This window comes from Silene latifolia, chromosome 7 (assembly GCF_048544455.1).
Source record: "Silene latifolia isolate original U9 population chromosome 7, ASM4854445v1, whole genome shotgun sequence".
Taxonomy (NCBI): domain Eukaryota; kingdom Viridiplantae; phylum Streptophyta; class Magnoliopsida; order Caryophyllales; family Caryophyllaceae; genus Silene; species Silene latifolia.
In genome coordinates, this window is record NC_133532.1 from 84,888,459 (window position 1) to 84,960,547 (window position 72,089).

Below are 72,089 nucleotides of genomic sequence, written 5' to 3' on the forward strand. Positions count from 1 at the left end.
TCATTTCTTCCTTTGGAATGCGTAAAACTTCCCCAAACCTGCATAAAAACATGTGCAAAATATCCCAAAATACCAAATACGCATATGAACAGTCTATAGTCTTAAATCTACGCTAAAAACTGTCTATAAACTAATTGTCCTAATTTAAAAGCAATAAAACAAATCCAACCGAAAATTCAAAAATTATTTATTACAAGGTGTTACACGGGGCATTTCCCCGCTCAATTCCCAATGTAATTCAGTAGCCCCTTGGTGGGCTCCTGACTGGAGGACGTCATCTCAGCAACATTGATTGTCCTCTTCAACTTCCACGAGCTTGAGTTTGAATCATTTAAATCTCTAGGAGGGGAATAGTTCACATCCACATAAGCACGAACTTTCCTCATCCTTGCTCCTTTATCACCGTCTTTAGCATCCTCACTTCCAGTTTGATTGACAGTAATTGCACCACACCCTTTGACAGCTCCTTCATTGCTTTCATCTGTACCTGCAGCAAGGAAAACAGACGAACTTTCCTCCTTTTTGCTCTCGGTCTGAGGCGGAGAGGTAACAATTGCAGCACAATACTCCAAATTTTCATCTGGAGTGTCAATAATAGGGTCAATAGAAGAGAGGGCATTGCAAGGCTGAGCTTGCATGGGAGCCCTCCGGAACTTAGACTGATGAAATATCAGCTCCTCGTCCCCCACCTGAAAGGTCAAAGTCTTACCCCCGACGTCTATTACTACACGGGCAGTAGACAAAAATGGTCTCCCTAAAATAATAGGGGTGTGTGCATCTTCGGGGATGTCTAAGACAACGAAATCAACGGGAATAAAGAACCTCCCGATCTGAACAGGTACGTCTTCTACTATACCTAGTGTCCGTGATACACTACGGTCGGCCATCTGGACTGTCATGTTGGTGCAACTCAGCTTTGTCAAACCAGGTCTCTTAGCCAGAGACAGCGGTAAGACACTCACGCTAGCGCCTAAATCGCATAGCGCGTTATCAATCAAATGGGTACCGATATGACACGGAATTGAAAAACTACCCGGGTCTGACTGTTTAGGAGGTAGCTTATTTTGAAATAGGGCTGACCCCACCTCAGTCAAAGCTACTGTCTCACTATAAATAATATTCCTCTTACGCGATAAAATTTCTTTCATAAATTTAAGGTAAGAGGGTACCTTTGTCAGCAACTCGGTGAATGGCACAGTGACTTCCAAGCTTTTCAGAAGTTCGACAAATTTGCCGAATTGTTGATTGGCTTTAGAATTCTGCAGACGCCTCGGGAAGGGAACCGTGATAGGTATCTCGAGCCCCTTGTTTCTCTCTTCCAACGTATCTTCCGATGCAAGTTCTGTATCCTTTGGACGCTTCTTACCTCTCGAACGAGGTCTTTCCGGTGATTTCTCGCTTAATCGAGCACTAGCAGGCTCTCGACTAAGCTTCCTGTCATCAAAACTACTCGATCGACCAAAATACCCATTCGATCGAGTAGAATCTTCATCAACATCACTCGATCGAGTGAAATTTTCACTCGATCGAGCAACTCCATTTTGCTGTTCACTCGATCGAGTAGAAAAACTACTCGATCGACCACTTTCTTCACCAAATCTACTCGATCGACCACCAGAAACCAGTCGATCGAGCACTTTCTTAGCTGTCAGCTCGTTTTCTTCGCCAGAACACTGTTCACCATCAGTTGTGGCCTTCCTCGGGTCTGATTTTTGCATTTCCGGTCCCTCATATGAACGACCGCTTCTCAAATTTATCAAGTTTACCGTCTCATGTGGATTCTTCTCATTTTGAGTCGGTAATTGACCCTGCTTTCTTGAAGATTGATTCGTGGCTAATTGGGCAACTTGAGTTTCAAGTGCCTTAATGGACGCATCTTTCTGTTGATCACTCAGCTGCCACTGCTTCGTAAAAGCTTGCAACATAGACTTAAGCTCACCAATTTCACTCACCTCACCGGAAGATGATGCACCGTGGTTAGGAGGAGTAAAGGAAGGAGGCTTCTGAAAGCCTTGTTGATTCTTGTGTGCGGGGAACATAAGGCTGCTGCTGGTGCGGATGAGGTTTAGGATTGAGCACATTTTGACTAGTCCACCTCAGATTGGGATGGACTGCCCCTTGGTTGTTGTAATAGGAACCCCCTCCTTGCCTATATTGCTGAAAGGCAAGGACTTGTTCCTTCTCCACAAGACAGCCAACAGCAGTGTGACCATCATTACCCCCACATCTCTCACATGAAACAGTCTCTCCTCTAGTAAGAACATGGACCGTCTGAGGCTCCCCAGCAGCTTGTAACTCCAACTTGTCAAATCTAGCATTCATGGCTTCCAGCTGAGCCACAACCTGCTTATCGACTGCATGAACTGTTCTAATCCCATCCTTCGGGTTACCATACTCAGCACTATGGTTTGCCATCTCTTCAATAAGGGACCATCCCTTATCATCATCAGTATTCTCCTGGAATCTCCCACTAGATGCCGCATCAAGTATGGCTCTGTGGTCGTCATACAGCCCATTGTAGAACTGATTAGCTAGAAACCATGGGTCAAAACCATGGTGAGGAATAGACCTCACCAACTTCTTGAATCGTGACCACGCCTCATAAAAACTTTCATCGGGAGCCTGTCTGAAACTGGTAATCTTGGCCCTCAGCAGATTGGTGCGTTGTGGAGGGAAATATCTCTTGTAAAAGGCAAGAGCAAGAGACTCCCAATCTGTAACTCCTGCAGCTGTGCGGTCCAAGTCAGTCAGCCACTCCCTGGCTGAGTCGGCTAAAGAGAAAGGAAATAAAACCTCCTTAATCCTATCTTGAGTTACCCCCTTAGTGGCGGGGATAGTAGAACAATAGTCTGTAAAGACCTCCATGTGCTTCCTCGGGTCTTCACCAGCCACACCTCTATAGATATTTCTCTCCACCAGATTGATATAAGAAGGACGGATGTCGAATGTATTCCCATCCTCAGTCTGGAGATTGAAACCTTTCGGAATAGAGGATGCTTTAGGCACCGAATGACTAGAAAGCTTTGGCATCTTTACTGTAGAAATCGGACTATCTTCTTCGAAAAGAGAGTGATGTAGCTCTGGCTCGAAAGTACTCAAGTCTTCCTTTCGTGATTTTCTCTGCAGACGGAGTCTATGCCTGAATAGTCTCTCTGGCTCTGAATCAGCTGAAACTAATTCAAACCTATCTGACCTGGGCATAAACAACACTGAACTAAAATGAATAAGAACTGCCTCAAGGAATAAAATTCCCTGAGACGGATAAAATAAACGGAAAGAAAACAAATAGGGCAATTGCCTCCCCGGCAACGGCGCCAAAATTTGACACGCCTGTCGTGTACCTGTCAAAAATAAACTAACTAAACTAACTATATATCTAGGGAAGTCAGGTCGATCTCCTCAGGGAGGCAAGATATCTGTAGAAGTCCGTCTATTTGGTCACAAATGGAGGGGGTTTGTTTGAATTGTTTTCTAAACTACGAAGTTTAAGGGAAGAGAAATAGAGATAAGAGCAGTAAAGTTAAGAAATAAGGATTAAACTATCAGATAGAGAGGAACATGTCAGGATTTCGGTTCACTACGATAGTCCAGTGACTCAGCTGTAAATGACTCAGACGAATTATATGTGAGACGGATACGAAAAGGTCCTTTCGGTCCACTTTCTATCCTAAAATACCACTAACTTAACTTTCATTCTCGTCAGGGTAGTCTATTGTTCATAGCAGGCCTATTTAGTCCAATCTTTCGATCTAGGATTAATTTTAGCCATATTAAAGGATGACTCAGAAGCGTGCACTCAACTAAGTCGATAAATACAATTAAATTGCTATGGTGACAGGATCTCACAATTAATTCATCTATCTCATTTACTACATCGTCACATTCCTACCGCAGATCCCCTAATCCCAACATGAAAGGGGTTTAGCTACTCATGTCGCTAATTAAACTAACAGCAGATAAATTTCCAGCAATAAACATTATTAAATAACAAACAAAATGCATAAAAGAGAAATTAGGGCAGAAATTAAATGTAACGAAACGAAGAATTAAAGTAAGCAAAAGATTAATTATTATTAAGAGAGAAGAAAGGAATTACAATGAAGCGAATCCGGCGTAAAGAACACAAAATCCGAGCAAGTAAATCCGAGAAACAAGGTTACAGTGAAGAAGAATGTTTAACGCAGTAAAGTTTGATAAAAGCTAAGTAGTGAATAAAATCTGATACTAATGACCTAACTAATGCGTGCTTAAATAAGAAAATAAGTAAGTTTTGCGGATTAAAACAAAACACGGGCTAATTAAAGCCCATAATAGCGAAACCACTCGATCGAGTGGAATAAATCTGCTCGATCGAGCAAAACCTCAGCGCAATCTACTCGATCGAGTAGATAGTTACTCGATCGAGTAACTCATCTTTCAGCAACTTCAGGATCGAGTAGATAACTACTCGTTCGACCAACCATGGACGTAAAAAAACCTCTCGATCGAGTGGTAAAACTGCTCGATCGAGTTCTTTGACTTCAAATCAGCTCAAGTCCGCGCCTGAATGCCTCGTAATCCGTGCCATGACGCTTCCCAATGCAGTATCTCACTCTGGAAAATCCCGTCTCCTCTAAATGCATGCAAAAAGGACGAAAAAGAGTACGATTCCGCTACTTTCGCGTTCATTTCTACAAAATGGACAAAACGAACCAAAGTAGCCAATTCGGGGCAAAATACTATAAAAACAGTATAAAAATGCATAGAAATACGTGCTGAAATAGGCTAAAAAGACTATATATTATGCACGTATCAATATGTAAGACCACTTCGCAGATGTATTGCATAACCGTCTCATGAGGCTTGTCAGGTTTAGACGGCAACGCACCCGGCTGCCTACTCGTGTTTTGGCTTGATAGCTGGGCAATTTGAGTGTCCAAGACTTTATTATGAACCAACAATTGAGCGATTAAAGCCTCCTGCTTCTGTGAAGCAGCCATTTGTTGTTGTAACATAGCTTTAATGTCTGACATATCACTGTTTGGAGCCTGAGGAGGAGGCTGCACCTGTTAAAACGGCTGTTGAGGCGGCCTAATAAAGTTCCCTTGTGGTTGATTACCACGATTTTGAGGGATGATGTAAGAATTAGCCGGCGGAGCAGTAGGTTGGTACACATTCTGTTTCTCTCAGCAAAGAAATTGGAATACGGAGTACCTTGCTTGAATGATTGATATGCATGAACTTGTTCCAAAGTACTCATGCAACCAGCTGCAACATGACTATGAGCACCACATCGCTCACAAGGAACCTCCTGCTGAACCAAAGCATTAACTGTCTGCCGATTTCCTAAGGACTGAGCTGTCTTTAGTTCGGCAATCTCGGCAATTAGAGCCTCTAACTAAGTTGCAACTGCACTATCCAAGCCTCCTCCTCTTTTGCTACCTCTTGGATTACCGTACTCAGCTGTGTGAGTAGCTATCTGATCAATTATTTTCCAGGCATTGGCATCATTAGTGTTGTCCTGGAATCTACCGTTGGCAGCTGAGTCAAGTAAGGCTCTATGGTCGTCATACAGCTCATTGTAAAACTGGTTACAGAGGAACCAGATCTGGAAACCATGATGTGGAATAGAGCAAACCAGTCGTTTAAAACGAACCCACGCCTCATTAAAGTCCTCATCAGGACCTTGTTTGAAACTCGTAATTTGGCTTCGGAGAGCATTAGTCTTCAGGGGTGGGAAGTATCTCTTGTAGAAGGCAAGAGCTAATGAATTCCAGTCCGTGACACCATGAGCTTCCATATCCAAGTCACGCAGCCACTCTGTTGCATCATCTCGCAGGGAAAAAGGGAAAAGTGTCTGTTTGACTTGCTCCTGAGTCACCCCCGCAGTCAAAGGGACGGAGCAGCAGTAATTTACAAACTTCTCCATATGTTTAGCTGGGTCCTCACCAGCACCCCCTCCAAATAAATTCCGCTCCACCAAATTGATGTAGGATGGGCGAATCTCAAAAGTATCTGTGTCCGTAGTGGGGAGCTTGAATCCCTTGGGAAGAGAAGCAAGAGTGGGCTCAGAGTGACTTGCTAAAGTCGGCATGATGGTAGTAGGGGCAGAAGTAGACGTGTCTTCCTCTAAAGATTGATTTTCTGCAAGGAATGTTGCGTAAGCTAAATCAAGCGTACTCAAGTCTTCTACTTGATATATCTCCTTCCAAAAGTTTCGTCTAGCACGGAGAGTCCTTTCTGGTTCCGGATCAAAGGGTATGAGTTCAGACCTGAAAGACCTGGGCAGAAACAAAACTAGCACTGAAAGGTTGATGAGTAGTATTTTGGTAGCTTTTACCCCGCATTTATACCTTATTCCGACTCGATTTTGAATGCTTAAACGGTTAAAAAGCTCATTTATTAACTAGTTTATAATAATTAGATGCCTTTGTCATATTTAGTATTTAATTGTATTTTTATTGAAATATTCACATAGCTCATTTATTTACGTATTTATAATAATTAGTCCTCGTGGTTATATTTAATAATTAATCGGTTTTATATATTATTATTATTATTATTATCATATTTATATTTATATAATTTGTAGGTGAAGCGGAATAATAAAGAGGAGAAAGCAAGGCGGAATAATGAGAGTGAAATTGAAGAGCAAAGCAAGTTGAGACGGGTTTTTATTATACGGAGTAATAAAAAGTGGAAGTCAAGCAAGACCCCAAGTCAAACATTTGACTCTACAAAAGTCAAGTACATCCCCTGTTACTTCATCTTCATCAACTCATAACCATGTCATTCACCTGCATCCTCAACAACAGCAGTAGCTCGAAACAAGGCGCCATAACCATTCACCATTCAGTTCAACCCGAAAACCCGTCATCAACAACAGTTCCTTCTCACCATCATCTTCAAACCGTAACACCTTCCCCTGCTTCAATTCACACATCCACGCCTTCATTCACCATCACCATTCATACTAGCTTCAATCACGAATCACGACAAACTAACTCGTGCAGCTCATCTCCATCCTCCATTAATCCACCATCAACAACCGTCCCCTGAATTTAAAACAACCCAGCAACCATCTCTTCATAACTCGCCAATTCACCATATCATCCATTTACCATCATTCATCATCACCACACATCAAACCAACCCGCCATTACTCCATCACCATTAAACCAATGTCAACCCGTGCCTCACCTGCTCTCTTCAATGACCGGAAACTCCACCGCCATTTCACCTGCTCCGTCAACAAAACCCGACATCAACCTCGCATTACCTTCTCCATACACACCTGCATCTAGCCCAAATCAGTCCATAACTCAATTGTACCACCACGCACCACCAGTTCAATCACCATGGCAGCCACCATTCACCAATAAATTCCCATCAACAATTCATACCTCCATCATTTTCGACCTCCATCCTTCAATCATCATCACCCATCTCACCGCAACCACCGACTACCACAAACCCCCATTACCACCATCAATTTCGCCATCTTTGACTCGGAATCGAAACGAGTTTTTTTATGAAGCTTTGCTCTCTATGCCGGGTACTCCGGCAGCAATGACACCCCCACCGGTAGGCACAACATCAAATTTTCCTCCTTTTGTTGAAGATCTCGCTACCGGTCATGACCCCGACAGCCGGCCTACCGGCATACGACTCGCAATCAACAAATCTCGCATCAATCTTGCTGCTCTCTACCGGCGGCTCTTCTGCTGGCTCACCGGCACGCAACACACAACACCAAATTGCTCCCCTTTCTTGATTGTTCTCGCTACGGTGCCTGGCTTCGGCGGCTTGCTTGCAGAGGCCATCTGCTCATTTTGTCCTTCAATTCAATTGTGTCAATGTTGGTTTTGTTTTGGTCGATTGTTTTTGTTTTGTATTATTAGGTTTATTTCTAGTAGTATTATTATAATTATTATTATTATTATTATTGGTGATACTCTTATTAGACTAGTATATAAGGAACACTACACACACATTAGAATGGACACTACCAATTTACCTTAGAAATGAGATTAGAAAATTAGATTAGTTCATTCTCCTCTCAAATATTGTAGAACCCTAATATTTCCTCTCTCATTTTCATTCAATAAAAAGTAATCTTTCCTTAATTATTAGTTTAATTATTCTCTAGTTTATGCTAGTTCTTCATTTTCTTATTAGTATACAATTAGTCATTTGGGTTGTATTTCGGGAACAAGAAGAAATTCATTCTTCCATTATTGTCCAAGCTTGTTCATTTCCTCTTTGTTGGTACAATTCTCATCTTTTGTTTACATTTACTTCAATTGTTTACATTTCTTATGTTGTTTAATCATTATTCATCTAAAGTAGTAATCTTTATCATGTTTACAATGTTTACTTGTGTTTTGTTGCAATTTATTGTTGAATTCTCACCCATGAACATGTGTGAGTAGTCTAATCTAGGGTCTAAGGGGAATTTGGGTAATTAAGGGGATGAATTTGGGTTGTTAACCTTTTGAATTGGGTGATTATGTGGTTTCTACTCTTAATGCATTTGAAGTGTTTGTGGAAATGCCTCAATGAAAATTGGACATTTCATTAACATGTTTGGCTTACCTTGGTGCATTGTGCTATTAGATAGTTTTAGAAGTGCTTATCGATGAGTTTTAATGAAAGTTAGAACATCTCTTTGATGCATTCGATCCGTCTTGGTGCTCATGCTATTGGGTAGTCTTTATGCTTTATTTGTAGCTATTTCATCTCGATCAAGTGACAACTTATTGAGGAGCTTAAGGTGACTAAGAAATTAGTTTTAAACCCTTGACCACTATTATTACCCTTCTCTTGTTAGACCTTGTTTCTCCCCCTAATTGCCCTTTGTGAACCCAAAGACCTTAGCCTCCCCTTATTAATTAAAAAACAATTTCATTTAGTTTAAATTTTATACCTTATTGCATCTTAGTTTACAGTTTAATCAACCTCTTACTTTTGTTTGACTAAAATAGGATTTGAAACGGACTAAGTATACACCACTGCCATCTTTGTGTTCGACACCCGAATAAATACTACTTTTAATTGGGTTTATAAATTATATTTTTGATTGGGAAGTGACGACAAATCCCTACATCAAATGGCGCCGTTGCCGGGGATGGCGTTAGGTTATGCTTAGTTAGTTAAAGTTTTTAGCTTTAGTCTTTAGTTGTTGTTTGCTTGTTGGTGTAGTTTGTGTGCTTCTTGTAGAGTGTGTGATTTTTGCCTTACCCTAGTGTGTAAAAGCACTAGGAGTCTTACGGTTTGTCAAGTCGTATGCCTAGGAGGAACCACCAAGCTTTGCTCTTTGACTCCGATCCCGAAAGGCTTTTTAGGGCCTTAAGGAATAGGACAATTGCAAGGGTTAGAACCTCTTCTCAAGCAACCATAAACCACGCAAATCCACCCATCCAACCTCTCATTGAAAACACAACACAACAACAACCAAACAATACAATTGAGCCTCCAATAGAAAATCCATTTCACAACTTCCAATTTCCAAATAGCCCACCTCAAACACCACCTCCTCATATACCAAATCCACCACCACCAATGGCTTTACGTGACCATAACCGTCCTAACCACAATGATGCTTGTGACCCAATTAATTTCGGCACCTTGGCTCCCAATAACTTTGAGATGCACCCCGCCCAAGTGAGGTTGATTGAAAAAGACTTGTTCGGAGGGCATATTGAAGAGGATGCCCATGCTCACCTCCGGAAGTTTAAGAGGAAGGTTTCAATGATGAAAAAGAATGGGGTGTCCGAGGACACCTTGAGAATGATGTTATTTCCGTTTTCATTGACGGGCAAGGCGGACCGGTGGTTGAACATTCACCCCCCGGATACCTTCACGACATGAGATGCCTTGGCTAAAGCATTCATGGCCAAATATTACCCTTCATCAAAGACCGCAATGCTCCGTAATGAGATTCATACATTTCAACAAGAGGATGGGGAGTCTTTAGGTGAAGCTTGGGACCGATATCAAGACTTAATAGCAAGTTGTCCCCATCATGGAATCCCAGAATGGTACATCACTCAAACATTCTTTCAAACTTTGCTACCGAGGACTAAGGAGATGGTAAATGCCTCCGCGGGGGGAGGATTTGATCACTTGAATGGTGAAGAGGGCGCGACATTGATCAAGAAAATGGTGGACTCCGAGGCAAACTATGGCACAAGAGTGAATGTCTTGAGAAGAAGTACGCACCCTCCCGAATTCTTAGTAAATGTGGAGACTAATGCTAAGCTTGATATGCTCACCAAGAAGCTTGAAGAGTTGAGTAGGAAGAAGCAAGTGAACCAAGTGAGCCAAACTACCACACCTCATGGACCATCCATGGAAGAAGTGATGCAAAGATCAACTTGTGAGTCATGTGGAGGTATGGGTCACACTTATGAAGTATGTGCAAATAACCACCATAACAACTTTGATGGGAACAATGTGCAAGAGGTGAATGCTTTCCAAGCATTTAACAATTTCTCCAACCGTCCACCTAGGCCCTCATTCAACAACAACCAAGGATCCAACCAAAACTTTGCCAACCAATCTCAAGCATACCAAGATTATGGGTGTAACCAAGGGAACCAAGGTAATCAAAACTTTTACCAAGGAAACCAAGCCAACCAAGGGTTTGGTCAAGGATTCAATCACTGGAACAACAACAATTGGAACAATCAAGGCTACAACAATAATCAAAGGTACAACCAAGGGCAAAATCAAGGGTTTAATCAAGGGTACCAAGGGAACAACCAAAATTCCAACTTTAGAGATCAAGGATATGGCTTTCCTTTTCCAATTTCCAAGCAACCTTTCAACCAAGAGCCACCACCCCAAGCTAGTAATACCATGGGAGATGATAAATATGACAACTTAGTGAAGTTGATAGGGGATTTGGCAAGTAATACCCAACAACAAATCAAAAGTCTTGAAGCTAAAGTGGCTTCCCAAGCTCTCATGAGTGCTCAAAAACCACCGGGTGTGTTTCTAAGACAAGGGCAAAATCCAAGGGACCCTATGAAGGCAAAGAAAGTTAATGCTATCATGGTTGGAGTTGAAGAGGAAAAAGAAGAGTCATTTGGTTTGCCATGTCAAGAGGAGTTATCATACATTACTCCCTTTTCCATGGCTATGGAAACATTTCAAGAAGTTGACCATGAGCCCGAAAAAGGGAGCATAGAATATTATGTGCTTGAGCAAATAATGACAATTCATGGTACAAGCTTAGATGTTGAAGTCGACCCGGATAAGGGAGAGATGGTTATGAGTACACCAACCATTATGAGTGAAGAATTTGTGCTTGAAAAAATTGTGGGAGCACCAAATGTGATGGTAGAGGTTGAGGAGAACCCGGAAGAAGAAGAAGAGATGGTGATGATAGAAGAACACTCTTTGGCCAAGCAAGAAGGGGCCAATGATAATTCAAGGTATGATAAATTTATGGACTTGGTAAAGAAAATGGAAGCCTCCAATCCACCTTTGGTAGATATGCCTTGTTACTCCGAATTCCTTGAAGAAGTCATTTCTAGAAGAGTGGGCATTAGTAGCCATGAGCTTGATGCCTCAAGTGAGGAGTGCAATGTGGTCAAATCTAAAGAAATCCCCGTCAAACTTGATGATCCCGGGAGTTTCTCAATTCCTTGTACCGTTGGTGACCAAAAGGTGGATAGTGCTTTGTGTGACTTAGGGGCAAGTGTGAGTGTCATACCACTTGCCCTTGTGAAGAGGTTAAATATTTCAATCTTAACCCGCACTTCCATTACAATCAAGCTTGTCGATGGGACATTCAAGTCTCCGAAAGGGATTCTCAAGGATATCATGGTTCAAATTGGTAAGCTTTCAATTCCTACCGATTTTGTTGTGTTGGACATCCCTATGGGAAGACGCTCTCGTATCATTCTTGGTAGGCCATTTTTGGCCACGGGAGGAGCTACCATAGATGTCAAAGAGGGACGATTGTCATTCAAAGTCGGGAAGGAAAAAGTTGAATTCAAGCTACCACATGCTTCAAGGAAAACCGTGGTTCAAAACATGTTTGCCGTGGAAACTATAGAGCTCCATGAGAATGAAGATGAGAACATGGAACTCTTGATTGCTTTTGAGCCAAAAGTTGATGATGAGCCACCGGATAAGTTCCTTGAAGAAGAAGTGAATGCTAAAGATAAGTGTGGGGAAAAGGGCAAGACTTGGGAAACCGAGTTCAATTCTAGCACCAATGCCCCTCCAAAATCAAAACCGGGAATTGAAAAGAAGAAGCCAAAAAGATGGAGGAAGAGATCGAAAGGAAAGAGGGTATGTGACCCTAATATTGACAAAGAGACTAAGGAAAAGCTTGAAGAAGAAATGAACCGAAAATGGCAAGAAGTTCAAGATACCATGAGTAAGTTGCATGATATGATGAGGAAGAACAAGGGTTCGTGTGTTGTTGACTCTTGTGTTGAAGGTGGAAGGTTGGTGGGATCCCGGGATATTGATCCCGGTTGAATGAAGTCTTTGAATGAAGAGGTTTGGTGGAGTTACTTAAGAACCACCGCAATGTATATATTCTTCTCCTCTTTAATTAAGTTTTTTCCGCATTTTGCATTTAGTGACATGATTCGATAAGGAGCTAATCTAAATTAGCTCTCTTTACATTCATATAGTATAGGTTGCATCGTATTTCAATATTGCATATAGGTTAGATCATGCATTGCATTCTTATTTGAAAACCACTAAAAATTTGAAAAATCAAAAAATCAACAAAAACATGTATTTCATTTCCGAATTTCCTCCACACATTTATTTCCTTTGGAAATATGTAAATAAATAAGTGTAGGGAGGAAATTCCATCATTTTAAAAATACAAAAACATGTTATTTATTTTCAAAAATTCAAAAAAAATCCAAAAACATGTTCTTTAATTTCGAAAAATTCAAAAACCACCAAAAATATGTTGTTTATTTTTCCTATTCTCTCCCTATACTTTGTTCCATTGAGGACAATGAAAATTTCAAGTGTGGGGAGGGAAATATCCAATTTGTGAATATTGTCTATATTTGTTCATATCATTATATACTTGTAAATTTAAGAAAAAAACAAGAAAATGCCTAAAAATCGAAAAAAATTCAAAAATTCCAAAAATATTGCATTGTATATATATGTTTGGCTAACCTTTGGCATATGCATTGACCATTTGAGGCAAAAAGGAGCTAGACGTCGCTTGGTAAACTCGTTCTAATCTCTTACTCTTTTACCGTTCTTTCTTTATATATATCTTGCATATTTGAAGGAGAATGGGATTTTGTGCCTTGGATGTTCCCTTGGGGAACTTGTGGATTGTTGGTGTTGATGTGTTGCTAGGATTAGTCAAAATTGTTGCATGTTTACCTTATGTTCATTTCAATTTCTTGCATGCATTTGTTTCACATGTATATATGTGTTGTGTTTCCTTCTCATTGCATTGAGTTTGTATATAAATTTTTGAACAAAATTTGGTCTAGGAAGGGAGCATGATACCCTCTATGATGATATTGTCTAGACCGTGTCTTTCTCCTCTTAGTGGCTTGCACCTTGTGACTTCCTTGTTAGGGTGTTTGCTTGCAAATACCCGGGAAATGAGGCTAGACCGGAAAGTTTTGACCACCATGTGAGACCAAGACCGTAGACTAGGCCTAGATTTCGACATAGCTACTTTCATGTGAGGTTTAGAGCCTCCTTGGGACCGGTACATCCATACCCGGTCTGCCTTAGGTGTGAGTAGGCTCTTTGCGTGGCATGTTACATCACGACGCACAAGCATGGCGTCCTTTCCTTTTTAGACCATGAGATGTTCATTTATGTGCATATTTTGAAACAATTAGTTGCATTTCACTTTTGAGCCTTACATTGCCAAATAAGCCTATTTTTCGACCCTTTAGACAAGATCCTATTTTGCTAACCCCTTTTGAGCTTGAACCTCTCTTTTGGCACCTACAAAACTAGCTACATACCATAAACAACCTTCCCTTATCAAGAAAGTTGCTTACATGTTGTTGGTTGTATGAAGAAGGGTGTTTTGAGTCCTAGTTGATGATTTGAGTCGGAATAATTGCCTTCATTTGGTTGGTTTGAATAAAGAGGTTTTGAAAAAGAAAAGAAAAGAAAATAGAAAAGGAGAAAAATGTAAGGAAAAAGAAAAAAATTTGCACTTATACTTTGTTTGATGAGAAAAAGCCAAGCAACACTCCTTTCATCAATGGAGTAGAAAAAGGCGTTGCAAGAATAAAAGGGCATTTGATGTTTTTCCTAAGTGAGTCGGGTTTACACAATTTTTGCTTGATTTTGGCAAGCCAATTTCTTGTTAGGGTGTAGACATTACTCATTGGTTGCAATAAGGTGATAATTTTCGTGTTTTTCCAAAGTGAGTCGGGTTTGCACAATGTTTGCATAAATTCGGGGAACCAATTTTTGTTAGGGTGTAGACGTTACTCATTTGTTGCAATAAAGTGGAAGAAATGGAATTTTGGTAACTTCTTGATGTGTACCTCCACATTTTTCCAAAATGGTGCTTGCACCAATCCCGTATCTTCCCGTCACCTAGCCCCGTTACAACCCTTGTTTCTCTTATGCATATTTTCCTTTTTTTTGCATCTCATTAATGGTCTTGTAGGAGAGGATTCCATGTTAGATTGCGGGCATGTCTCACGAGTCGAGTAGTTGAGTGATTTTGGTTACTTTTTGGCACAAAAATCACCCGTTCTAAAAAGAAAATGAGAGACTAGTGAAAACCGTGAGGAAGTCGGTGGTCTAGGTCCCCTTAGTCATGGGTCAATTTAGTCGAATCTTGTGTGTGTCATGTAAATCTCGAAGGTTAGGCTTTGCTTCCCCCTTTCCCGCCTTTGAATCTGTTTCCTAGGCATTTGGTTGTCATATTGAGGTTGCTTGAGCCACCACTAGGGCATTGACACCCCGCCAAGACTATGAGACGGTATCTCCCGACCAAAACCTTTAATTGTTCAAAGCAAAACGGCCGCTTAGATGTGGAAAGTGGTTTGACTTTTTGTGATGCATCCTATATCTTGATTCGTGCTTAAATGTTAGATGTGTCAAAATTTTCTGCAAGCCCCCACTTGCCTTGCATCGGAATGCATACCTCATTGTGTTTCGGTGTGAGTTGAAGGGACGGAGAAGGCCCGTTAATTGCCTTTCATCGGATATTATTAGTTTAGCTAGCTTTCTTATATTACGGGTCTTAGTTTAATTTAATGAGCTTACTCGAGGACGAGTAAGGTTTAAGTGTGGGGAGATTTGATGAGTAGTATTTTGGTAGTTTTTACCCCGCATTTATACCTTATTCCGACCCGATTTTGAATGCTTAAACGGTTAAAAAGCTCATTTATTAACTAGTTTATAATAATTAGATGTCTTTGTCATATTTAGTATTTAATTGTATTTTTATTGAAATATTCACATAGCTCATTTATTTACGTATTTATAATAATTAGTCCTCGTGGTTATATTTAATAATTAATCGGTTTTATATATTATTATTATTATTATCATATTTATATTTATATAATTTGTAGGTGAGGCGGAATAATAAAGAGGAGAAAGCAAGGCGGAATAATGAGAGTGAAATTGAAGAGCAAAGCAAGTTGAGACGGGTTTTTATTATACGGAGTAATAAAAAGTGGAAGTCAAGCAAGACCCCAAGTCAAACATTTGACTCTACAAAAGTCAAGTACATCCCCTGTTACTTCATCTTCATCAACTCATAACCATGTCATTCACCTGCATCCTCAACAGCAGCAGCAGCTCGAAACAAGGCACCATAACCATTCACCATTCAGTTCAACCCGAAAACCCGTCATCAACAACAGTTCCTTCTCACCATCATCTTCAAACCGTAACACCTTCCCCTGCTTCAGTTCACACATCCACGCCTTCATTCACCATCACCATTCATACTAGCTTCAATCACGAATCACGACAAACTAACTCGTGCAGCTCATCTCCATCCTCCATTAATCCACCATCAACAACCGTCCCCTGAATTTCAAACAACCCAGCAACCATCTCTTCATAACTCGCCAATTCACCATATCATCCATTTACCATCATTCGTCATCACCACACATCAAACCAACCCGCCATTACTCCATCACCATTAAACCAATGTCAACCCGTGCCTCACCTGCTCTCTTCAATGACCGGAAACTCCACCGCCATTTCACCTGCTCCGTCAACAAAACCCGACATCAACCTCGCATTACCTTCTCCATACACACACTACAAGAAAAAGTGGTTTGGGCGACAAAATGGTTCAATATGGGCAACAAATATTAAACTTGTTGCACAACGATATTAGCATAGGCAACGACCTTAATTTCGTCATTAAAAGTTACCCTTTGTGCAACGATACAAATATTTGTTGCCCTATTATCAACTTTCGGCGACGACATTAGTTTTTGTCGCCATTAAAATTCTTATAGGCTGCAATTTACACTAAATTGTCGCCTTTACTCGGAAAAAAAAAGGCGCAAAAATTTCCCCCCAAAATAATTCCCACCCAAATAATTTACACTACACCCAAATAAGCCCCTTATTTTTCCCTGTATAATTCCCACCTAAATAATTTACCCCAATTTCAAAACCCTAATTTCTCTTCTCTAGAATCTACCATTCGTTTTATCGCTTTCTTCATCAGATCACCGTAATCTCTCCTTCCTTATCTTACTTTCGCAGGTTTGTTTTTTATTAAATCATTGTTGTCAGTTGAATTATTGGTAGTAGTGTCTAAGGGAATTTTTTGTATCTTTGTCGTTGTTGTTGTCGTCGTCACCATCGATTGTCGTATCTCGGAGCTCCATTTGAGCAACTTAACAGTTCCCTGAATTTGATAAGGGATTCATTATACAATAATTGGTTCAAATAAGCATAAGATTTAAGAATGGAAAAATGAAATACTTGAAATAAATAAATAAGTGTGTATGTATGTGTATGAGACGATTGTTTAGTGGTTATCCTGATAAACAAAAGGAAAAAATATAGTAGTAAGTGTTCAATGGAAAAAATAAAGTAATGGTCCATTATATAAGTGTATGTGTATGTCGAGAGCTGTGTTGTTAATTAATCTAAAATTTGTTGTTGTAATTGTCAATCTTGTTGTGTAGTTTGACTTAATGTTTCATATAGAGGTAATTTATTAGTCACAATTTGTAATTTAATACTACCATTTTGTCGGCCTCGAAAAAATTTCACAATTTTATATTTAGAATGGCATGATTTGAGTCGCCACTTTCAGCGATTAATTCTATTAAACAAGTAGAAGTAAAGAGAATTTCCAATGGAGTTGGAAACTCAGTAGATTGTTTTTTTATTGTTAAAGTTAATTCTTGATGTACTAACTACTAAGCTAATATTGTTGTTGACTACAGAGTTTTTTACTAGTTTCACTTGTATTTCTGTGCTTTTGGCTTTCCGTTTCATTATACAACTCACTGGTTACCAATTTTTTTATTGTGGTTAGTCCCCAAAAATGGACCCTTTATCCTAGCTTTTTTTGGTCAGTAAGCTTTCTCCTTTTCTAATTAGTCTCAATTCAATATTTTTTACTAACTTGCTTTCTGTTTTCGGGTCAAGAATGAATAGAAATCGGAGTTGGATGAATCATAATGGGGTAAAGGATAGGCGAAAACCGGAGTATAAGGCTGGTGTCGACCAATTCCTAGAATTTGCTTTTAAGGATAACAGTGTCGAAACAATGTCGAAATGTCCATGTTTGAACTGTAGATTGTGTTTTGCCCATAATCGAAAGACCATGCAATGTCACTTACTAGTTTATGGCATCGATCCTAGTTATAACCCGTGGGTTAGCCACGGAGAAAGTGAGGAGTTAAATTATAGTAGTGAAGATGAAAATCAAGGGGAGATTTGAAGTAGTGAGGATGATGAAATGCCATTTGATGACATGGCTCCATTGGTATTTGATGCAACAAATCATTGGAACTATACCAATCCTACTGTTGATGGAGAAGAGGAAACCATTGGGGTTGGGTCCTCTATACCTGATGGCGATGCTTCTAAGGTGTTCGATAAGTTAGTTGAAGATATGGAGGCTATGTTGTATACTGGTTGTGAGACTTATAAGAGATTGGAGTTCATTGTTTCATTATTACATATCAAAGTTTCAAATAAGTGATCTGATAGTTCTTTTTCAATGTTATTAAAGGTGTTACATAGGGCTTTCAATTATGATAAAAATTTCCCAGAAAGTGCCTATGAAGCAAAAAAGTATACAAAAGCACTTGGGTTAGACTATGTTAAGATTGATGCATGTATCAACCATTGCATTTTGTTTCGAAAAGAATTTGCAAATGAAGAAAAATGTCCTAAATGTTTAGCCTCTAGATGGAAGGAGAAAGTTGTGCAAGGTTGTGATGAATGGTCAGATGATGACAACATCCGAAAAATAACTCGTATACTGATACTGTCGTTTCGTACCAAAAATAAATACCTAAGTACAACTAACAGAAGTCAGCGGTAAGTAGGGTCGATCTCCACAGGGAGGCGGTGTACTATCTATTTGTCTATTTATCTGTCTAATGTCACGATGGGGGTTGAATTGATTGTGTTAACTAAACTAGAGATTTAAGCAAGGGAAATAAAAAGAAGAAATTAACAGAAGAAAAGGGAGTATGCTAGGAGTCGGTCCACCGTGGCAGCTATCAGATCTTATACTATCAGGAATATTAAGACGATTAGACTATTGATAAGAAGAGCTATGGTCGTCACCTTTCGGTCCTTAAACCGCCCTAGAGTGTAAACAGCTTAACTTTCGCCCTCACTGCAATACCCTATTGTAATTAAGCAAGCCTTCCCTTCCAATCTTTCGATCTAGGTCGGGGTTAACTAAAATTATTGGTCTCCTGCATGCATTCATTCGACTGATAACAATTAAATTGCCTAATACAATTCTTATCGCAGGGCTAATCTATTTAATACAATTAAAGCATCGCTACCACGGCTTCCCTAATCCTAGCATACCAGGGGGATTTAGCTAGACATAGAATAAATAAGTACAATAAATAAATAGGGAGAGGGAATAATAAACATTAAAATAAAAAGAGAGAAAAGAGAGAAGAAATTACAGAAATTAAGGATCCTGAAATAAGAACAGAGTAACAGTAATCAGCAATGTAGCAAAAGTGTCAGAGAAGTGTTAGAGAGCCGAGAGAGTTTTTAAAATGACTCCTAAAGCTTCCTATTTATAAGAAAATAGGAATTGCTAAACCTAATGACGGAATTAGAGCTAAAAAGCCCAACCCGTAGCAAAGTCCACTCGATCGAGTGGATTAAAACCACTCGATCGAGCAAACCCAGCAAGAAACTGCTCGATCGACCTAGCATAGTGCTCGATCGAGTAAGTGCATAAAAAGAACTGGTCGATCGACTACATAGTCTACTCGATCGACTGATTATTGACTCCTAAACCACTCGATCGAGTAGAAAACTACTCGATCAGGTGGATCTTGACTTCAGCAGCTCATAATTCTCGTTAGTTGACTTTGACTTGTCCTTTTAGCTCCCGAAACACCTTCACGCATCCCAAGACAGCAATATTTCCCGCTCCAAATCATCTCTTCCTCCAAATGCATGCAAAACGGACGGTAAATGACTTGATTCCGCTACTTTCGGGTTCATTCCTGCAAATAAGACAAAATAACCCAAAGTAGCATATTCGGGGCATTTCGTAGCGTAAAACCACGATAAAAGCATAGAAATACGTGCATAAAATAGGCTAAAAAGACTACATAAAATGCACGAATCAAATCTCCCCAAACCAAACCTTTACTCGTCCCCGAGTAAACTAAATTGCAACTAAAGGAACGGAAAAAGATAACTCAGAGCTAGCTACAAATGCCCACTTAAGCCAATTTAATGCAAACAAACTAACACTTATAGCAAACAGTCAAATGCAAACGAGTTATAAGATGTTTGTAAATAAAGCTGAACCGTCGACCTTGCAAGACCTTAGACAATGGACTCTCACGGGTCACTCTTCTCTCATGAAGCAAAGGGCGAACATATATATGTAAGAGAGAAGGAAAAAATAGTCGCTCACCTAGACTACGACCCACATAAACATGCATGCAACTAATATGATAGACAATTCTAACTACCGTACACACATTCCAACCGAACAAGGTCCCACACACAGGAGGGCTTACAAAGATATGGTAAAGTGAGGCAATGGGTAAGAAAAGGCAAAACATTTATGGGAATGTGGAGGTATAGGTGATCAAGCTAGTACCTAAACAGAACCATATGAGACATATCCCTTTCCGACTCAATTATGAAATAAACACATGCCCTTACTTGGCATAAAATCTCACCAAACCAAACTGAAAATACTCCTCAAATGATATAAGATAGAATATAGGAGTGAAACCGACTAACGAACAAACATTTTTTTTCCTTTTTCTCTTTCTATTTTTTTTTCTTTCTTTCTTTTTCTCGGTTTCTCTTTCTTCTTCTTCGAATTTTTTCTTTTTTTTTCATTTTTCATTTTCTTTTTTCCGATTCTTTTTTTTTCTTTTTTTTCATCACGTTTTTTTTTTTTTTTTTTTTATCATCCTCCCTTTCTTCATAGATTACCAACTCCGATTCAATAGAATATGCGCCAACATTTGATATAATGAAATATATACCGCAAAGCAACAATCTAAACTAGCTTGACAAGGCAGGCTAAATTTGGATGTAGCTAAAGGGTCAACTGGCAAATTTGGCTAATGTGGAGTTTATGGGTAAAATGAAAGAAAGGGAATTTGTAAGCACCTCCCTGCATGTGACACCAACCACTAACCTGAATGTATGAAGGCAAAAAGCAATTGAATTTCATATACGTGCAAATTAATGAACATGTTATGCAAGGAGTAACTACTCACAATCCTACATGAAACTGGTCATAAATGTCACCAGTTTATAAGGCTCTAATTCCTTAGAAATTATAAGTAGGTTGACAAAATTTCAGGTCAAGTCTATATGTTCAGCTAATTTAAACATTAACTCGTAGATTATGCAAAAGACAAAGCTAAAAGATAACAGTTTAATGCAAGGCTTAAGCAAAAAGACAATCGCAGTGCAATATCATCATGGAAATCTACCGTTCCGACTCAACCTATATGCTAAATTAAACGTGAAATTTTTTTGAATTTTCAACAATTTTCTGATTTTTTATGGAATTTTTTGAATTTTTATGAAATAAATAACAATGCAACAGAAAATTAAATGTGATAACTGAAATGCAAATAAAAACAATATGCAGACACAGATATGGATGCATAACCTCCCCAAACCAAACTGTACAATGCCCTCATTGTACCAAAACATGGAAAGGAAATGCAAACTAAAGGAGAAGGAGAGTAAAAGCGGAAAAACTCACAAAATGCGCGAATAAGGGGACCTCCCCAAACCGACCATGAAATGGGAGGTCGCTAAGGCCCGGAAAACCGTCTCAGTAAGCTAATTAAAGTCAAATACACTCGATATCCGTCCAACAGTGGTCGATCGAGTAACATGGCCATCTAAACTGCTCGATCGACTGGAATCTGGGTCGATCGAGTGGTTTCTCATTCTGCAGGTGATCGATCGAGTAACATCTTCACTCGATCGAGTGGATTCATCGGCAAAGGTGCTCGATCGAGTAGAAAAACTACTCGATCGAGTGGATCTCAGCGTGTACCTGCAAAACACAATGGAAAACAGCCCGTAAACTAACTAGACAAGCAAACTGATAAAGTCTATGGTATAAAAACCATTATTACAACTGAAAGTAAATAAAGATGCAAAATAAAATTGCCGGGTTGCCTCCCGGGTAGCGCTAGCTTCAGTCAGGTCCCAGCTCGACCTTCTTTTCTTCGAGGCTCTATAATTAATCACGATCAAAACAGCTCAAAGCGCGCAGCAACCTGTCAAATAGCTGCGCATGTGCTACACAAAAGCATAAGTAGCACAAAAGTGGAATACAGAAATAGGAAATAAAATTAAACAACCGTTTAAGTCTGACAAATTTCCTATGGGCGCTCCTAAATTTATCCACAAAATAAAGGTGCGCGGAGCAATCGTCAATATATGGGGTCCCGATTCGATTAACGCTTTGAAATGATGAGGACGGTGAAAAATCTTTAAATTAATCGACCACATGAGAGGAGGTATAACTTTAAAAGGAATAGCGCGAGTCAAACGAGGCAAAATACTATTAGAACAAACAATAATAAAATTATCGTTTACTACCTCAGATCGGTCGCTCTCAATGACGGAATCATAGGTAAAAGAGTTTATTACCTCTTCCGTGCTAGGAGCAATTACCGTCTCAACTGCTTCTTCATCAACCTCCTCGGTGGAATCTGCCCCGTAGATCGCAGCTTCAAGTGTATCCGACTCGGCTGTGAATAGGGGAGGTTCACCGTAATCATCGTCAGACTCGTCATCCAAATCAAACCAAAATGACGAACCAAAGCTCCCAATGGCCATTTCACTCGATCGAGCAGAATAGTCACTCGATCGACCAACTTCCTCCTGAATCCCACTCGATCGAGCAGTGGTATCACTCGATCGAGCAAGTTCTTCTGGAAAATCACTCGATCGACTAGTATAAGTCACTCGATCGAGTGATTCCTCCTGTACAGCGCTGAAATCCTCGTGTGGGGCAATGAAATGTGATAGAAACTCGTCGTCCGAGTCATAAAAGTCATCCTCAGCATTGGGCAACACGGTTTTTTCATGGGAAAAACCGTTCTCAGCAAGGTATACCTCTTCTGGTTGCCAATTATCCGACTCAGCTGTTAACTGAGCAATTTTTGACTCCAGCTCAATGATTTGAGCGTCCGCACGTCTATCACTCTCTTGCCTCACTCGATCATAATTCTGTATTTGAGATGCAAGTATCTCCATTAAAGACCTCAGTTCTGCAACCTCTTCTTCTTGTATCTCACCGCTAACCGAGCAATGTCGCTTTCGAGCTTTTCAAGTCGCGAAGAAGTGCGTCTATCATGATCTTGCCTCTCTCGGTCACGATCTTGCAATTGAGATGCAAGTGTCTGCAGCAAGGATTTCAGCTCCGCAATCTCTTCTTCTTGTATATCGAGAGGATCTTGTTGCGGTGGCCATTGATAGGGTGGATGTGGCGGCACAACTACGACATCATTGTGCTCAGCAGAACCACATCTCCCAGTAGCGGATCACCCACTGCTCCATATAATGGGACATCGGTGATGGGTCAAAGGTACTCAAGCCTTCCCTTTGACGGTCTTTCACCTAGAACTGTCTAGGTAGTACCTGTAAGGCCTATCAAAACAGCACTAAACAAAAGATTAGAACGGCCTCAAGGGAAAAATCCCCTGAGGCTAAAACAGATAAAATTAAACAAATAAATAAATAGATTGCCTCCCCGGCAACGGCGCCAAAATTTGATACTGTCGTTTCGTACCAAAAATAAATACCTAAGTACAACTAACAGAAGTCAGCGGTAAGTAGGGTCGATCTCCACAGGGAGGCGGTGTACTATCTATTTGTCTATTTATCTGTCTAATGTCACGATGGGGGTTGAATTGATTGTGTTAACTAAACTAGAGATTTAAGCAAGGGAAATAAAAAGAAGAAATTAACAGAAGAAAAGGGAGTATGCTAGGAGTCGGTCCACCGTGGCAGCTATCAGATCTTATACTATCAGGAATATTAACACGATTAGACTATTGATAAGAAGAGCTATGGTCGTCACCTTTCGGTCCTTAAACCGCCCTAGAGTGTAAACAGCTTAACTTTCGCCCTCACTGCAATACCCTATTGTAATTAAGCAAGCCTTCCCTTCCAATCTTTCGATCTAGGTCGGGGTTAACTAAAATTATTGGTCTCCTGCATGCATTCATTCGACTGATAACAATTAAATTGTCTAATACAATTCTTATCGCAGGGCTAATCTATTTAATACAATTAAAGCATCGCTACCACGGCTTCCCTAATCCTAGCATACCAGGGGGATTTAGCTAGACATAGAATAAATAAGTACAATAAATAAATAGGGAGAGGGAATAATAAACATTAAAATAAAAAGAGAGAAAAGAGAGAAGAAATTACTGAAATTAAGGATCCGGAAATAAGAACAGAGTAACAGTAATCAGCAATGTAGCAAAAGTGTCAGAGAAGTGTTAGAGAGCCGAGAGAGTTTTTAAAATGACTCCTAAAGCTTCCTATTTATAAGAAAATAGAAATTGCTAAACCTAATGACGGAATTAGAGCTAAAAAGCCCAACCCGTAGCAAAGTCCACTCGATCGAGTGGATTAAAACCACTCGATCGAGCAAACCCAGCAAGAAACTGCTCGATCGACCTAGCATAGTGCTCGATCGAGTAAGTGCATAAAAAGAACTGGTCGATCGACTACATAGTCTACTCGATCGACTGATTATTGACTCCTAAACCACTCGATCGAGTAGAAAACTACTCGATCAGGTGGATCTTGACTTCAGCAGCTCATAATTCTCGTTAGTTGACTTTGACTTGTCCTTTTAGCTCCCGAAACACCTTCACGCATCCCAAGACAGCAATATTTCCCGCTCCAAATCATCTCTTCCTCCAAATGCATGCAAAACGGACGGTAAATGACTTGATTCCGCTACTTTCGGGTTCATTCCTGCAAATAAGACAAAATAACCCAAAGTAGCATATTCGGGGCATTTCGTAGCGTAAAACCACGATAAAAGCATAGAAATACGTGCATAAAATAGGCTAAAAAGACTACATAAAATGCACGTATCATATACCTCAATTGGTTTTACGCCATTTTCCTCTGATTCCAAGGTTGCAAAGGATGTTCATCTCTTCAAAGTTAGCTGCTTATATGCGGTGGCATAAAAATAGAGGCGGTAATGCTGACGATGATGGTGATGAGGTAATGAGACACCCATCCGATTCAGAAGCATGGAAAGATTTTGATAAGCAATTCCCAGATTTCGCTCTTGATGCACGTAATGTTCGTTTAGGTTTAGCAACTGATGGATTTAATCCTGGAGGAATGAGTTGCAGATATAGTATATGGCCAGTAATGCTTGTGCCATATAACTTACCTCCTTGGATGTGCATGAAAAGTGACAACATTATGCTATCTTTGTTAATTCCGGGTCCTAAAGCTCCGGGAAATGATATCGATGTTTTTTTGCAACCTCTAATAGACGAACTTAAGGAATTGTGGGATAATGGTGTACAAACTTGCGATGCACATACCAAAACGACTTTTAGTATGCGAGCAGTGTTGTTGTGGACAATCAATGACTTTCCAGCTTATGCTAATTTGTCTGGTTGGAGCACAAAAAGAACCCTTGCATGCCCGTGTTGTCACAAGGACACAGAATCTAAAAGGCTGCTCCATGGTCGCAAATGGTGCTATGTTGGTTATCGGAAGTTTTTAGAAGTTGATCACAAATGGAGGCTTAACAGAAGCTGCTCTTTTGGTAGGAAAGTTGAAAGAGGTCCCCCTCCCACTCCCCTTACGGGCCATGATGTTTTAGAACAGTTAAGTGGATACTCAAATGTGGAGTTTGGAAAGAACAACAAAAAAAAGCGTGCGAAAGGGGAACGGTATATAGTGCATCAATGGAAGAAAATAAGTATTTTTTTCCAATTGCCTTACTGGAAACATCTTTTACTTCGGCACAATATAGATGTAATGCATGTAGAAAAAAATGTATGTGAAAGTATATTAGGCACCCTACTTGATTTGCCTGGAAAGAATAAGGATTCCTTAAAGGCTCGTCTTGATTTAGTAGGCATGAAGATGCATGATCAGCTACAACCGAAGAAAGTAGAAGAAAATAAATATGAAATCCCTCCAGCCCCTTACAACTTACCATTAACTGAAAGGAGGAAAATAGTGACCTTTTTGTCAAAATTAGCTTTCCCGGATGCGTATTCATCAAATATTTCACGGTGCTCCTCCATAGAAGATGGGAAGATTTTTGGTATGAAATCACATGATTTTCATGTTTTTATACAAGATTTGCTTACTCCAGCCTTACAAGGTGTCTTAGATGAAGAACTCTTAGAACCCTTAAGGGAGTTCGGGTTGTTTTTCAAGCAATTGACAGCTAAGACATTAAAGGTGAGCGAGTTAAATCAAATGGAAAAAAATATTGCCGTCACTTTGTGCAAGTTGGAGCGTCTTTTCGTTCCAGCATTTTTTGATGTGATGATACATCTTCCCATACACTTGGCCGCAGAAGCAAAATTAGGAGGGCCTGTTCATTATCGGTGGATGTATCGCTTTGAAAGGTAAAATTATGTACAAGTTGATTGAGTATAGTTATTTGATTAAGAATTATTATGTAGTATTATTACATATTGAACTATTATTACTTTTTCTTATTAGGGCAATGCGGACATATAAATCATATGTACGTAATAAAGCTTATCCAGAGGGATCCATTGCAAATGGTTATATTGAGTATGAGTGTTTGACTTTTTGCTCGAGATATATGTCGAAAATTGCGACTCAATTTAACCAACTAGATCGAAATGAAGACGTTGAGAATCTACAGCCCCATAGCTTGTCTGTATTCGCAAGATCAGGAAAGCCACTGGGGAGGACAAATGTAAAGAAATTGACTATAGATGAATGGAGGGAAGCTCAACTTTATGTTTTGAGAAATTGTGATGAAGCACAACCGTTCATCAAGTAAGTAATAGTGTATTTCTATATAGACTAGATATATGTATCTAGATATATATTAATGATACTTAATAGGTCCTCATTTTTTACTTGTAGTGAGTATGAAAATGATATTAGCTCTCAAAGCATTGAGTTTTGCAAGTGGTTTGAAAATAAGGTGAGTGTGCATATCCTTCTTGCTCTGCCTTCTCCTAACAGATTTACAATAGTCAGTTTTAATTTATTCATTATGGTTTCTCTGTTTGCAAAAGGTAACGAAGCTTGGCAAAGAAGGGGATGAAAGGGTTAATGAAGAGTTAACATGTTTAGCACACGGGCCAATGAAAACTGTTGTAACATATGAAGGATATGTCATTAATGGGTTTAGATTTCACACTAAGAAACGTCAAAGAAGTCGAAAAACCCAAAATAGTGGCGTCATTGTCAAAGGGGATGTGAAAAGTGGAGAAAAATATTTCTATGGGATATTGGACGAGGTCATTATATTAGAATATGGGGCCTTGAAAAATCGTACAAGCCCTAGGATTGTGTTGTTTAAATGTAGGTGGTTTGATGTATATGATGAGGGAAGGGGAATTAAAAAGGATAAGTTTGGAGCCGTACTTATCAATGTTACCCGTAGGCTGAAAACCAGTGAGTCTTTCGTCTTAGCCTCTCAAATTGAGCAGGTTTTCTATGTGGCTGTTCACAATCAGCCGCAATGGAGATTTGTTATAAAGGCGAATCCTCGTAACTACTTTGATTTTCCTAATGATGAAGATATTGAGGTTAATGAGTCTTTATGGGATCATGTAGAGTTAGAGACTTTGAACCTTGGAGATGATCATATAAGTGAGTTAGTTGATGGTGATATTTCTTTAGTTAGAAATGATGTTGAAGCAAATCTGGTGGATGCCGAGGTTATAATAACAGATGGTTTTATCGCTGAGGATGATGAAGAGGATGGAGATGAAGATGGGGAAGACGAAGATGAGGAGTTTTCAGATACGAATTCTAGCTTACCTGAGCTTGACGAAAATCTGGAAGATGTTGACTACAAAAGTGACAGTTCTTCAGAATCAATTAATTAGTGAAAGGGAAGAGCAGTCACAATGGTTTTTCATCATGTTACCTGTTAAGGCCCTCTGAGACCCTAGATTGACTTGTCAATCTGACATATTATACAAGGATTGCGTTAGTTTTTGTTTTAGAAGGAAAAATGAAATGTCATTACTGATTTTGGCTAGACTGATCAGAGCCATCATATTCCTTTTATTTTTCTTGCTAGTTAAAATCTATATTGTTGATTTTTTTTGTTTTTTTATCATTATTGTGGCCGAACTGATCAAGCCATTATATTATGATTTTCATTGTTTTATTAATTTTCGGAATTAATGTGTGCATTGTAGCTGACAAGCTGTGTTAATATTTTGTGATATTGTATCTTATATTTGTTGTGATGTCCTATATGTGCTTCGTGCAGCCAAAACAAAATGTCATCAGAGGAGCACATTCAACAAGCAAGTGAGCTTCCGAAGTTGACATATCGTGAGAAACGAAGGCTTGATCAAGCAGAGCTTCGAAGTCTATTTCCTAACCGCAAAAGGCGTGGCCCAACAAGAGGTTTAAAATATGCTTCAAAAAGGGCAAGAAATCCTGAAGAGAAGATTACGGTGACATTCATGGATTCTGTCCGGCGTGTTGTTGGCGATAAGGCGGCTGAATTCATATCGGATTGCAGCAATTGGGTTGAGGAGTTTTGTCCCTTAAATACGGTGTATGTTCATCTAATTTAATTATTTAGTGTCTAGTTTCATATAATGTATTATACATATGAATCCATTTGTTTTCATGAATTTACTTTTTTAATGGTAGGAATTGGGCTCAAATGAATCCGGACAAAAAAAAATTACTGTACTCCAAAATCTTTGTAAGTAACTACAATTATGACAGGTTCATATTCATTTTCCATGCTTTTTTATGATGCTTTTTGAGTATTTGCAGGGAAAGTACAACTTACCTGAAACAGTTGATGACAAGCCTGTGGTTGACTCTTTGAGCTTTCAATGCTCAACGTTATATAGACATTGGCGATTTCGGCTCAAGGAACGGTACTTCAGAGGCAAAACATTAGCACAAGCGAAGGATAGCAGGCCGTTGACAGTGGACAAAGAAGAATGGGACTGGTTGGTTTTCGAGTATTGGGGTAGTGATAAGCAAAAGGTAATGGTATATGTTTTTGTTAGTAAACTGAGGAGTGAACTTTTAACATTTTTTTGAAATGTATTTAGATCGAGTTTTAACTTATCTATGAATTACAGGAAAGAAGCAAGACTAACACTACTAATAAACTGAAGCAATCTGACATACCAGCTAATGGTTCAAGGTCTACGGCTAGAATTTTCTATGACATGGTATGTATCCGATTTTTTTTTCTAGTACAATTCTGGGGTTTTGTTATTGTACGATTAAGTTAAAGATGTATTGCGCATCTAGCCCAAATCAGTCCATAACTCAATTGTACCACCACGCACCACCAGTTCAATCACCATGGCAGCCACCATTCACCAATAAATTCCCATCAACAATTCATACCTCCATCATTTTCGACCTCCATCCTTCAATCATTATCACCCATCTCACCGCAACCACCACCACTACCACAAATGCCCCCATTACCACCATCAATTTCGCCATCTTTGACTCGGAATCGAAACTGAGCTTTTTTATGAAGTTTTGCTCTCTATGCCGGTACCCCGGCAGTCGACACCCCCCACCGGTAGGCACAACATCAAATTTTCCTCCTTTTGTTGAAGATCTCGCTACCGGTCATGACCCCGGCAGCCGGCCTACCGGCATACGACTCACAATCAACAAATCTCGCATCAATCTTGCTGCTCTCTACCGGCGGCCCTTCTGCCGGCTCACCGGTACGCACCAAATTGCTCCCCTTTATTGATTGTTCTCGCTACCGGTGCCCTGGCCGGCGGCCCGCTTGCCGGCAGGAGGCCATCTGCTCGTTTTGTCCTTCAATTCAATTGTGTCAATGTTGGTTTTGTTTTGGTCTATTATTTTGGTTTTGTATTATTAGGTTTATTTCTAGTAGTATTATTATAATTATTATTATTATTATTATTGGTGATACTCTTATTAGACTAGTATATAAGGAACACTACACACACATTAGAATGGACACTACCAATTTACCTTAGAAATGAGATTAGAAAATTAGATTAGTTCATTCTCCTCTCAAATATTGTAGAACCCTAATATTTCCTCTCTCATTTTCATTCAATAAAAAGTAATCTTTCCTTAATTATTAGTTTAATTATTCTCTAGTTTATGCTAGTTCTTCATTTTCTTATTAGTATACAATTAGTCATTTGGGTTGTATTTCGGAAACAAGAAGAAATTCATTCTTCCATTATTGTCCAAGCTTGTTCATTTCCTCTTTGTTGGTACAATTCTCATCTTTTGTTTACATTTACTTCAATTGTTTACATTTCTTATGTTGTTTAATCATTATTCATCTAAAGTAGTAATCTTTATCATGTTTACAATGTTTACTTGTGTTTTGTTGCAATTTATTGTTGAATTCTCACCCATGAACATGTGTGAGTAGTCTAATCTAGGGTCTAGGGGGAATTTGGGTAATTAAGGGGAGGAATTTGGGTTGTTAACCTTTTGAATTGGGTGATTATGTGGTTTCTACTCTTAATGCATTTGAAGTGTTTGTGGAAATGCCTCAATGAAAATTGGACATTTCATTAACATGTTTGGCTAACCTTGGTGCATTGTGCTATTAGATAGTTTTAGAAGTGCTTATCGATGAGTTTTAATGAAAGTTAGAACATCTCTTTGATGCATTCGATCCGTCTTGGTGCTCATGCTATTGGGTAGTCTTTATGCTTTATTTGTAGCTATTTCATCTCGATCAAGTGACAACTTATTGAGGAGCTTAAGGTGACTAAGAAATTAGTTTTAAACCCTTGACCACTATTATTACCCTTCTCTTGTTAGACCTTGTTTCTCCCCCTAATTGCCCTTTGTGAACCCAAAGACCTTAGCCTCCCCTTATTAATTAAAAAACAATTTCATTTAGTTTAAATTTTATACCTTATTGCATCTTAGTTTACAGTTTAATCAACCTCTACTTTTGTTTGACTAAAATAGGATTTGAAACGGACTAACTATACACCCCCGCCATCTTTGTGTTCGACACCCGAATAAATACTACTTTTAATTGGGTTTATAAATTATAATTTTGATTGGGAAGTGACGACAAATCCCTACATCAAAGGTGAGAAACGCTCTCAAGGAACACAGGTTCCTTAAGACAAGAGATAAACTGAAATAAAACAAATAGAAAAATGCGTCGCCTCCCCGGCAACGGCGCCAAAATTTGACAGGCTAATCGTATACCTATCAAAGATAACCAACTGGTCTCTAACTAATATAGCTAGGGAAGTCGGGATCGTATCCATAGAGAGGCTGTTTACAATTCTAAATGTCAATTCAAGTCCGTCTAAGTCACAAATTGGGGGTTTGAAATGGGTTTGTCTAATAACTAAGGTAGCAAACAAAAGAAAGTAAATATAAACGATTTCAAATAAGAGAGAAACAGCTAGGATGGTCGGTTCACCGCGGTCTACAACGATCTAAGGTAAGGTCAACGGTCAGCAATAAACGGTCTGAAGGGTACTGAACAGGTCCTCTCGGTCCACTGTTTGCCCTAGAATTCTAATGTAGCTCTCGCCCTAACTAGAGTGTCCTATTGTTCATAGCAAGTCTTCGCCTTTTCCAATCTCTCGATCCAGGTAAAGGTCTAACAAGATGGTTAATTAATTATGTGCACTTAACTAATCGAACCGCTATAAGATGCTACGATTAACAATTCAGACGGAGTAAATAGCTAGACCTAAAACTCTAACATATTTTGTCATAGAACCGCGAATCCCCTAAATCCTAGCACAAGAGAATTAGCTACTCATAACTAAATGAAGAACAACAATCAAAATAAAAAAGACAACTAAAGATTGCATGATGGAATTAAATAAATATTCAATTGGCATAAAACAGAATTACCAAGAACAAGAAAAGAACAACAATAAAAATTAAAGCAAGGTAAACGAAGAACGATTGAAATTACCGAGATTAAAAGGAAAGAATTACAGGTTCAGATCCGAAATTCCAAGAGGAAAAGTAACGTATTACTGTGTTTTTGCAAAAGTAAAAGATAACCTAAAAAAGTTCTCAGCCTTTGTTTATATAGAATTAGCTGATAATTATTAATTAAACGACTAATGGGCCAAAATAAAAACTAAGCAAACACAGCCTGGTAAGAAAAATAGTCGATCGATCAGAATTTCAGTCGATCAACCACTATTTCCAGTCGATCGACCACTTTTTCCAGTCGATCGACCACTTTTTCCAGTCGATCGACTTTTCTAGGTGAACAGCAGCGTCAATCATCACTTAATCATGCTTCCTTTCGTCTTCACGCATTCCAAGATGATCATTCCCGAGCCTGACTTCACTAGTATCTATAATACAACTCCGGGGACGGGTTTTGGCTTGTTTAACACTCCTTTCGGGTCCATATCTGCACGAAATACAAAATAACCCAAAGTAGCCGATTCATGGGAGAATAGTAGCCAGTCGCTACTAAATAAGCATAAAAATGCGTGCAAATGAGTAAAGTAAATGTATGAAATAGGCACGCATCAGAGCCGTTTATAACTTCGGACTCTGTACCTTAATTTGGATTCAATGTTATAGTAACATCACCTATAACATTGGGTTGGGAATCCTTATTTTGAGACAATGTTATAGTATAATCAACTATAATTTTGGTTTTCTCTTTCTTGTCCTTTGAAGAATGATCAAGTTCATCACTTATTCCTCCAATCTCATTATCTTCCAATTCTAATTCTGGGGGATCATCTCTAGAAAGATGAAAGTCAGGTTCGTCCAAGTCTTCTTCCTCATCCTGTAAGGGCTTATCAAACACGTTATCTTCATCAAAAATAACGTGAATACTTTCCTCAATACAAAGTGTTCTTTTATTGAAGACCTTGTAAGCCATGCTATGATCAGAATACCCTATAAAAATAGCCTCATCACTTCTAGGGTCGAACTTACTTAACCTATTATTACCATTGTTGTGAACAAAGCACTTACTCCCAAAGTAACGAAGATGGGAGATATTAGGTTTGCGACCTCTTAGAAGTTCATAAGGAGTTTTCTTAAGGATAGGTCTTATCATAGCACGATTATGGATATAACACGAAGTACTAATAGCTTCAGCCCAAAAGTTACGAGGTAGACCACTACATAAAAGCATTGTACGAGCCATATCTTCTAGTGTTCTATTCATACGTTAAACGACACCTTTTTGTTGTGGAGTTCTTGGTGCGGAAAAGTTATGTCCTACACCATTAACTCTACAGTATTCTATGAAGGCTTGATTATCAAATTCAATGGCATGATCCGTACGAATAGACACAAGGTTAGTCTTATATTTATTTTGAACAAGTTTTATAAGACAATCAAATTCATCAAAGGTCTCATCTTTTGAATGAAGGAAGATAGGCCATACATACCTTGAGTAGTCATCTACGAGGACAAAGACATACATGGATCCTCCTCGACTTCTTACCTTCATAGGACCACAAAGATCCATGTGTACCAATTCCAAAGCATGATTTGTACTTACTACTCTTTTCGGTTTGAAAGATAATCTCACTTGTTTGCACCTGGCACACGTGTCACACATCTTTTCTTGGTCGAACTTGATCTTAGGTAACCCTTCAACCAAGTCCCACTTCCTGAGTTTGTTCAAGGTTAGTGAGCTAATGTGACCGAACCGTTTGTGCCACAAACAGGGATTATCAAGAGTAACTTTTATGCACGTAAAAGAGTTAGTAGGCACAACATTCAAATCTACCATATATATGTTCCTTTTCCTATGGCCTTCAAGAATAACATTACTAGTTCCTTCAATGATAATGCGACAACCATCAGTATGAAAAAACAACTTTGTTACCTTTGTCGCATAGTTGAGATATGCTAAGTAGATTATGCTTGAGACCATCCACTAATAGACATCGCTGATTGCGTGTGACTTAGAAATTCCGACTTTGCCAACACCGATCACTTTTCCCTTTTTATTGTCCCCAAACGTCACATTTCCTCCGTTGAAAGGTTTGAGTGAAAGAAACAAATTCTTGTCTCCAGTCATATGTCTTGAGCATCCACTGTCAAGATACCATTGATTGTTTTCTTTCACTATTACCTGCAGAAAGGATTAGATACAGTTTTTAGGTACCCAAGCTAAGTTGGGTCCCTTATGATTAGTTACTCTACATACCAAATCCTTTTGAACCCAAACTCGTCTAATGGTCATTTTTCTAAACCTTGGGTGACTTTGTTTAGGAGGAGTTCTAGGTTTAGGGATTTCTTTAGGTCTAGGAATTTTTCTAGGTCTAACATGACTGTTTTCCTTGTGATTAGGTTTTCTATGTTTAGGTCGACAAGGAGTTTGTGAAGTGCTAGGTTTCTTGGTGTAGTCAAACGCCATGTCATAGAACCAACGATAGTTGTTGTTTCTTTGTTCGTTAGGTTCATTTATAGGAGATTCATCATCCTCGACTGTTGTGTCAACCGTTTTAGCATGGTCGGTATTTTTCCGTATATCATGCGCTCTTTTGACATAATTGTCTTGGATGTGACCCGTATGACCACAGTAATTACAAATCAGATATTCAGGAAGATCAGCATATTTCCTTTTTATGAAATCAAAATCCAAAGGTGTTGATTTGCATTTAGAGTGATCTCTACGGCTGTAGCACTCATGTCCTAACTCCATCTTCATATTATTGTCAGATTATTCGGTTAGGAAGTTCAGGACTTTTGTGCTACCTTCCCACTTATCATGATCTTTCCTAGCATGTAAGAGTAAGTCTTTTAGGGTTTTGATTTCTTCTTGACATTTCGTGTGATCATTGTCGTTCTCCTTCTTATAATTGTCACGAAAGTCTTGGAACCTTTTGTTAAGAATAAGTACAACATCCGAGTGTTGTTTCTTAACATTGATTATTTCAGTTTTAGATTCCTTTAATTGCTTTGAGAGAGAATCTATCTCTTTCTTTTGGTCTAAGATCACTGCTTCATTAGATGTGACCTTAGTCTCTAAGAGTTCTTTGCCTTTTCTAAGTTCTAAAGTTATAGCTTTATTAGCTATAACTTTGGCTTGAAGGTGCTTAATATTAAGCTTTAGGTTTGAAGTTATAGCTTCATTAACATAACCTTGGACTCTAATTCCGTCTTTTCAGCTATAGCAATATCTAATGTTGTAGCTTTATCAGCTGTAACTTTAGATTTCAGCTTCTTAGCTTTGGCCTTTAGTGTATGATTCTCCTCTACAATATCAAGAATCTGTTCCTTCAGATCTTCTAACTCCAAATCCTGTTCATGACATTTATCGAGAGATTGCTCAAAAAATTCAATTAGGGCACTTTTAGATAATTTCTTAACGCGTTTTTTGAATTCCAGACAACTTACCTCTTCATCGTCATCTTCGTCCGATTCTCCAAGAAGGCAATAGTTTGATTGAGAATCCGTGCTTTCATCATCGCTGTCGGAGATTAGGTTAAGACTGACACTGCTGAGACAAAGGTTAGCTAATTCGTCATCTTCGGATCCTTCATCATCTTCTGAATCAAGATCACCCCAACACGAAGCCATCATTACTTGTTTGAACTCCTTTTTTGTCTTCTCGCTTTTTGCCTTGTCCTTGATTTTCTCCCATGTTGGACAGTCCTTGATCATGTGATCAGATTCTCCACACTTGAAGCAACCTCTGTTTGCAAATGATGACTTTGATTCTGTTACTTTCTTGTTAGACGACTTGTTATTGTTGTAAGATGATTTTGGTTGTTTGTTTCGAAAGATCCTATTTTTAAAACGGCGTGCAAACAAGACGATTTCATCTTCTATGTCGGAGTTAACATCTTCACTTTTCAAAGCCATACTTTTACCTCTGCTTGGTTCAGCGTCATCTTTATTAAAGTAATTTCATGTGCCATGAGAGCACCAATGAGCTCTTGGTAGGATAGGTTTTCAAGATTTCGTGATTCCTCCATTGCTGTGACTTTGGCACACCACTTCTTAGTCAGGCTCCTAAGAACCTTCCTTGCAATGTCCTCTGTATTGAACTTCCTTCCTAGGTTTTTCAGTTCGTTTATTATACTTGAAAATCGTGCAGACATCCTATCAAATGACTCATTAGGCTCCATAATGAATAGCTCATATTTCTGCATTAGCAGATCTATACGTAACAAAGGAAGTACCTTCATAAGCTAGTTTGAGGCCATCCCATATCTCCTTGGCCGTTGTACACGAAGAAAACCAATCGAACTCTGTAGAGGTCATGTCGTTCTGCAATAGATTTATAGCTTTAGAGTTCTTCTCGGCTTTCTTGTAGTCGGCCTCGACATAGTCGTCTTCCTTCTTCTCATAGGTAGTGCCTTCAGCGGATGCAACAAGGATTTTGTGCGGTCCGTTTTGGATAATCCTCCAGCACTCCCAATCATGACCTTTCACATAGTGAGTCATCATGTTTTTCCATAACCCATAATTCTTCCCATCAAAGACGGGACACTTGAGGTATTTGAAATCCATTTATCACGTGATAAGCAGCGGAATATAAAACGATAAGATAAATAAGAAAAAGATAGATCAGCCTCTTTGCGGTTAGGCAATCAAGAGCATGGGGCTCTAATACCAATTGAAGAGTCTATCGATCTGAAATACTCAAGAGGGGGGGTGAATTGAGTATTAAAACTTTTACCTACTTTTACGATTGTGTATGTATAATTAATTATTTAAAGTTTATTGGTTAAACTTTAACTAATTAACTAATTAACGAATTAAAAGCAAAGCAAATAAACGAAAGTAAGAGAGACACACGGATTTTTGAAGTGGTTCAGTTTCACAAGTCGAAACCTACGTCCACTATTCTCGATTAATAAATTTAGTACCTTTCTACGGATTACAAATTTACTAACCCAACTCGTACAACTAACTCTAGTTGTAACTCAATGAGTGTCGTTAAATACTCGAGTGACTAACTTACGTTAATAAGAAAGCACTAATGATTCTTGCAAAGGTTCACGTTAATGAACAAGTAAGAAATCGATTGAGCACTATTATCTTATAACGATAACTAACAAACGAACATACGAGTTTATAAACACACGACCTTTTTCGAAAGTTGCAAATCGGTTTTCTTGCTTTTGAAACACACGGTTTTGCTTTTAAAATCAAATCAATTTTTATGCTTAAAGGTCTTACTTTAAATGTTGCAAGATGTAAAGTATTTAAGTGAAGAATGAAGCATGCCTCACGGTTTAGTCGAAAACCCTAATGGCCGAAATAAAGATATGCAAATCATATCTTATAATATTTCTTTCCTTAAAAACCTTAAGAGATAATAAAAGATATTCCAAAAGATAGAATATAAATTATCTTCTATTATCTTTTCCATAAATCTTAAGATATGATAAGATTTCCATAATAAAAATATCTTTATCATAAATCACCATATCAAGTTAAATATAAAAGATATAATAAGATAATTCTAGAGAATAAGATCTTATTAAAAATAATCTTTTACACCTTAGGTTGCACGAAACAACACAGCCCATAAGCCTCATTTTTCGTGTAAACCCTAGCTCGAATTACGTTTAGATTTTTAGGGTTTAGGAGTATGCTATATTAAAACCCTAATTAGTAATAGGTCTCAACTCATAAGTTGATCCTGTAACACCCCCATACTCCAAGTGCCTTACCAGGACCACTCAGGTATAAGGATGCCACCATCTCGGTTACCCGAGGCATGATATTCATAAGACAATAACGAAACAACTTTAAAAGTAAATAAAGTTTAAAGTGATTACATAGCAATTCCAAACTGATAAAAAGAACTACAAGATTCTCAGACGGTCTACTGCTAAAACTATCAAAGCTATAAAACATCGTCTGACACAGCGGAAGACTTCTAACTGCCACGTGATGACTCATCCCAGCTATCCCATACGCGTCATATCATACCTGCTCAATAACTGATCACCACCCCTGAATGGATCACCACAGTTGACACGGCTATCGCAACCCTATCAAAGATAAAACCTAACGGTCTCAACTAAAATGTAGTAGAGGCAGTCGAGTATCGAATCCACAGGGAGGTAACGCAACTAAGCTGTCTATTTCTAATCCTATGGTAACAATTGGAGGTTGTTTTAATTTTGTTCTAAACTACAAAGTCTTAAGGGAAGAGAAATAAGGCAAGGAGTAAATAAAGCAATAAAATATGATTAAACTATCAGGAAGAGAGGGACATGCCGGGATTTCGGTTCACTACGGTAGTCCAATAACTCAGCAGTAAATGACTCAGACGAACTAATGTGAGACGGATGTTAAAAGGTCCTTTCGGTCCACTTTCTATCCTAAAATACCACTAACTTAACTTTCGTCCTCATTAGGGTAGTCTACTATTTATAGCAGGCCTATTTAGTCCAATCTTTCGATCCAGGATTAATTTTAGCCAGTTTAATGGGTGACATAGAAGCGTGCACTCAACTAGGTCGGGAATTACAGTTAAATTGCTATAGTGACAGTCTCTTAATCGATTCATCTAATTCATTCACTACATCGTCATTTTCCTACCGCAGATTCCCTAATCCCAACATGAAGGGGTTTAGCTACTCATATTCGTAATTAAACTAACAGCAATTAAATTCCCAGCAGAAGACATAATGAAATAACAATAATTTGCAATAATGGTAATTAGGTCAAAGGAAAATAAGAACATAAAAGAGAAATTAAAGCAATAAATGATTATTATTAATAAAGAGAAGGAAAGGATTACAATCTGAGCGAATCCGGCGTAAAGAACACTGAATCCGAGCAATAATGGTCCGAAATTAAAAGTAACAGTGGAGAAGACCAAGTAACGTAGCAAGGTACAGTAGTTTTCTAGTATGGAAGATAAGATCCTATTAACCTAATTAACTTAGGTTTAAATAGAAAAAGAATTAAGGTTTACGGAAATAAACAACACACGGACTAATTAAAAGCCCATGCCCGTGAAAACCTCTCGATCGAGTGGATTAAACCACTCGATCGACCAACATCTCAGCAGAAGTTCCTCGATCGACCAACAGGTTACTCGATCGAGGACTTGGTCTTGTGCAGCTTACTCGATCGAGTAAGGGACAATTCGATCGAGCATCAGGGGGTCTAGAAACCACTCGATCGACCAACAAACAACTCGATCGACTGATTTCGTCTTCATTCCAGCTCACGTCTTCACCCATGTGTCTCGTAATGCGTGCCACGACGCTTCCAAATGCAGCATCTCACTCTGGGACAATCCCGTCTCCTCTAAATGCATGCTAAAAGGACAAAAAGGAGTATGGTTCCACTACTTTCGCGATCATTCCTACAAAAAGGACAAAATACACCAAAGTAGCCAATTCGGGGCAAAATACCATAAAAACAGTATAGAAATGCATAGAAATACGTGCTGAAATAGGCTAAAAAGACTATACATTAGGCACGTATCAACAGTTTTTAAAACATTTAAACGGGGTCAGTACTAATCACACAATTTATATAATCAACAATAAGATAAACAGGCAGCTTAACCGTCACACACACACAACCACGCCAATCCCAACAATCTCAATCACCGACTGTCCACTGGACCAGCCCTGCTAGTGGGGGACCGCAGCCGTACCCACCAAATCCCCGCTCCTCATAATGAGCGATAACCCTGTCCATTAATGTGCACATCCCCTTCCGTGGCGGGTTCCACGAAGGGCGAAACTAGGGCGTGAAGCCACTCCCGCAAGTGACCCCACTCAGCCGAGGACACGCCTCGAGAACCAGAGACAAACAATCACAATCAACAAACTGTCACAATACAATTACTATATTATTCAATCAACCACAACACATCAACAATCATCCCATTATGGGACTAATACGAGTAGGAAATCCTACCGGAAAGCACAACTATCGACGGTCTCTACAAACAGTATCAAAAGCTTCTTCTACGAAACCTCCTCCTATCATACAACATACAAATGCTACCAAATCACAAACTACTCAAAAACCCCCAAATCCCTAGATTAGGGTGTAACCAATATAAAGGAAAGACAACAAAAAGGGTACATAGATCTTACCCTTGACGCAAGGATCTCAACGGTATAACAAACGATGAAAACCGACCTTCCAAACTCCGGGATTTGCTAACAATGCGATTAAGATGATGAACGTACTTGCTTTCTCTCTTTGACAGTAAATTAGGTTTTGCAAAAGTGTTTAGAATGATGACGGAAAAAGGTTATATATCTTAATCGCATAATTAACAAAACCCGAGAAATAACTCCACGTAAACCGGCTACTCGATCGAGTAGCTAAGGTACTCGATCGAGTGCCCCCTTACTCGATCGAGTATCTTAGTTACTCGATCGAGTACCCAACAGGTCAGAAACTATTTTAAAACGCAACCCACCCTTACTCGACAGAGTAAGGCCTACTCGATAGAGTACCCAAAGACTCATAAATACGGAGTATTACAGTCTTCCCTCCTTAAAAAGAACTTCGTCCCCGAAGTTCAACCCATACTCAAAAACAAACATACTAACTCGATCAAGACACAACAACGTGACTAAGAACTCAAACAAAACTCCAACCCAAACATGAACTCGTAACACCAACTCCACTAACTATTCCTACCTCCACAACATGGCTCACGATATCGTATCGACTCCATTATATCTCTCTCAACACTAACTCCATACACTACCAACTAGCTCCGTAATACATCATCCAGAGCCAATCCAATATCAAAATACCCCTAACATCAAACGGAATGTTACATTCTACCACCCTTAAAAGGAACTTCGTCCTCGAAGTTTACTTACACTCATAAACATCATCATGCCACTATCAAAACTCTCGAACTCCTAAACATCACACTACTACAAGCACGGCCATGGCCTTTTAACAACATCAACCACAAAACCAATCCCTCCTTTACGCTATGCTAACACTCTACTTCCAATTATTTTACAACATGCACAACCATGAAACTCACTTTTATCGCATCCTACTCCTCTTAAGACAAATGTTACGTCCTCGTAACTCAGTAATACTAAATCCTTAGTTAAATCATCTCATCATCCTCATCACCACATGTCAAAGATAACCGCCTATAACCTCATTTCTATAACCGTTCCTATTTCCAAGGCTTTCTTACTTAAACAGTTCTCATACTTCAATTCACTCTGCACTCCATCTAACTAATACCGCAAAACCCTTAGCATAACCAATACTTCAACTCTTCCACATTACCGCAACATGACATACCTCTCTATATAGACTATATAAAACTTCTATCGCCAAAAGCATAACTCACGATCCACACGTGTTACGTACACTCACACAAGATCCTCAAGTTCTTTTCTTTCATCACTGCAAAACTCATACATGACTTAACAAGACACTAAATCCGAACACCCTTCCCTCATTGGCCCAACGAAAGATTAAAACCACCTGCAGCTTTCAGATCATTACCACACATGTTCTACGAATCACTTGCCATGACTATGTGCATCGATGTCTCATCTACAACAAGGTCAAATGTTCTGTACAACCTCTTACAACTGTGCCCTATCAACAGAAAATCACTATACCATCACAACAACAAAACATACACAACTTTCTCCCATATCATACTCTACCCTCACACCCAAGTTGAAACTGGTAAGAAACATCAACAAACAAAACAACGATCTACATGTTCAACCAAAACTCACAAAGAACAACAAAGAAACAAAACAACAAACTATGTATAACTGGTATGCACTTTCGAAAACTCGTATCATAATCATCCCGCCTACTCCATCGCAACCGATGACGGCATCACAACACCGTCACCAACAACCGCACCGCATGATCGAAAATACCCGCATCACAACACGAAGTACCGTGCTCGGATCACCACCCGAGGCACCACAACCGCACCGATAGACATCACAACTTACTCAAACCCATAAACACCGACTCAAAGATAACTTCTCGGACAAGAAAAACTTACTCAAATCCACTTTATTAAATCACAACGCAACATATTATATGGATAAACAGATAAGCACCTCATGAACATCATCTCTACCATTTCACGGAATACACATGTGTTATCAATACACATAAAATTATAACTAGCCATGCCAAATCAATCAAATTATTACCTTTTTAGCCTCATTCCATCAGATTGTCGTACCCTACATATATCACAAACATTCATATAACATCTTTATAACTATCACACCATACCGCTTCTCGTGAGGTTCGAACCTCACACAAACATTTATACACATCATAGACCCATAATCACATCCAACTAGTCAATCCCGATCACGTAAGTTACCACTCGATAAAGGTTACCTGTCATTAGCTTAACTCATATACCCTTCATAACATATTTTCCCATTCGCATAACCATCACCTCATGCCATACCATTAATATTCAACCACTAGCGCTCGCCTCATATAACCACATCTTATACTCCCTTACAACCATACATATCAATCCGGCCTTTGTAAAATCAACCTCTCTAGATCTTTGTCTTTCTTATCTATCATCACCCTTAACCACTAGTGACAACACCACAATACCACCACCGCTCGTATATCAAACCTCTTACACTCATATCAAAACAACACGGTTTTTCTCCTATCTTTTGTTAACATCCCCAAATAAAGAACATCAAACCCATCAACAAAATTACCTCAACATTATTCCCAATACTATCTTAATTGTATCGTCATCTAACTTTCCACCAAAAATCTCATATCGTGTAAATACTCCACCAACTCTTACTCCCTTAATTCCTCGAAACTCATTATTAATCATGTTGTCCTGAAGCTCCCATATAACCATTAACTAACATCCTCATGATAATATCACACATTTCGATGATTCCTTACCTTTATATCACATAACTCCTAAATGAAAATTTTCCTTAGCTTACTTTTTACTCTTCTTTTCTCTTCACATTCAACAATATCATTTAATAGTTCAACTCCTTATTACTTCTATCTAATTCTTTAGTGCTCCGGTTACCTTCTCATTCCGCCAAAGCTCAAATCCCATTATTTTATGTCGATATCATCTCACTCTTTCTTACCATGGATCTTCTCTTATTATGCTATCGCTCACACTTGTCACCAACCTATCCATAAAATCATCGTTCACTGTTTAAACAACTTCATTTCATGCCGTTAAATGCCCAAAGAAATCACACGTAGTTTCACCGCTTAATAAACCAAATCTCCCAAACTCACTCACTGTCTACAAATCCACCTCGCAACATGTCTCCATAAAGTTCACTATATACCACTCTTCGCAACCCCTTTAAAACGAACTTTCACTACATATATTCTTGACCCACACGACTCCTAACCATCTCACTCCATAATTCTTTACACATCTCAAGTTGCCACTATCCAAACCTTCCTTTCAATCCTTTCATTCTCACGTTCCTTAGACCCACATCATCCCTTACCCACTTTCACTTACTTTTACATCACTCAATTTCGCGAATAAATCACTCACCACGTCTCACCAAAACTTGCACCATGCCTCAATCAGCTCATCCATATTCTTTTTCTTTTTCCACTTCTCAGCACAACCACATATAGCTCATCTCCTCCCACCAAACTCATACTCACCATAAGGTGCCACTCACCACCCCATAAGATTGGGTAACTTACGTATCAAGACCAACTTACATGTAAAACAATGCATAAAGAAGTAAAATAACAACTTTGAATTAAACATAATATGCAACGAATGTCAAAAGATAAGCATATGACCCAAAACAGGGGTCACTAGATCGAGTACCGGCCACTCGATCGAGTAAGGGACTTACTTAGCATTTGTAACACCCCCATACTCCAAGTGCCTTACCAGGACCACTCAGGTATAAGGATGCCACCATCTCGGTTACCCGAGGCATGATATTCATAAGACAATAACGAAACAACTTTAAAAGTAAATAAAGTTTAAAGTGATTACATAGCAATTCCAAACTGATAAAAAGAACTACAAGATTCTCAGACGGTCTACTGCTAAAACTATCAAAGCTATAAAACATCGTCTGACACAGCGGAAGACTTCTAACTGCCACGTGATGACTCATCCCAGCTATCCCATACGCGTCATATCATACCTGCTCAATAACTGCTCACCACCCCCGAATGGATCACCACAGTTTTTAAAACATTTAAACGGGGTCAGTACTAATCACACAATTTATATAATCAACAATAAGATAAACAGGCAGCTTAACCGTCACACACACACAACCACGCCAATCCCAACAATCTCAATCACCGACTGTCCACTGGACCAGCCCTCCGCCAAAGGGGGGACCGCACCGTACCCACCAAATCCCCGCTCCTCATAATGAGCGATAACCTTGTCCATTAATGTGCACATCCCCTTCCGTGGCGGGTTCCACGAAGGGCGAAACTAGGGCGTGAAGCCACTCCCGCAAGTGACCCCACTCAGCCGAGGACACGCCTCGAGAACCAGAGACAAACAATCACAATCAACAAACCGTCACAATACAATTACTATATTATTCAATCAACCACAACACATCAACAATCATCCCATTATGGGACTAATACGAGTAGGAAATCCTGCCGGAAAGCACAACTATCGAGACGGTCTCTACAGCTGTATCAAAAGCTTCTTCTACGAAACCTCCTCCTATCATACAACATACAAATGCTACCAAATCACAAACTACTCAAAAACCCCCAAATCCCTAGATTAGGGTTTAACCAATATAAAGGAAAGACAACAAAAAGGGTACATAGATCTTACCCTTGACGCAAGGATCTCAACGGTATAACAAACGATGAAAACCGACCTTCCAAACTCCGGGATTTGCTAACAATGCGATTAAGATGATGAACGTACTTGCTTTCTCTCTTTGACAGTAAATTAGGTTTTGCAAAAGTGTTTAGAATGATGACGGAAAAAGGTTATATATCTTAATCGCATAATTAACAAAACCCGAGAAATAACTCCCCGTAAACCGGCTACTCGATCGAGTAGCTAAGGTACTCGATCGAGTGCCCCCTTACTCGATCGAGTATCCTAGTTACTCGATCGAGTACCCAACAGGTCAGAAACTATTTTAAAACGCAACCCACCCTTACTCGACAGAGTAAGGCCTACTCGATAGAGTACCCAAAGACTCATAAATACGGAGTATTACAGATCCAATATAATTACTAATTACATGTTTTAATCATAAATCCACACTTCGTATTAAACCGGGCTTACTAGATAAATACTTTTGCTAGAACATTTAAAAAAGACAAAAACATTTTTCAAAAATTATTTTGAAAACATTTTAAGTCGTGTAGTATAAACTCAGCATCTCAATGTTATAGTAGAAGAGCTATAACATTGAGCTCTTTTACTAGTAATGTTATAGCTGCCAAGCTATAACTTTACCAGTACAAGAAATTCACTCTTAGCTATCATTACGAGATAATCACCTATACTATTCTAATCTTCTTAGGAGATCTTCGAGTATAGGCTACTTCATCATCCAAGCTTGATTTAACCTTTAGATGGACTTCGTCTTCTCATAATACTTGAATAATTCTTTCATAATCTTGATCTTTGATTGAGGTTTGATCACGATATACTTCCACCACAAATCTTCTTAATTGCTTGTAAGGGATAAGTCTAATCTAAAAGACTAAACAAACAAGTACGCGCAACGAGTATATAAAATATAAAGCACTCTTGACATCATCAAAACATAAACATATATACTACATGGTTCAACACACTCCAAGAGGGATGTGCACATTAATGACTTGAGTACTGAGGGACTCGTGTGGTTGAGACACGCCGTCTGGCAGGGGATCCGGTTGGCTTCTTGACCCAGTACGTCTGGGCGTGTCCAGGTACCTGTTTGTGAGATGAGGTGTCGTGAGCGTGTCCCTGGCACCGGTGGTTGTGGTTACGTCTAGGCGTGTCCCGGTACCGGCTTAGTGATTGTATAATCGTGTCTCATTCATATCATTTACATGTTGCATTTTTATTTATTACGTTGTGTCTTATGTTTATTTATTGAAACTAACGTGTTGTGTGTCCGTGTAATTGTCACCTATTTCCGGGGTGGCCTGTGTCGATCCATATGATATTTCCGATCATATGGGGAGCAGGTTAAGTACAGGTTGTATTTGGTGTCAGGCGGGAGACGGACGAGCTTCATACTTGGAATCGAGTCGTCATGAGATAGTCTTTTTGAGAGGGTCGTAATAGTATGACTTGTATTCATTTATTCATTTGTTTACGGTTATGTAATTCACTAAACTATCATTTATAATAAATGTTTCTTGATTGTATCTCTGATTCACCGCCTCGGAAAACCGAGATGGTAACATCTCCCAATTAACTTGGCCGGGTAAGAAAGGGGTGTTACACGTGTGCTCCACACAACCTTCCAAGACGAGTTATTAACAATCCTCGATACTAGATACCACATTTCATCACTTCTCGCCTCGTTGTAACGTTGTTAATCGACCAATAACATGTTACAAATTCATTCAATGAACCAAAATCGCGTTTTAACATCTTTACTACGTTGTAAAACTATTGCATCATCTTTTAATGCCTTATTCAAGGTGCCACGTCATCAAATGTACGCCGCCTTGATCCGCGCACCAAGAATAGTGTACTTTGTTTACTACCGCTAACATTTCTCAACTTTTTATCTGGAGATTACGTTTTTTTTTTTGCAAAAGAAAATGCTTTATAAATTTCTTAAATTTGTTAACGAAAAATTACAAGCAAATTTTAGTTTAAAAAAAAAATTATCCGGTTATAGGCCGAGGTGAGTTTGGGTCGAGTAAAATGGATTCAGCTTTGACTTACAGGTCAGTTCAGCTCGGTTAGCGTCAGGTCGGGTTTGTAGTGAAACGGGTTTCGGGTTGGTTCAAGTCGAGACACAAGTCGGCCCCGGTGCTTTTATTTCGGGTTCTATCGGTTTATAGGTTAACATTCAGGTCGGTTCATGTGGGTTTTGGTTAAGCGAATCTTTGCGTTCCACCGAGTCGGTTTTCGGATAAGTCGGGTTGGTTTTTCGAGTTGACATCAACTTTTGTTAGTCTATTTATGAACTATGTTTATATAAAAGTATTGAACATTAAGGGGTCGTTTGGTTGCCACTTAGAAAACATAGGCATTGGAAAATCCTATGATTTTGAAAAACATGGGTTGTTTGGTTGCCATAAATTTTGGAAAATGTAGGAATTAGAACTTCTCAGGAACTTTCAATGCCTACATGATGTAGGAAGTTGCTTACCTACTCCCCCTTGGTCATTGGAAGTTCCTGTGGAATTTAATTCCTACATAAGCAACCAAACACTTTTCCGAAATTCACCCGAAATGGATGAGGGAACTTAGTTCCCATGAACTGTATTTTCCTAGGAAAATTAAGTTGCTTGATCAACCAAACAACCCATAAGTAATTTTAAAAGTCTAAATCCTCCCCCTTTGCTGCCGCCGTTCTCCTCCTTCCTCCCACCGCCACCCATCAACCCCCTACCATGTCGCCGGGGATGGGGTCTCTCAAGACCTTTCTCCGGCGACCCGTCTCCTCTCTTCCGATTAACCCTCCTCCCCTTTCTTACCCACACCCGGTTCTGAATCGTACGGGTCTGCCCGTTCCTCTCGGTCTGCGTGGTGTATGTGGGCTGTTCAGGTCTTATCGGACGGGTTTGTTGAGGTGGTGTGGCAGGGTGGTGCTTGGATCTGGCGGTGTTGTGGTTTGGTAGGGAGGCGGTGGCTTCCGTTTTTTTTTTCCTGTGTTCCGCTTTGTTTCCTTTATGTTTTTGTTTAATTTCCGCTTTCGTTTTTGTTTCGTCTCTCTTTCTGAGAGCTCTGTCCCCGTCTATCGGTGGTGTCCTTCTCTCAGTTTGAGAGCTTTCGTTTTCTGTTCGTTTGCGCTTTTCTAATAAGTCGTGAGAAGATCGGCGTTGTTATAGATCGTTATATGGTTTTACATATTTTGTCCGATTCATGGCTACAATCAATCACGTCGGAAGAAATGGATACTCGTCGAGGAAGATTCGGAGACCTCTTATGGATGAAAGCCTTTGCGACGAATCGATGATAGAGATCATTTGCGTGTGTTTCATTCTTTGAACAAGAATTTATTTCGTATGGTTGTAAATCGATTTGTATCCAGATTAAAACTTTGGCATATGTTGTAGATGTCGTATGATTTTGATTAATGATAATGATCTTTTCTCAAAAAAAAAAAAAAAAAAAAAAAAAAAAAAAAAAAAAATGTTTCGATTATTACAATGCGCTCGCACTTGTACTACCACTGCCATTGTTCCACCTTCCCTCTACTTATCATCACCCATCAGATTCAGGTAATCTCTACTCTCTGAAAATCGTATACAAATTATACACTACTTATTTAAGTGCCCAATTTTGCTTACTGTGATTGTTTCAGGTTCAAGTTTAATCGACGTTACAACTCTTCTCAAATGGGTTTTCTTAGTGTCAACTCTGATCACTCTATTAAAGCAAACCCTCGTTTCTGCAATTTATCTGGGTATTTTTTTTCCCTTCTTTTCGTTTATTTCCCTTTCCTTGCTAATTTCACGCGTGATTTTACTAGCTAGATTCATCTACCGGTCACTTTTCGTCTTAAGCTGAAGACGGAGTAAATGTGACCCATTTACAATAAAAAACCATTTTTTGATGAAAAGTTACCAGAACAAATTTTTTGAGCGGTAACATTCTGTCCTTAAAATGGTCACTTTTTGTCGTTAAAATGGCGACATTTGCCCCGCATACAGCTGTAGACGAAAATCGCCCGACTAAATGAGAATTTGGGGGATGGATAAACAACACTACTACACAAACATACCCATTAGAAAAAGCTGTTTTCGAATGAATAGAATGAAAAATGTGTCGGGAATTGTATGAAATGACTTCCACTCCACAATAATGAAAAAGCGCAACCAGTATATGGAGCCCTTTTTCTGTATTCCATCACAATCCATAACCAAAGAACCAAGGAATAACGAGTCATTGGATTCACCCAAAATGGAAAATGCGTTACCAATGATATACTGTTTTATGTAAGTTAAATCACTGCTTGATATGTTTTTATTTGGTGGGTGCAGTCATATGACTGAGTTGCTTGAAATTCACTCTCCAAATCCCACATTGCATGTCTTATTCATACCTGGAAATCCAGGTTCTTTTTTCTTCTTCATTATCTTCTACTCTTCTTACCTCTTAGGGTTGGTGAAGAAATGACCTTGGATTGTACTGATTTGAACTGCAGGTATTATTAATTTTTACAAGGACTTCGTCGAATCATTGTATGAGCTACTTCAAGGAAATGCATCAGTCACAGGTATGCTATTAGTTTTCCTTGTGCTTTAATACACATGACAGAAATAAGTAACAAACATTTCTCAATAAAGTTCTTTTGTTTGATTCTCAGCTATTGGGCACATATCCCAGACGACTAAGGTATGTACTTGTCAAAGCCCAGCATTGCTTTAAATATATTAACATCGTTAACTGTGGTATGAATATATGACCATTAGCGTCGAGCCTTCTAATTACCTAAGCTATCAACTATGATTTGTGTTCCATGATTATCTATTATTTTACTGTATATACCGAAAGTTATATTAATAGTTTGAAGACCGTATGTTGCCTAAGGTAGAAATTGTCACTTTTGGCATCTTTTGCTTTGTGTGGGAAATGCATGCTTTGCTTAATATGGGTGAACTGATTGACCTACAGAAACGTTGCCCCATTGTCTCATAGACTCCCACCTTAGGCTCCAAAGGGAGTCAGATGTACGAAACATTGCCTGTGTGCTGAAAGTGTTTATGGATGACCTGTAGCCTATAACAAAAATGGAGTCAAGAATTGCATCGACGAACTATTACTTTACTATATAAAAATTGCAAGCAACCTGGGGATTACTTTCATTAATTTCATCTCACTCAAAAGCCTATGAATATAGGGTCCACCATTTGTGAACGGTTTGGGACTTATATGAAGTCTTCTGTTATGAATTTTCGAAAGGCTTGTTTCTGCAAAAGACAATGAAGTGTAAGTGTAACTAGAGGGCTTTGTGCTATTTATGTGGTTATGAGCGTGCTTTTGAAATATTTGTGAAGTGTGTAGATTTTCTTATTATACTTGTTGATGAAGTTTCTTTCCAGGTTAATAATACTACTTCTAAAATGTCTCCCTTTCTCCATTTTGTATGTTTTATAGGATTGGGAACATGGGCGTTTATTCACATTGCAGGAACAAATCAACCACAAGGTATTTCTTTGTCTTTTATTGGCAACAGCTGTATGTGTCTCTCTTCACATATCATTTCCAATGGAGCCAAAGACTCGTTACTCTTTGGTTCTGGTCCTTCTGGATTACGATGGAATAAAGCAAAATGACTCACTAAAGTGGTTGAGCTTCTTTCTCTTGTGAAGTAGCAGCCCTTCGATGCAATTCTCAACGTAATTTTCATCTTGGCCTATTTTGAAACAGTCTTCTGTGTTGCTAACACAAGGGCAAGATTGCATACATTCGACCCCCTACCTCCCAATTTGCGGGAGCCATTGAGGCAATGGGGTAATGTGGTTGCTGTAATCAACTTCATAATCAAGATAGTTGAGCTGAATATCTCAATTAAGGGTGCCTTCTGGCTGCCAGTGACGATGATATTATAAAAATTAATTATCCATTTTGGCAAACTAGCTAATGATGTGTAGTCTAATTACAATAATATATTTGCTCCTGAAGGTGGATTTTATTACCCATGAGCTCCAGAACAGTAACATTCCAGTGATACTGGTAGGTAAACCCCATTTGAATTTTGTTCTTGCAGCTATCTTTAATGATATTAAATGCTTTTTGGCTCGGAGGATTTTTCACCAGTGAAATCATTATATTGTGATATTATTTATGCCTTTCGGTATCTGCGTCACCTTGCAATTGGGTGTATGTTAGCATTACCTAAGTGGTCGTTTGATTAATATAGGAATTGGAAGTTTAATGAAATAATTTCCTACGTCCCAAATCATGTGAATTTGCAATCCCTCATTTTTTTTGTTTTTCTTTTCTAAAAATAACACTGAAAACAAACTTTGTTTCCGCAGTTCATGGGAATTTTAAATTCCATGTCTTTCAAAAGCCAATCTATCCCCACTAAGTAGTTGAGCAAATGTAAGGACAACGCTAACAGATGGAGGACTAAACTTGTAACACCTTAGTACAACATTACTTGGAACAAAAGGAATCAATGTAATTTTGCTGACAAAGCTTCTACACTACAACAATTCCAATTTCGTTTCTTGAGTGGAGTTAAGCACTTCATACTCACCGGGACTCATCTTTCGCTCTCTTTTTACCTTTTTAGATAAGATTACTCATGATAGGGTGAGAGCTTAATCCCCTTGCCGTCAGTTTCTATAGGTGTGACATGTTGTGGTGTCTTTTTGTACATGGGCGGTCACCCCTTTGATTTATTATTTAATCAAGATACTCCATTAGCTTACAACAAACATGCTCTTGAACTCTATATTTGTTGGAATTTGCGAGAACATTGGTAATATGCTCACAATAATGACGAATAAATAAAATATATTGAAGAGTCTTATCTCGGTTGTGTTGGATATTTATTTTGTGATGTTTGCAAAGTTACTATATCAAGCCATTAGCTTGAAAATGTAATTCAGGGGATTCAGGACACTTGTTCTGCCTGTTGGTGGCAACAAGTTATGTGTATCACTCTGAAGTTTTGAGCAACTGTTTTTGAGTATTCTGCAGTTTACTACGGGATCTGATTTCTAGATATTTTTGAAGGTTGGACATTCTGTTGGATCTTATATATCAATTGAAGTTTTCAAAAGAGCTTCACACAAGGTGCTCAGTTTAATTGCAACTAAACTTTTACATGCTTTTTTGTATTTTCTGTAACACAATTAATTATTTTTGATTAAATTCTTGTCTTTCAGGTTGTTTATTTTGTTGGGCTATATCCATTTTTAACTCTAAATGCTGAATCGTCAAAGCAAACTGCAATCAAGAAGCTAACAGCGTAAATATCTATCTTCATACTTGTACGAAATATGATCATCATTTGCTAGCGGCTGTCTATCATTCCTCTACTTTATATAGGGTTCTTCCAAAATAATAGCTTTATACTTTTTATTGTTTACAAACTTAATTGCCTGGCATCTTGACACTCCATCGCATTAAAGTCACTGGTCAATTTTGGCTCACTTCTTGCATTGGAAACATCCTCTTTACCTGCACTTCCTCAAGTAAAGATCCAGTGCGGTATGAATGAGATTGCTATTTTACCTCGCCTGTGGTGAGAGCCATATGAGAGAATTAATTGGTGGCAAGAATTTAGTAATTTGTAGATACAGTAGCAAGAATTAGTCTCAGACTCTCAGCTTGGAAAGCTTCAAGGAAGCGTCTTTTCTGCACCCATTTTTGTTTAATAGAAAAATGAAACAGTTTGAGATTATTAAAAGAGCAACAGAGAACATGGAGTTCTCATATTCAAGATCTTTAGTTCCGTTGTAGAAATGTAATTCAGATACCCTTAAAACGCTATTGCTTTGGCCTATAAATATGCTAGAAGTATAACCCTTCCACAAGTATAATCAAAAGAATGTCTCGACCATGAATATATATCATAATTGCGGTCTACCTAGATACATCAAGTAACAAACTAACACATCATATCTCCATATCTGTTTTCCACTTCCCCACCTTTTGTACTGCCCAAGCCTCGAAATTAAAATGCTATTAAAACTTCGGTTGAACAGGGATCACCACAAATACTAATCAACCTCAACCACAAATTATAAGCTACATCCACGAGGCATGAAGGCTTGCATTTCTCACAACTATACCAGTACATGACACATGCATTTGGAGTTTGGACTAGTAGATGTGCCGGGCTTGTGCCTCTGAATATTGTCGGAACTCTCGGAAGTGTTTATTCTACGTTTCTACCTAGTACAATAGTCTAGCAAAAGCCCCCTAGCTTAAAAATGCCTTTCATTATCAAGCTTATAGAGATGATATTGGTGTAGTGAGATGATGAATGAGCCAACCAAATGTTAACTTCAGCACCTCCCATCAAAAGAAAAGCATCCTATATAGAAATTGACGCCATTAGCTAATCCATCTCCCATCATTAAGGAAACCTTTGTAAAAGAAATTCTAAGAATGCCCCCATAAAATTGTTGAAATTTGAGATGATGGCATTATGTAATTAGAAAGACAAAAAATGTTGGGAAATAAAGTTGAGAAGGTTACATTTGTTTTGTTCCCATCATCTTAGAATCAAACGTGTTCCCCCATTTCCGACCTTATGTTTAACAAACCCAACCATTGATCTGAAAACTTGGAAATGAATAAGCGGAAGCATATGTAGCCTAAGTTCGTACTTTGGATGTTATATTGACTTCTAATTACGTATTCTATTTGGGACTTCAAGTCGAATTGAGCATTAGTGAAATCTAACGGATAAAACAGATGACTTACTCAGTTTAGTTACCTTTGTTAGTCCTTGCCATGTGTGCACTCACACCAACATAACGTACAATGTTCAACGCGAACTGCTTAATCCAACACCTGATACAAAGCCAGAAATTGCATGAATGATCCAGCACCCTATACTAACATTCTAAATGCTATTTGATCATGCTTGGCATATATTTCATACTCGACAAATGACACCCAATATTCGTCCTTTTCAGGTCTCCTAGACTGCGTTTAATATTTAGCTTATTTGTTGCACTGATGGGGCTTATCCCTGGTTGGTCAAGGTTTATTGTGAAGAAGACCATAGGGAGTTCATGGTCTGACACTGCAATTGATGCTGGTTGCTCTCACTTGTTAAAGGTACACCTTTTACGTCCTGTAGTAAGTTTAAGGCATTTCTCTCAATGGAAAGGAACATGTTTGCATAGGTTTGAATGTGTTAAGACTAAAGTTGTGAATGAATGCTAACAGGGTTCATTTACTGTAAAGAGCAGCAAATAGCTGAATTGAGATATCTCTTTCCTCCAAACTTTTATAGGACCCGGGTTGCTAATTCTGCTATGTTAGTTAGACTTGGCTACAAGTAGGCCTGACAAACTCAATCCAACCCGAACCACACTGGAACAGAGGATCCGAATTTGACCCGCAACCTTATTGTCACATACTAATCATTATACCTAAATAGCTTGATAATAATACACTCGAAATTAACCTGAACCCGAAAAGAATCAGCAAAACCCGAATCCTTGCAAATACAACCCGACCTAACCCGACCCAATTGACCCGTTTGCTAGGTTTAGCTACATGTCTCCAATAACGGTGTGAGTTAAGGTGTCTTGAGCCAGCTACAATCAGGAAAAAAAATTCAAATTATTTTTGGTTTAAATGAAGCACCCTCACCCATTCTTAAGTGTCAAGCATGGTTTAAAATCGCACCATTGCGGTAAACGACGTCTCGGAATTGTCCTCAACTCGGCCGTTGCGCTCTAAGTCGCGGTATATATAATGTTTTTATCTTTTAGTAAATTACTTATACATTTTAAATTGGCGCCTCATCAATTTTCATATTTTAGCTCATTGTATTTGAGCAAAATTAATCCAAGGCTTGAGTAATATCATGAAATGTGTGTTTTAATGAAAATATTATTTTAACTCAAAGCCAATGATTTCATTTTATAAATTTTCTCAATTATTTTAATTAAAGTGTTTTTTGGTTACGTACCTAATAGTAGCAATTTATATTTTTGTTTTTATTTATACGAAGTAAGTATACGCTCCCAATGACAGTTTTAGCAATGTGCGTTTTTAATTTTATTCCAATTTTATTTATTTTATTAATTAAAAGATTATATTTTAGTTTTTTAATGAAAAGATTATAGTTTAATAATTAAATTATATTTAATGGAAGTGTAATAGTTTAACGAAAGAAAGTCCCATTTGTTTCCTTATTTACGTAAGTGCATTTTGGAGGGAAACCTTTTCAAGTTGCTTATTCTCTTTAGTATATTAAATAATTAAGTATATAGAGGATTGGCGGTTAATGACGACTAAGAGTGAGCGAGCATGTGAGCGTGTCATTTGAAAGGAGTTGCAAGAAACGTTCCATGTTTTCTTGTTTTCAATTGCTTTATGATGTTTATGCCTCGTCCTAATTGTCGTGGGTTAAAACTACCAAATTAACTAAATATGACAAGATTAACTACAGTCAACACAAGTAAGATGAGTTTTTTACCAAATTGGTTTGAAATGCTTGTTTTTCCATTTTTCTATGGAGCCAAAGATTCATTACTCTTTGGTTCCAGATTATGCAGTCATTTGATGTAGTTTTCGACGGAGTTTTCATTTTTGGTCATTCGGAAACAGTTTCTTTCTGTTGCTAACACAAGGGTAAGACTAGGGTGAAACTGCGTACGCACTGGGGTAATGTTGTTGTTGGTGGTGGTGAGAAATACTTGGCATAATCTCTCTACCCTTCAAATCAATCAATTGCAAGAGGTCACTTAATAAACACAGCTTGCTTTACTCTTTCTCTTTAATCAAAAATTATACTTTCCCTTGTCAATAACAATTTTAGAGGGATTCGGCATCTTAAACTACCCTAATTATCAAATAACTCAACCAAAGCAAGTGGGTTTAATTCAATGAAAGCATTATAGACAATGACTTGGGAAAGGGGACAATGTTGATTAGCAGTAAACTAGCATTTAGTCCTTTAACCACTAAAAGATTCTTATCCTAACCCAAACACATTCATGTTCAACAATCCAATGAGGGGAAGATTCACCACATCATTAATCAATCAAATAATATGAAGAATAGTAAATGATTGAATGAATTCAAACAAAGATGATCAAGCAATGAGAGAATTTCAAACAACCATTACATTAAGAACATAAGGAATTAATGTCGAAACAAGAGATGAAGATTAATATTTTCTCACAATCGCAAGATTAGAAGGTTTGAGAAATTACACCAAGATGAGGGATTAGTTCTACAGAAAGATGATTAACAGAAAACCATAGGAAAACCTCTCCAACCAAGTATTTTTCAGAATATGTAAAACCTCATGAATTAGGCCTATTTATATGAAAGAACGAAAATGGGCGTGAGAAACACAAAAGCAGCTTTCAAAATGTCTGTGACGGCGCTTAGGCATGAGCTGCGCCTTGGTTCTGGCTAGTGCTCCGTCCTTTTATTGCTTGCCCGCTTTTACTTTAGTTGACCCCGTTCTTTTGGGCATCCTTGTCTTTCATTCTTGGGCCTCAAAGTGCATGGCTCGTTCTTTCTTCTTGGTCTTGTTGAAACATGTCCAAAACCGATCATTTACTTAGTTAGGATGAGAGTCGGGATTTCCTCAATTTTGCTTGCAAAACTGCTCCAAAACCCCCTGTTATTTGCCTAATTACTTCTAATATACTCCCCTATTAAATGCTATACATCAGGTTGCTCTAAAAGCCTAAATCTATCATGAAAGATCATGCCGTCAGACCATTGTTACGTGTAGGAATGTAGGTTTGCCCTCCTGATTGATTTGATATTCTTCTCTAATTGAATGCAGTTGGTTTGTTGTTCTAACCATTAAACGCCCTGAAATTCGGACAGTAAGTTTTTATTGTAATCTATTTTGCTACTGTAAAGAAGCTGAGTAGTCGAGGGTCTACACTGGGTTCATTTATCGATAGTGAAGCTCCAACTCAAACATAAAAGGGGGGACATGTCAAGTTCGAGTTGTCTGTCAAGTATGTCAACCTCATTCTTCAAACTCAACTCGAGTTTGACTTGTTTAGCTAATCAAACCCTGAGTTAAGCAGGAGCCGATCTTGTAAATGACTAATAAACAGGTTAGGTATAAAATACTTAATAAACTAGTTACAAGTAGGTTTTTGATGGTTAATACTTAATGCGCGAGTTACATTTGAAGTGTACATACTTTTTGAAAACATAATTGAATTTGTTTCCGAACATAGGTGAGCTAAGTGGGGTCCACCTCAAGCGTCACCTATTTATCAAACGAGTCACTTTGGTCGCACGTGGTTGTGAGCCATTAAGTGCTTATTTTCGCCTATACCTCTAAATGTAATGATGAACTGCCATGTCATTGTAGGCGTCACTCTTATCAGAGGCTCGTTGATACACAGTTAGATAGCTTTCAATTCTATTACATATTTCCTGATGTTTCTACCCGCTTTTAAAGGCCTTGTTTTTGACAAGTCACGTGTATGTGTTTGCTTAATAGAATTTTAATTCCATGTGGTGTATTAAATATTTCTTACTGGGCAATGCAGTACCATACTATCCGGAATGTTCTCTTCATGGCTATGACAGAGTTCCAGAAGGTAATTTTCCAATGTTTGTCTTTTTATTCTCTTCTTTTTGGTAGTTTTGTTTATACAGAACATATAACATCCTCAATCATTTTCGTCTTGGTTATTGCAATTATCATCTTATATATTTTATTTCGGTTTCTCTAACATGTGCCCTAAGGGCACACATTGAGAAGCTAATCCCCTATATACTAAAAGAATAGGAAAAGTTTCAAGTTTTCCCGCCTAAAGCACATTTCCTATTTTGATAAAATCTCTTATTTGCTTTCCTATTTTGACACAATCCCTTATTTAAAATTCGTCTCTAAGATTTTTGTGATAAAATTCGTTCTTTGTATGCTAAATCGTACCTAAAAGATATGCTAATAAAAAAATTATAAACAATCTCATTAATTTTGTTTTAAAATATACACATTTCATGACATTACTCAATTTTTTGGATTAGTTTTATAGTTAATTTTTTTTTTTCTAAAAATAAAAACTCTATAAATACCGCGCATTCATTGCGCGGGATCTAAACTAGTTAAAGAAACATTTACGAGGTTATTTAGTTAATTATGGTAAATATTAGTTTGACATCAATTTCTGATGATATATTCTTAAGAATCTTTTTTCTAATTAAGCTTCTTATCGTGTGCCCTTAGGTACACGTTAGAAAAACCAATATTTTTTTTAAATAAAATGATCGATTGGTTTGACTATGGTCAGTTTCATATCAGTTCTCCGAAGAACCAGATTGGAAGTTCTTGAGAGGAAATCAAGATCAAATTGCGTTTCTTTTTGGCATAGATGATCACTGGGGCCCTTTATCCTTGTTTGAAGAGGTATGCCATTTTCTGTTTGTCTACCGAAGCCGTTTGGTTGGAATTTGCTTGCAATGTTTATTGAGGAATATTTGGTCGGAAAGTTCTGCCTTTTCCTCATTGACATGTCAGTCACTTTATACAAGTATAGCTAAAGTAGGCAACTAAGATATGCATGCTTAAAATTATCTTAATGTACACCATAGTAAATTACAATGATGGAAGGATATCACCAAAACTGCCAATAACGTTAGGAATGACTATCAGCCATACCCTTGGGCAACATGCCGAGAGAATGGTGTCAAACTGAGCTTTACCAGGGACCTTGGTCACGACTTCCAACATTTGCAGAGTTCCGCAAGAAAATCATGTTGCTCTTCGAAGAACATTCACAATGTGTAATGTGATGGGAGCAGCAGGGGAGGGCCTTTTATAATGAATAATGAACTGTTTCTGTAACAGTTGCAGAGAAAAACATTAGTATACCCTAGGTTGTGCTCGTACCATTGTATAATCTGGATCACGATTTTAATTACCATTGACCTAAGAACCCATCACAGAGAGATCTCTAGAGTGTGTAAAGGCAGAATCATGCAAGTATGCAACTACTCCAGTGTTGCCCAACTCATGAATAGGCGAGGAGCTAGAGATGGTAGTGTGACCAAAATCTGTAGTAGTTGACTGATTAGGTATTGTATAGTGGAGTATGAGTAGAGCTCCATGGAATGAAGACTTCTGGAGTTGTCATTGAGGGTCTGTAACTCCAAGTAAGCCGGCTTATCTGAATCCCCTAAGATTGCCTTGTGAGCAGAACACAGGAAGTGTGCCATATTTTCACAAGCATCTGTGTAGCCATAACACACAGACAAAAAAAAAAATGACACCGCCTGTGTTACCCTGACTCTCCGACACGTGTCGAGTGTCAGATACCGCTATATTGTGCTAATGTTTCAATTTTTTGGTCTAAAGTGAAGTGTCGGTGTCGGACAAGTAGGTGTCGGACACGCGACATGGCAGCTAAGTGAAGTGTCGGAGTAACATAGGACGCAGCGCACTACCAGTCAAAAGAACCTGTGTGCATATTCTTGTCCATGCTGCCTGAAGATTCAGCAGCAAGCAAAGTATAGCGTAACATGTTCATGCAACACATCATCAAGGCCCATTAAAAATTGATAAATTTTCGCATCTTGATTTTTCAAGTTTAGAGGTGAGATTATCTCACAGTTGCCACATTCACATACAGGAATGAAATCAAGATCACATTCATCCAAGGCTTCCCATAGTGAAATGCCACGAGCATAATAGTTAGAAACCAACATACCTCATTGTTCTGGAGTATGGCTTGTCATACCAAGGCATGTTTTCTTGTTTTAAGCCACTGATTGAATTTTTTCCTTAAGTAATTGCTTGCCTGTGGCATTCAGCAGGGAATGATGCCCATATTGTGTAGTTGATGACATCAACTTTTTGAAACATTTAATTTGATTTATATTGTCAACAGATCAGCAAGAATGCTCCGAATGTGTCATTGTCGATAGAAAAGGAGGGTCACGACCATGCATTTTCATGCACAGTGGCCGGTTCAAGATGGGTGGCTCAGCATGTAGCTACCTTGATTCAGAAGCGCTTATCTACTCTGTAGCCATGTCTCTGTACCCATTCGTAATTGAAGAAGATTGAAGAATAAAAAAGCCGTGGGACAAAAATTGTGCAAGAACTAGGAATGACGCATAATAATTGGTGAAATGTGGAATATGACAAGCTAGCTAGATGGTCTAGAATCTCAGCACGTTGTGAGGTTTGTGGAGTGATTCGGCTCCAAAACTGTGTTCACACTGGTGGATTGAGCGGTTGGGCCAAATGTGGATTGAGCGGTTGGGCCAAACCTTATCTAGGCCTGCGTCAATTCTGTACCTTTTTTTTTTTAAATGAACTTGTATGAAGAAAACAAGAACAGTGCGTATACAGAAAATTCTAACCAGTAGCTAAGCTAACACCAAATACATTTGAGTACATATGCTATGAATGTGATACACAGTGTGGTACGGGACTGGTGTGATGCATCAGAGCTGATAATAGTTGTTTGAGGGTGTAAAGAACCTGATCATGTCGCGCCCCGCATTGCTAGAAGGAGCGTGACTGCCGAAGCCATAAAAGAATGAGCAGGGACATAATCTTACTAATCTTACCGATGAACCTGAGGGATGATTGCTCCATTGTGGTAAGAAGACTCCTGTAGAACTTGTTTTACAAACAAACCACTCCCTCCCAGTCACCATATTGTTCCTATTTGATATGGCACAATACTTAAGGAAAAGTATTAAAATAAGAGAAAGAGTTGTGTGGGGTTGGTGATAGGAAAGATGGATGAATTATTAGTAGTTAAATAAAGAATTGTGGGGCTAAAACATAAAGGAAAGTAATAAAATAGAAGTAAAAGAGTTGTGTGGGGTTTGGTGATAGGAGAGAGGAATAAATAAAATAAGAGTAAAAGTTACTAAAAAAAAAAAAGGGGAACATTAGTTGAATAATCCGTTTCTGGAAAGAGGGAACATTATAGTGACTGGGAGGAAGTATAAAAGAAGAAAGAGAACCATGCCAGGGGTGATGAATACCCAGTCGGGCAAAAAGAGATTTGCCGTAGATTCTTTGGACAACCTTGGGAACAGGATTATGGACAAACGCTACTATCTCGTCATTTATTGTCTTATTTTATTTTGGGGTGTCTGAGTTAATGGTTGTTCTTTTTATTTTAAGAATGAACTTGATAAGCAATTTGATTATTCACACTTAATTTGTTCAACTTGTCATTTGGTAATTGGGCCCCTCCTGTTTCCTTGGTCTTTGTGTTAAAATCAAAGGGTAATAATTGACCGGGACGGAGGATTATCCAGCAAGCGTGGCTGAATATGAAATAACGTTATGGTCAATGTTAAAATCGCGATCCGGATCGTAGAATCGTACGATTCTACGATCCAAAAATAAATAAACGATCCAAATCGCTCATAGGATCGTTATGGGATAGAATCGCAGTAGAATCGGTCAGAATCGTAGAATCGTTGTAAAATCGTACGATTCTATGTTTTGCCTATAATAAATGCTTTTTCATGTAATGGGCCAATGGGCCACATGTTCTTACAACTTTTTAAGGCCTATTACACTCTTAATTCCATTTCTTTAATTGACTTATGTGACCACTTAGTTATGTTAACCCGCCTGACTAACAAAAATATGAAAAATGAAATAAAAAAGACGTAAAAATAACCCCCAACTAAACTGGTAAACCCAACTTCGTAATTCTATTTCTTTTGTCAAATAGCCACGAACTCTAACGCCCAATTTAACATTCAATAATCTGCTATCATTACTCATCACCCATGAACCCTAAATAAGCTTTGACGACTAGTGTTGAATTAGTATGTTGTCCGAGACTCCAATTGTCCCTGTCACTATTTTTTCAGCAATAAGCTTTGATAACTAGTGTTGATATTAGTATGTTGTCCGAGACTATAATTGTCCCCTTTTACTAATTTTTCAACATTTTGGTCCTTAGTTGCCGTAAACTAGCAATGATGACATTAGCGGTTGAATTATCAATTCTTTTGTTCAAAAACACTATAGTGGCTTTTATAATTATATAATTAATACTTCATTCATGTTATTTTATACTTAATTTACACATTTGTGAGCTCCATTCCATCAATCATGCCTAAACTAGCGAGAATCGTAGAATCGTACGATCCTGCGATCCGATCCCACGGAACCCGAACGATTCAAAGTAAAATCCCGATTCTGACAACATTGGTTATGGTAAATCCAAATTCCCTTAACTAGACATAGGAATTGAAAGAGTTGTTTCTAAGTTGCGGGTCAATGGTCATCTAGGTAGCATAGACACTCCTCCTAGCTAGCCGTCCTGTGTTCGATGTCGTGTCGGACACATGTCTAAAAATATTATGGTATAGACGGGGAATAAAGTGTCAAAAGAATTTGATTAGAAGATGAATTTGGGTGGTAAATGAGAATTAGTTATAATCAAGATCAAATTTGACCCTCAAATATTTAAATTTAATATCAAATACATTACAAAATTAAAATCATAATCATAGTTATTTATAACCATAAAATATATACCCCCTCCATTATTTTATATATGACGTTTTTGTTTTACGAGGTAAGCCTTTGACTTTCAATTATGTAAAAATATACTCTAGAAAAAATTATGAAAATCATATCATTAGATTTGTCATAAGATTTGTTTTCAAAAGAGTATACATTTCATATTATTAACTTATATATTTTGAGAGATATTGAAAAGAGAAGTGAGTGTCTTAAAATGTGAGAATGACATATATAAAATAATGTAGGGAGTATTTTATTAAATTTAATTAGCGTATCACGTGTCTGTGTCGTATTCGTGCCCGTTTTGATGCTACCTAAATTAAGTATTAAATCATGTCGGCCATCCATTTGAGGAAAAGAATTGTGAGATTATGTTGAACATTTAGGCCGAGCGTGCCGGATTTCCAAACATGCTGGGTCACATCACAAGTTCGGATTAAGAGGTCGATTGAATCCCGGATTTCTCCGCACACTACACATAGGATAGAGATGCGAAGACCACGTTTTAAAAGGCAAGTTTGTGTTGGTAGAATATCATGGGCATAGATAGAAATTTAGAGATCCATAAAAGATGTCACGGAAAAGCGAAAGAGTTAGTGGATCTCACGTTAAGGCGAGATTGATTTAGTAGAAAGTCGTACCCTGACTGAGAGGAATAACGTCCATCCTTGGTATATTTACAATAAATAAAATCATTTGAGGGTAAATAAGAAGCTCTGATGCAGGAGCAAAATTGAACTTGAGCGATAACTCTAGTGTGCACTCACTTAGTGTTGGTCCAAGTCCTTATTTTGGAGGTACCTGTGGACATAGGCCACCCGCAACACCAGGCCAATCCGTGGACATACGGCGGTCTGAAAGCCACGCTCGGTGGCGTATTAAATGCTTTCGACCGGATCGTTTTAGATCGGTCGGTTTCGCCTCGGCAAGGGTCTCGAAACGATGTTAGAGATGTTCGGAGTCGCCACCAAGCAATTGTGGGATGCTTGGAAACTGTTCGAATCCACTTTATACCTAGGTCAACCAAGGCAAAAAGCGGTGTTTGACATAGGTACTAAAGATAAGGAGTCGTCCCTCTTTAGCATCCTATCTCTAGAATGACTCTCGTTCGCCCTGGATAAGGTCGTTCACTATCCAAAGTTTTTGAGTAAGAGGTTAAGGTACGTATTGGGAAGCCCTTTAATCGGACACCCAATCCGGCCCGCAGTAGTGGCCTCTACTGATCGAAATTGGTTGGTTGAATGCAAAAGTTGATAAAATGGGAAAATGCATGAATGCGCATCCACAAGTTTAAACCTAACATGTGAAGTTTACTATGTCGGTTGCTTATCCAAATATCAAGTAATTGATGTCAAGTTGGATTTGATGTTGATTTGCATGCAAGACGGAAATTAAACATCCATTTACCGAGTTAGATTTATGGTGCATAACGTGATCCATTTGTCTTAGAAAGGCGTTTTGCAAATACAAAGTAAAATGTGGACTTGTCAATCTGATCCATCCTGTATTCGGGTTAACCGAAGACGGGATCGTCCTAGACAAGTGCTGGAAAGGAAACAGAACCTGCATCAGGCAGTCTATTGAGGCGCGAGCCTTAGGGCGATGCATAGGAGCCTGTCCAAGTTTGAAAATTGGATATTAATGGGCCTGTTTAGGCGCGAGACAGCGGATGACCCAAAGGGGTGTCTCCTGGTTGTTGAAAAGGTTTATGAAATTGTTTGTAAAAGGGTATTTGAACCCGTCTTTGTTGAAAAGGTCATTTAGACCGCTTTTGTGCTAATATGAAGAACGAGACTTGAATAATCATCATTGTATTGACGATATTCGATGTCCGGTTCGGTTTTGCAAGCTTGCCATGAATAGTTTTGAAAAATGTTTATTATAAACTAATTGTGTTAAGTTTATTGTTTTGTAATTAGTCAATGTTCATCCTCGTACTCGGATTAAACCGACATGGTATGTAGAACCAAGGATGATTATACATGTATGACTAATATGATTGTTTTGAAAATGTAAACAAATAAATAAAAGATTTAAAATACCTTTTAAAATGTAATTAACCAAATATTATCACCGAAACACGGATTAAACCGTCATGGTATAAGGAACCAAGGGTGAACATAATTTATGGTTAAAAAGATTTATCATAAAAATGATTTGAAATTATAAAAACCGGTTGTAAAATGAAATGAAAATGGAAAGAATGAAATCAAACACGTTTGAGTTCTGACTTGGATAGCCCATATAGGTGCGAGGCACCTAGTTGTGACTAGGGGCTCCTGTTTCCGGTCAAAAGTTGGTTTTGGCTCATTCGATCCTTGTTTTGGACCATGTTATGCATGTTTTAGCATGTTAAGGTCATAAAAACAGATAAAAGGACATGAAAGAAGAGGATTAATTACACCCTCATACTTACATGCTAGGTTGTTGGCGAGAAATCTACGGAAGTGTAAAAACTTGTTAGGTCGAAAAACTCGGTTGAAAACCGTTTTAGCAATGTAAAGAGTGTTGTTTTGTTTAGTGATTGTGTAGTTGGTCGAAATGGTCGGTCAAGTGATTTAATGCACGATGACGGTACCAAACAATGTGTATGGCTCATATTTTCGATCGGCAGGTCGGAATACGTGTCGGTTTGTGACTTGAGAAGTCGAGTCTAGAATTTTAAGGGAGAAATGAGGGGCGGACACTCGCGTACCTTCAAATGGTGGCATTTGAGAGGGTATTTATAGAGGATTTTGTGGTTGTGTGCGTTTTGAGCGACGTGACCTTATAGGCTACTCGAAGAGGCGCGAGCCATTTCACAGGTCTTCGAGTGTCTTGTCACTATCACGCATTTGAAATCATGATTCGTTCTATCCTAGGTTTTGTATGGCATGATTGTATTACTTGACCATCTAGTATACCGTGTATACTTAGCATGGAAGCTTTTTGATGTTCGTTTTTTGTGTTTGACTCGGTTTGATTCGTTGTTGGAGTCGGGATTTGAATTTTGAGTCGGTTTTTAGTCTGGTGTCGGTTTTGACTCTAGTTATTGTCATTACGACCCCGTCGTCGTGCATAAAACACTCCAGGTACTTTTGAAAATTTTTGAAAATGTTTTGTTTTCGAAATCATTTTGAGTTTTCCGACGTATAGTTATACAAACTGTCGATTAAACGTAACGATTCCTAAGCATGTTGTAGTCCGATAATCATCCGGTGTTTGTTGGGGATACAACAGATAATGGGTATCTACAGATCCTCCACTTTGACTAAGGCTTGGACGGGGTGAAAGTCAAAGTATAGCCCCCAGGTCAATCGAAGATTACAACCTGGAGACCGAAGCGACGTCGAGGCGGCTCGAAAGGATTCGGGCTAAGGACCTGCCATCGGAAAGGGCGACGCTAAGGCGACTCGGGGACTCGAGTCAAGGACCTTCCGTCGGAAATAGTTTTGAGTCTGTTGACTGTCAGTGTGGGTCATTTAAAGTCCTTTAGACTACGTACAAAGGCTCGCCAGCCATGAGAAGGAGTCATACCTGATGCATCTTTGGGATATATCCTTGAATTGTTTCTTGTTTGCGCGCAAAGGCTCGCCAGCTGTGTTACGGATATGATGAGGCTCGCCAGCCGTGTGGGACGTACGTTTTGAGGCTCGCCTACCGTGATGCGGATATGATGGGGCCCGCCAGCCGCGTTGAAGGTACGTTTTGAGGCTCGCCAGCCGTGTTGCGGATATGATGGGGCTCGCCAGCCGCGTTGAACGTACGTTTTGAGGCTCGCCAGCTGTGTTGCGGATATGATAGGGCTCGCCAGCCGCGTTGATGGTACGTTTTGAGGCTCGCCAGCCGTGTTGCGGATATGATAGGGCTCGACAGCCGCGTTGAAGGTCGAGTGATCGACTGTGGGAAATAGCCGCGTTAGACGGGCTTATTTCAAGAGTTTGTTCAGTTAGTGGGCTCCGTGGGGAGATCTCCGATATCCTACTGGGGAATTTCGCTGTTTAGATTGGATGTTTGTGGTGCCGGAAAGAGATAGGCTTTTTATAGTTTGAGCCTGGCTCCTGTGGATGGCGGCTTTTATTATCGTCATTTGTAATTTCGAATTTCGAAGAGAGGTAACGTTTTTACTGCCGTTGTTCAGAGTTTGTAGAAATAGCGAATGTGAACTCCGCCATTTGCTGTTTGTTTGGAAGATAAGGGTTTTTAGTGCCGTCGTCTTGTGATTTGAAATTTGTGAGAAGTAGCAATTTGAATTCCACTATTTTGTTTTTGAAATGGTGACGGTTTTTAATGCCGTCGTCTGAAATCGTGGAGATAACGAATTTGAGTCTCGCTTTTTTATTTTCTCGATAGGTGGCGGTTTTTAGTTCCACCGTTTGAAATTGTTGAAATGACGAATTTGAGTTTCGCATTTTTGTTTTTTTTTTGTGAAGTGACGGTTTTTAATCCCGTCGCTTGAAATTTGTGAAAATAGCGATTTTGAATTCCACTATTTCGTTTTTGTGTTTGAAAATGACGGTTTTTAATTCCGTCGTTTGAAATTTTGTGAAAATAGTGATTTGAATTTCACTATTTCGTTTTTGTGTTTAAAAATGATGGTTTTTAATTCCGCCGTTTGAAATTTTGTGAAAATAGTGAATTTGAATTTCAGTATTTCGTTTTTGTTTGAAAATGACGGTTTTTAATTCCGTAGTTTGAAATTTTGTGAAAATAGCGAATTTGAATTTCACTATCTCGTTTTTGTGTTGATGGTTTGGACGAGTGTTTTGGGCTAAAGCGTAAAACTCGCCAGAAAAAATAAAGACATGCCAAATAGGTGTGAGCCTTTTGGCAATACAAGGGGCTTCCCCTTTTTCTGTAAAAAGACGCGAGGAAGGCTTGCTCCTCATTCACTTCGTCTTCTCCATCAAAACACCCGAAATTCACCAAAAAATCGCCATTTTTGGTCCCGTCTACTTGCTTGCTTTTGTGCTACAAACATCATGTCATCTCAAGGTGTGTAAATCCTCTTGAATCCATTCGAATTTGTTTGCCTTTTTGTTGATTGAATTAGGGCGAAACCCAAACCCCATTGAAATCGATTTGGGCGTTTTTACTTGACCCATTTTAGAGTGAAATTGATGCTTGCATTAGGTTAGAAACTTGTTTAGGAGTATAGGGGTGCTTTTAGTTTGCATTTTGGTCCCCATTCTCCCTCTCCAGGAGCAAAAAACGTGAATGAGACAAACGATCGTCTCATTTCACAATGTTGTGTTTGTTTGCTCGAGTTGTGTGCCCCACTAGGTTGCATTGTAGTAGGGGAAGACCGTCTTTGCCATGTTGGACCTTCGTTGGGTGTTAGAGGCAAAATTTTGCATTTTCGCCTTTATCAGACGGTCTTATGCTGACGAAATAAGCGTCTGTTTGGGCTTTCACTGAGCCATCGTGCTTTGAAATGGACCTTAACGGTAGTTTAGGTAACTTTGAGATGTGATCAAATCACGTTGCTTTGTTGTGGTCATAATTTGAATTTTTGATATGTCTGTGCTCAAATTGACGTAAAATTGCTTTTTTCGAGCTGTGTAAAATGCCCAGTTGTGTCGGGAATTTTTGTTGCATATTTTTTGATGGACCTTGTGTGAGACCAAGGTTTTTTTTTGTAGTTTTTGTTGATTTTGACTCGTCTTTTGCTTGAAAAGAAGGACTAGTCGTTTTTTTTTTGTGAAATGGTTTGCTGGATGGGATTGGGCGGGTTTGCCTTGCTTTTGCATTTGTATTTGCAGGTGTTTTTTTGTTTTTTTTTTGGGATTTTGTCTGTTTTGTGCCGTCGTAATGCCGAAATTTCGGCTGACGTTGCTTTTGTCTTGATTTCAGGTTAGTGTTCTGGGCCCACTGAGTCCGTGGCCGAGGCCTTAGAGGAGGAGGAAGATCAGCACGGGGGGGTGGGGTGGGGCGGCGGCGAGACGGCTGTTGTCTTCTCCTTATCTAGTTGTGTTTTTCCCTGATGGCCTTTGTCCAGCCTTTGATCATGCGTTGATCATTGGCTGTTGTCTGTAGAGATTTGAACGTCTGATGGTTGGGGGTTAACACCAGTGCGTTGTTTTACGTTGCCATTTTTAATCGTCACCGAATTCTGATGATTGGGGGTCAACATCGGGCTGGCGCCCTATGTCGTGGCTCTTAGTCATCGCTGAATTCCGATGATTGGGGGTTAATGTCGGGGCGATGCACTGTGTCACAATTCTCGATCGTCATGTCGTCCGAAGTCTTCCAGGCACTTTTTTCCTTTTTGTTATGGAGTTGGAATGAGGAATTACCGTTATGGTAACCACCTCTGCTTCCGCTGTTACTCCTTTCTTTTCCATGTTGTTCCCTTTCTTTTCTGGTTAAAAGGATAGGGAGTGCTTAGTTCGGTAGGTGGCGGATAGCCCCTAGTTCATTGTTTTAGGCCAGTGTCTGTATGATAAATACTTGTACCAGATCCCATTTGTATGGTCAGTCGTTTGTATCAAACATGTGTTGATGTATTTTGCGTGAGGCGGTTTGTATATATGTCTTTTTGGTTTGTAGCTTGTTTGTGTTTGGCTTTTTTTTTTGTGTTGTGTTTCGGAAACGCACGGTCAACGACTGATTTCTTATATGCTACGACATTTGTTCCTGCATCGTTAGTGTCGAAAAATAGGCAACAGGTAGCACGTACGCATACACGTAAACACGCAAAAGCATTTGATGAAAACAAAAATAACCATGATGACTTAAAGTTAAAATTGAAATTGAAAAGAAATTTTGAAAATTCCGTGACAAGTCGTCACGTTTTGATTTTTCAAATGAAATTGTTTTGAAATTTCGAGAAATTAATTCGTGTTTGAATTAAATTGCATCGAATTTTGCCGAAATTGATTTGCAACTCAAAAATTAAAACTCAAACCATCATGGATGAATTTCAAAAGAGATTTGTCGAGTGTGTTAATTTTGATTTTCCCGAGATCAAGACTCGGATTTATAAGAGTGTTTTGAGAAAAATTGATGTTATGTCATCAATTTTGATTTTTGTGGAAAATGCGAACAATTTTCGGAAATTTTCGACTGACATGGAAACGATCCGTCGCGGATCGGGGCGACTAGCCCTTCCCCTTTAGAAAAGAAAAGAAAAACCCGTGTGTTTAAAGCTGCGTCATGGAAACCGTGTCGGATTTCGTAAAACGCGAATCTAAGGAAATGTGCGTCTAGGTGTCAGGAAGAAACACAACTTGATAGGGACAAATCAAGGTGCAGATCCTGAGAAGCATCCAAAAGAGGCGCGAGCCCCTAGGCGATGCAAGGGAGCTCCCCCTTTTTTCGGAAAATAGGCGCTGATTGTTTTGTATAAATAGGGACGTTTGTGTTTCATTATTTCATCATCCGAAACACGAAAAACATCTCTACGAAAACCTTTCTTCTTCTTCCACAAAATAATTCATGGATATTTTCGAAAATAGGTTGCGACATTGGTGTCGGGATTTATCGCCTCCCGAGAGGTATCAACTCATTGTAATGGGAGTTGGTCAATTGTTGGTGCTTCGTTATGTTAAGGTGCAATACTCGTTCCTTGAAGCATACTCTCGGTTTTGGGATTTGAAACACCATGTTTTCGTTTTCCCGAAAGGTGAAATTTGCCCTCTTGTCGAAGAAGTGGGTGCCATTGGAGGGTGGCCGGGTTGTACTCCGGTGCTTCCCCCGACTCGGTTGTGTTACAAGGAGAAGTTTCGTTTCATGTTGGGCTTGTCGACGAGCCAAGTGAACTTCCTCCTTGCCTCCCATGGTGTTGACATGTTGGCTCTCATCAACATCTTCTCAAACCGGTTGGATGTTAATGTCTCGGAGGTGGCTAGGAGAAAGGCTCTTGCCTTTTGCCAAGTGCATGCGTACCTTCTTGTCGATGCCTTGAAGAAGGAGGGGTCAAGATGGTACGGGAGTATGACCTTTGTGCATGTGGTTGAGCAAATGGAGCACGGGTGGGATCCATCGTGGTTAGTGCTTGGCGAGATCATCTAAGCATTGGAGAAGAAGGGTTGTTGTGGAGAAGATCCTTCGTTCGGATCTCCAAGGATCCTCCAAGTATGGCTCATGGAGAGGCTAAGGTATGTCGAGCCTTCGGTTGATATTTCTTCTTACTCCTTCCGTCACCTTACCATGAGGAAGAAGTTGTATTCGGATAGTTTTGCATCCACCAAGGCCTATTGGACCTCGAAATTGGTGGAGGAGGGTGGCCCTTATATCTGTTGGGTGGTGCCGTGGTGGCACTTGAGGTCCTTCACGGGGTTGCCCGCTCCGGCCGCTTGTTCTTGTTCTTTGATGGTGGTGGGCTTGAAGGTTGCGTCCTTCATTTATCCGGAAAGGCTTATGAGGCAAATGGGCCGCCAACAAAAGATGCCCGCTCAAGACACTCTCGTCCAAGAGAGTGTTTGTCGAAACTCCGAGCTTGTGGAGATTTTCGAGAGGTGGTGGGCCACTCACCCGATTTGGGAGGTACCAAACCCCGCTTCAACGACATGGGTGACTCCCGCTTATGTCAAGTGGTCAAGAGCTCAAACCTTGGAAGAAAGGTCCAAGTTCCGCAAAGACAAAGTTGTCGACTTAAAGTATAGGGAGGTCGGCAATGCCAACTGTGCCTTCTTTGACGACTTTGCCGATGATGTTAGCCCGGATGTGGTGAGGCCACCGAAGAGGAGGAGCTTGGGTCCCAAAGAGATGGTGGGCCATGTGTGGGCTCGGCTTGGACCGAGTACGGGGTCTTGCAAGAGACCGGACGCCGTTGCCGTCGTGGACCCATTGAGGATCTGTTCTGAAGAGGAAGCCCATGCCAGGCGGGCTAGCAAGAAGAACAAAGGGAAGATGTACCCCAAGGGAAAAGGCAAGGGTAGAATGGAAGAATGAAGACCTCCATTGCCCGTTTTGTTATTATGTTGTATTAGTGTGTGTGTTTTTATTATGTCGTACTAGCTATGTCTTGTGTGTTTTTGTGCTAGTATTACTATGTGAGATGTCTTAGTCGACACTCTAGCTTGGCAAGTGGTGGATTTGCTTAGCTTTATTTGTTGTCAAGTTTGTAATCCTTCTCATTATTAATTAAATAAGAGGATTTCTTGTGTTAAAAAACAATTGTGAATGCTTGTTGTATCTTTCATCCATCTTGTAAAGGTAATTCGGTTTGAATTATCCTAAACATTGTACCTGTGAAGGGGATTTTTGTAGGAAGGGAGAAAGGCGTTTTTTGTTCTTTTCTTTTTTTGTGGAAAAGGGAATGCTTCTCCTTTTTTGGAATTTGTATAGGTGATTGTTTTTTTTTGTGTGTGGGGATGGTTGTATCCTTCTTGTGTAAGAAAGGATTGCCTACGTATTCACCTGAAGAGGTGAAATCAAACCATGCTCGTAGTTCAAAAGTTTTGTTAATTTTGTTTGGGTGTTGTGGCTGTATCATTCTTGCGTAAGAAAGGACTGCCTACGTATCCACCTGAAAAGGTGAAATCAAACCATGCTCGTAGTTCAGGTGTTGTTTGAGTGCAAATGGATGTTGCTTTTGACAAAACAAACGCTGTTTGAAACATGGCAAGGTGCCGTAACTTAGGCTCGATAAAACATGAAATTTCAAATCAGAACGTTTTGAGGAATTGACTTGAAAGGGAGATTGTGGTCACTAGTTGTGAAACTGGGGTAAGGTTTGTTGGTTGCTAAGGTTCAAGGGTAGTATTTCTTGAGTTGGTCTAGGTTGGTCGGGTTTGTGAAATCCTCCGCGTCTAGGTCACTCAGTCTCACTGCGCCCCCCAAAAGTATTTTCTTGACCAGGCATGGCCCAGCCCAATTGGGTTTGAATTTCCCCCTCTAATCGACGGGTAATGGTGCTCGAACCAACTTGAGGACCAAGTCGTCCTCTTTGATATCTATGGGTTTGACTTTTTTGTTGAATGCCCGTCGTATACGTCGTTGGTATAGCTGGACGTTGTACAAGGCGTTGAGTCGCCGTTCATCAAGAAGCGTGAGTTG

The 72,089-nt window shown here is 39.0% G+C and overlaps 3 protein-coding genes and 1 non-coding gene across 7 annotated transcripts; 3 read left to right on the forward strand and 1 right to left on the reverse strand.

Annotated features, from left to right (window-relative positions):
• Positions 1–9,903: 9,903 nt before the first annotated feature.
• LOC141593825 (small nucleolar RNA R71) lies at positions 9,904–10,010 on the reverse strand. Its single transcript, XR_012521886.1, has one exon. It is a non-coding gene; the product is annotated as a small nucleolar RNA R71 (small nucleolar RNA).
• Positions 10,011–17,902: 7,892 nt separating this feature from the next.
• On the forward strand, positions 17,903–26,277 carry LOC141590313 (uncharacterized). Its single transcript, XM_074410911.1, has 3 exons — positions 17,903–18,112; positions 18,179–18,393; positions 24,807–26,277. Exons 1-3 carry the CDS (start codon positions 17,903–17,905, stop codon positions 26,275–26,277), a joined length of 1,896 nt encoding a protein of 631 aa, XP_074267012.1.
• A 1,767-nt stretch (positions 26,278–28,044) lies between these two features.
• Positions 28,045–29,223, forward strand: LOC141590314 (uncharacterized). The gene is made up of 5 exons (XM_074410912.1): positions 28,045–28,426; positions 28,525–28,579; positions 28,654–28,872; positions 28,971–29,063; positions 29,146–29,223. The coding sequence occupies exons 1-5, from the start codon at positions 28,143–28,145 to the stop codon at positions 29,221–29,223; spliced, it is 729 nt and encodes a 242-aa protein (XP_074267013.1). The 5' UTR covers positions 28,045–28,142.
• An 18,829-nt stretch (positions 29,224–48,052) lies between these two features.
• On the forward strand, positions 48,053–60,001 carry LOC141592344 (uncharacterized). Of its 4 annotated transcripts, none has more exons than XR_012521126.1 (14): positions 48,053–48,192; positions 48,276–48,377; positions 48,955–49,028; positions 49,119–49,190; positions 49,281–49,309; positions 50,072–50,122; positions 50,600–50,650; positions 51,662–51,721; positions 51,814–51,896; positions 53,575–53,719; positions 57,145–57,195; positions 57,892–58,007; positions 59,230–59,341; positions 59,488–60,001. XR_012521126.1 is itself a non-coding variant. In XM_074412968.1 (13 exons), exons 1-13 carry the CDS (start codon positions 48,104–48,106, stop codon positions 59,626–59,628), a joined length of 1,053 nt encoding a protein of 350 aa, XP_074269069.1. In that variant the 5' UTR covers positions 48,053–48,103; the 3' UTR covers positions 59,629–60,001. The 4 variants fall into 4 exon arrangements, 1 of the variants encoding a protein (XP_074269069.1); XR_012521124.1 differs by having other exon boundaries at positions 57,903–58,007; XR_012521125.1 differs by lacking the exon at positions 59,230–59,341.
• Positions 60,002–72,089: the final 12,088 nt, after the last annotated feature.

Coding starts and splice junctions, on each gene's coding strand:
- LOC141590313 (XM_074410911.1), top strand. CDS start 17,903: ATGCCATTTGATGACATGGCTCCATTGGTATTTGATGCAACAAATCAT. Junction 18,113..18,178: donor ATAAGAGATTGGAGTTCATT/GTTTCATTATTA, acceptor ATGTTATTAAAG/GTGTTACATAGGGCTTTCAA. Junction 18,394..24,806: donor GTGCAAGGTTGTGATGAATG/GTCAGATGATGA, acceptor TCTGATTCCAAG/GTTGCAAAGGATGTTCATCT.
- LOC141590314 (XM_074410912.1), top strand. CDS start 28,143: ATGTCATCAGAGGAGCACATTCAACAAGCAAGTGAGCTTCCGAAGTTG. Junction 28,427..28,524: donor TTTTGTCCCTTAAATACGGT/GTATGTTCATCT, acceptor TTTTAATGGTAG/GAATTGGGCTCAAATGAATC. Junction 28,873..28,970: donor GGGGTAGTGATAAGCAAAAG/GTAATGGTATAT, acceptor TATGAATTACAG/GAAAGAAGCAAGACTAACAC.
- LOC141592344 (XM_074412968.1), top strand. CDS start 48,104: ATGTTTCGATTATTACAATGCGCTCGCACTTGTACTACCACTGCCATT. Junction 49,029..49,118: donor ATTCATACCTGGAAATCCAG/GTTCTTTTTTCT, acceptor TTTGAACTGCAG/GTATTATTAATTTTTACAAG. Junction 49,310..50,071: donor ACATATCCCAGACGACTAAG/GTATGTACTTGT, acceptor TATGTTTTATAG/GATTGGGAACATGGGCGTTT.